Below are 72,089 nucleotides of genomic sequence, written 5' to 3'. Positions count from 1 at the left end.
TCGCCAATGGAAAAAAATGGCTGTGAGCACTATGGGACTTAACTTCTGAGGTCATCAGTCCCCTAGAACTTAGAACTACTTAAACCTAACTAACCCAAGGATATCGCACACATCCATACCCGAGGCAGGATTCGAACCTGCGACCGTAGCGGCCGCGCGGTTGCAGAATATAGCGCCTAGAACCGCTCGGCCACTACGGCCGGCTGTCGCCAACGGGGACTACACTACATACTAAGACGGGCGCGCAGTCCGGAACCGCGCGACTGCTACGGTCGCAGGTTCGAATCCTGCCTCGGGCATGGATGTGTGTGATGTCCTTAGGTTAGTTAGGTTTAGGTAGTTCTAAGTTCTAGGGGACTGATGACCACAGATGTTAAGTCCCATAGTGCTCAGAACCATTTGAACCATTTGAACTAATACGGGTGTTTCAGCATGGGTACCTCAAAACTGCTTGTCGTGTTAATCTTTAAATGTAATAATTTCATATACTTCACATGCACTGCTGCAACAACAAACCTCGAGTGAACTGGAAATCAGTATAATGGTGTATTAATTTTATTCCGGGTGTGCATATGAGGTGGCAGAGTTAGATGGGACACCTTGTATATGTATTATTTGTTAATCCACTTCCTCTTCCAAAGACCTCTTCAAAAACATACCACTGTGTGCCAGTTACTTAAACAGAATTTATCGAAAACGTTACACAAAACTGACTTTGACTTTTGTAACCTCCCCCTCACTTATCGACCTTAATGACAGTGAAAAATTAAACCGCGTGTACCTAATGGAAATTTGGGAAAGCAATCGTCACCGAAGTTAATCTGTCGGCAAAGAGGGAGGAAAGGGTTACATCTAAATGAAAGGAAAAATGCAAATGAAACTGGTGGAAATTAATTTTGAAAAGGGGTAAAGTTAATAAAGAAAGTAAATGTGCGGCCGTTACGTTAACAATTAACTAGCGGTAATTAGATATTTGAGATTTGGGGGAAATTACGATCGCCAGTCCTAAGGACAATTACTATAGTAACTGAAAAAGAAAGGTTATTACACATATAATTAGCACTAGAAGCGTGGCAACTGAAGGTTGACACGTGTAGTGTGAAAAACTGAAAGTTTGTCAGAAGTAATAAATTTCGCTACACTCTGACTTAATTTAGCAAAATAATTAATAAAACCGGAAAATCGAAAGTTAATTTAGTGACTGAATTTAATAGTGAGCTTTCTTTCTGAAGCACATCGAAATTCAGTAAAATACGGTTAGTCTTGGACTACCTCAACAATCATTTCAAAAGCAACTTGACTCTATGCAATTTAGAAATAAGAGATTTAACTTTGAACTTGAATTAAATGATTCTGAACAATTAACAATAGTAAAATTTTGTACATACCAAGCTGAGCTGCAGTCACAGGTAAGCTAAAATACGGTAACAAAACTCGCACTCTTAATTTGTGCTTGTGTAATCTAAATATTGTAGCCAGCTATGAATACCTTAACTGAACTTTGAAATTAAAGCAGTGAAATCGAATTATAATGCTTTAATGCTGGCGTTTGAATTTCAACGACACTCGGGTTCATTTCGGAAAAGGAAGGGACCCTGCTTGGCAATGCAATTGGGACAATGAGCAACAAAGGTTCATGCTACGTTGCTGTAATTTTGTGATTTGAACGGTTTGAAAAGCTGAGGTCTGCCATACAGTTCTGAAACTTTACGTGCTTTTAGTCTTCCTTGTTGGTTGATTGAAGGTTAGAAGTCGCCGATCGAGGAGGTGGCGACAGTCACTCATTGTCGGCCGTCGCTGTTGCAGAAGCTGGATGCTGGCGCGCCTTCTTCTCGACACGGTCACCAGGCGAAACGGGCTCTTGATGTGTGCCAGCTAATGCTTCCCGTCCGCGACGCCGTGCTAGAAACTACCATAGCCAGTCGATCGCAATTACATGCTGCCAAACCCCGAAAGCGCGGCAACTCGCGGGAGCTTCACACAACACACCTGCTCAATCGCACTACTCCAACCAGACTCTCCCTCTGCTCTGCCCGCGCTCCACGTGGCAGAGTTAACACTACCAAAGATCCTACACACTTTCGTTCTTCACACGACCTATCGATGTATTCGTTCGATAGCACAGTTTTCCCTAGGCAAGACCCAGCATAAAATACAAATAATATTTACAAAACAAACCAATTATACATCGACATAAATGCATAAATATATATATATATATATATATATATATATATATATATATATATTAAAACAATTACAATATATAAAGACACAGAAATGTTATATCTTCAGGTAACAAAATAAGGAAAAAATTATGGTACAATAGATGGAAATAGGAGGATATGCATATCCGGCGTTATACTTTCTTGAACTAGCACACAGTGCAGGTATTCGGGATAACGGAACTCGTCCACTTGGTGGAGTTGACAGGAACAAATGAAGACACAAGGAAAATGCACACTGATAGCTCAGTTAAACGTCTCAAGTTTACGATTTGAGTGAGTACACAAACGATGAGAAGGTACATTTCCTGCTCGTCTGCAGAGAATTTAAGATAGCAGAACAGTAAATGCAATAATCTATTCTTGATTACAATGCAGGTGGAGCGGTGGTGTAGCGGGTAAAACACTACACTTCAGCCCTGGAGATTTCGGGTTCGATCCTGCGTAAAGTAGGAGATTTTTCCTCATTCCAGTTCCTCCAGGATGGCCCCAGGTCTCAGGAGCCTGCTGTCGAAATGAGTACCGGCGATCTTTCGTGGGGGTGAGACTATTAGACTGTCCACCCCTACCCTTCCTAGTGCCGTGGCCGACAGAAAGGCTGCACTCTGCTGTCAATCAGGCAGATAGTCTGCTCATGAGCTCGCACCACAGACTTTATCTTTACCTGTTTACAATAGGGGAACATATAGTGGAATACTGTAATACCTTGAAAGGATTTGTTGAGTACAATAAAGGAAGTCCTTGACTGTACCTTCTGATTGCGGCTTAACCAAAATCAAACACGTGAAAGGACTGGGCCTGGGTTTTAAGTACACGTCATTCACCATTTGATATACTTTGTTACTACAAAAAAACAAAAACACTAATATATATTCAGAAACAAGTTCTGGGATCAGCAACAAATATATTAAACAGCTGGTTGAAAAAGAAAATAACAGAAGGAACAACTGTTTGGATGCCAGCAGCAGTTATAAAATGAAACAGGACTTCTATCAAATTATAACTCTTTATAGAAAAGCTCATGAAACTGGAAAGCTCTAATTCAAATTACGACCAAATGTTATTACTTATTGACTTATTTCCGCACTTAGACAGACTGAACATATTTTAACAAAGGGCACAGTTTCGGGGAAGTAAGTGCGGAAATAAGTCAAATACCATTTTCCATAACCTTTGACAAGAACGTTACAAACTTGCTCCACTGGGGTAATTTAACATTCAGACAACCATGAAACTAAGGCGCAACGGCCTGAATTTTAGAATTAAAGAAATAACAAATATAAAATGTCAGGACGAGGCGCTGTCTTTATATCTCCAGCGAGAGACCAATTCGGCGCCGTAGCTAATTTCGGAATTCAATGAGTGGAAAAACAACTTTAATATTTGGCGCTGCGGCCAGTTTTTTCCCATTTTTTTAACGTTCAGTATCAAGGAACTCTACCCTGCACAAGACCGGTCACCGTTACCAGCGCGAGGCCAGAATCTTCATCAGACATAAAGCCCTCAAGCACAAGATTTAAGCCACGCAATGCAGATTACGTGCTTTTCTTCTTAAAAGATTTCACAGGTAACACCAAACGCTATAAACAGAACCGGCCTAACCAAATGAGGAATAACTAAAACCAATCTGTTTGCATCTAGGCACTGCACCTACGAAATACAGTCAACTGTGGCCAAACCAAGCACAAGGTGCTCAAAGCCAGTGCCGTTACAACACCCGAAATTAAAAGAAAAAGGGGGGGTGGGGTTGGGAGAACTGCCACGCTGAATAAACTACTAAACCAAAAGAATCAGCTGTTTATAACAGGAGTAGATACCATGCTAATTTAAAAAACCTTGGCTTGTTTTAAAAATACACTGAAGCACCAAAGAAACTGGTTTAGGCATGCGTATTCAACTACAGAGAATACGGCGCTGCCGTCGGCAACGCCTATATAAGACGACAAGTGCCTGGCGCAGTTATTAGATCGGTTACTGGTGCTGAATGGCAGGTTATCAAGATTTAAGTGAGTTTGAACGTGGCGTTATAGTCGGCGCTCTAGCGATGGGACACAGCATCTCCGAGGTAGCGATGAAGTGGGGACTTTACCATACGACCATTTCACAAGTGTACCGTGAATATCAGGAGTACGGTAAAACATCAAATCTCCGACATCGCTGCGGCTGGAAAAAGATACTACAAGAACGGGACTAACGATGACTGAAGAGAATATGAAGATGGCATCTGTTCTTTCGAACATGTCCGTAGGAACAGATGCCAACTTCATATCTTTTAAGGCTAACCGGCTGATGACCTTCTTCAGTGTGAATGCACACGATTTGCCTGAACTCTTACGAGACTCGGTGGATTGTCTGCCGCGAGTAATGGGTATAAAGGCAGGGGCACTATGAATGTAGTGTGTCGACTACCAGTTGAGAATGTGGGTCTCAGGGGAGCGTGCCGGCGATAAATCCCTGCAGTCAACTATCCTCGTGCCCTCGGTGGCTCAGATGGATAGAGCGTCTGCCACGTAAGCAGGAGATCCCGAGTCCCGGTCGGGGCACACATTTTCAACTGTCCCCATTGATGTATATCATCGCCCGTCAGGAGCTAATGGTATTGATTTAATTGTAATTTCACTGAAGAGAATCGTTCAGCGCGACAGAAGTGCTACCTTTCCGCAAATTGCTGCAGATTTCAATGGTGGGCCATCGACAAGTGTTAGCGTGCGAACCATTCAACGAAATATCATCACTGTGGGCTTTCGGGGCCGAAGGCCCACTCGTGTACCCTTGATGACTGCACGACACAAAGATTTATGCCTCGCCTGGGCCCGCCAACACCGTCATTGGACTGTTGATGACAGGAAACATGTTGCCTGGTCGGACGAGTTTCGTTTCAAATTGCATCGAGCGAATGGACGTGTACGGGTACGGAGACAACCTCATGAATCCATGGAACTATTCAACCTGGTGGAGGTTCTGTAACAGTGTGGCGTGCGTGCAGTTGGAGTGATATGGGACCCCTGAGACTTCTAGATATGACAGGAGACACGCACGTAAGCACCCTGACTGATCACTTGCATTCATTCATGTCCATTGTGCATTCCCACGGACTTGGGCAATTCCAGCAGGACAATGCACCACCCCACACATCCAGAATTGCTACAGAGAGGCTGCAGGATCACTGTTCCGAGTGTAAAGACTTCCGCTGGCCACCAAACTCCGCAGACATGAACATTATTGAGCATATCTGGGATGCCTTGCAACTTGCTCTTCAGAACAGATCTCCACTCCCTTTTACTCTTACGGATTTATCGACAGTCCTGCAGGATTCATGGCGTCAGTTCCCTCCAGCACTACTTCAGACATTAGTCGAGTCCATTCCACGTCTTGTTGAGTCAGTTCTGCGAGCTCGCGAAAGCCCTACACAATATTAAGCAGGTGTACAATGTTCTTTGGCTCTTCAGTGTATAATACACTGTGAAAACAAGGCTACCAAACTGGTCTAGAATGACTAGTCGCTTAGGTCCTTAGAATGAGAGAAGAACCAGTTACATGAAAGAATTACTATGTAGATTACAGTTAAGTAAGTTAGGGAATGGAGATCTCTATTGAACGCTTAGATCTTTTGAATGAGGAAAATAGACGTTGCGTGAAACAGATAATACACTATATGATCAAAAGCATCCAGACACGCCCAAAAACGTCCGTTTTTCATATTAGGTGCATTGTGCTGGCACCTGCTGCCAGGTACTCCATATCAGCGACCTCAATAGTCATTAGACATCGGGAGAGAGCAGAATGGGGCACTCTGAGGAACTCACGGACTTGGAACATGATCAGGTGATTGGGTGTCATTTGTGTCATACGTCTGTACGCTAGATTTCCACACTCCTAAACATCTCTAGGTCCTCTGTTTCCGATGTGATAGTAAAGTGGAAACGTGAAGGGACACGTACAGCACAAAAGCGTACAGGCCGACCTCGTCTGTTGACTGACAGAGACGGCCGACAGTTGAAGAGGGTCGTAATGTGTAATAGGCAGACATCGATCCAGACCATCACAAAGGAATTCCAAACTGCATCAAGATCCACTCCAAGTACTATGACAGTTAGGCGGGAGGTGAGAAAACTTGGATTTCATGGTCGAGCGGCTGCTCATAAGCCATACATCACGCCGGTAAATGCCAAACGACGCCTCTCATGGTGTAAGGAATGTATACATTGGACGACTGAACAGTGGAAAAACGTTGTGTGGAGTGACGAATCACGGTACACAATGCGACGATCCGATGGCAGGGTGTAGGTATGGCGAATGCCCGGTGAACGTCATCCGCCAGCGAGAGTAGTGCCAACAGTAAAATTCGGAGGCGGTAGTGTTATGGTGTGGTCGTGTTTTTCATGAAGGGGACTTGCAACCCTTGTTGTATCACAGCACAGGCCTACATTGATGTTTTAAGCACCTTGTTGCTTCCCACTGTTGGGGAGCAATTCGGGGATGGCGATTGCATCTTTCAACACGATCGAGCACCTGTTCACAATGCACGACCTGTGGCGGGGTGGTTACACGACAATAAGATCCCTGTAATGGATTGGCCTGCACAGAGCCCTGACCTGAATCCTAAGATCATCTTTGGGATGTTTTGGAACGCCGACTTCGTGCCAGGCCTCACCGACCGACATCGACACCTCTCCTCACTGCAACACTCCGTGAGAAATGGGCTGCCATTCCCCAAGAACCTTCCAGCACAGGACTGAACGTATGTCTGCGAGAGTGGAAGCTGTCATCAAGGCTAGTGGGCCAACACCATATTGAATTCCACCATTACCGATGGAAGGCGCCACGAGCTTGTAAGTCATTTACAGCTAGGTGTCCGGATATTTTTGATCACATAGTGTAGATTACAATTACATAACATAGTGAGCGGCGACCTCCTAGGCGAAGGTTGTGCAGGCTGGCGTGGCGTGTAGAAGCACAGCTGCAAAGGCAGTACGGTCCAAGAGTCCTATAAGGCGGCAGACGACATTGTCCGTGTTGCTGGGACTAAAGGCGCGTTTAAGTCCGGGCCAGCACTGCAAGCTCAACACTGCCGTTACACAGCTCAGCGAGGCAGCTAACGCCGAGTAGACGTGTTATAGTACCGACGGAAAACAAGATGGTAGAACGAAAAATTCGAAGAAGCGCTATCGAGCATTGATTAAGAAACCTTAACAGAAACTCGCAACTCAACTCTGCTTTTCACCGGTTTACAAAGGTACCAGGAACGAGGTAGGCGGGGCAGTGAGACTCATATACGACCGTAACAATCACGCTCTCTTGCAGAAGCTCCAGCTACCCTGTTAGACAAGAAGTGGATTTCTTGGAGTCAAAACTGACCATACGGCAAATTCATCAATTTACGACGACTTGAGTGAACTCTACACTAAGAAAAGGCCTGACCCCAGAGAGCCGTCGTACACATAAAAACTATCCAATGTCCAGAGTCAGTATGCCTCGTCACGGATTAGAGCCACGTGACCTCTCGACACGGTGAGAGGAGCACGTCGCCTCCCATGCACCACCGGTTCCAGCTCACTACTTCTCCGCTTGGACACCACCACCGGGCTCCTAGACGAACATTGCATTGTAAGCGGCGGCCGCGAACTGACGCTAACGAGACGGACAGTGTGTAAAAGGAAAGGGCTCACCTACACAAACATTTAACTGAATATTGTTGACTGAACGACACGTATGCATTTTCATTGTGTTTCCACTTGTTTACTGGGGACGCCTGCAAGTGGACGAGTTACATTAGTCAGGGTACGTGCACTGGGCGCTAGCACAGGAGAGTCAAAATCAGTGTTGTGTTAAATGTTTAATAATATCATTTTTATGTGAATGGCGATACACTGTAATACGTTTTTCAACAGGACTCGCAGAGATGAAGCCTAGTACTGGAAAAAAATATGTGGTGCTTTCAAAAAGATGTACTGTGGTTCATATCTTCATAACGAACAAACTAATTACAAGAAAGTTACTCGAGCTTGCTAATGTCCATCACTTAAGTAAACAACTTTTGCTTCATGCTTTTTTATTTAACTTCTGGACGAAAAGTTATTTGGGATGGTTAAAATGTAATAATGACTGTAATAATAACTTATTTTAAATGGAGCTCTACGAAAATTTGAGCTGAATATATCTCATCCAGAATTTATGAGGAAGATAAAAGAGATAAGATTTTCGATTAAACGGGTGCTAAGATGAGCTCCAGTCGAAAAATAATGGAAGATTTAATGTGGGGAAATTGAGTAAATTGTCACGGTACAAATTTCAACAGAGAATACAGGCAGCCTTTGGAGGAGCAACAAAATCAGAAAACTGAATAAAGTTTTGATCAAGGTCCGAGGAGAGGGCGAGCAATACACAAGAAATAGGACCAAGAGTAATGGGATAGCACTGTGTAGGAATGAAGAACTCCGCGACGGTAGCAGATTACATATGAGGTGTCTAGATGCTTATTTGGGGGTAATGAGCTGTGGGAAGGGTTTAGTAAGCATGAGATAAACCTTAAGACGGGGGAGGGATTTTATTGTAAAAATCAGAATTGTTTTATTGGTAATTTTCATTCAGGGGAATTATTTGAGGAAATTTTAATGATGTATAGAATAATTATGGTGAGAATAAAATGGGAAATGCTGCCGTGAGTACCTGTGAAGCACTGGAGACGAAATCGTAATGCAACTTGTCAGAAAGTACCAATGAAGTGCCTGTAAGCAATGGTGATGCATCAGTGTGCGGTAGGCTCTGAATCTTTGGTAAACAGTGTTTGTGGAAGTAATTCGTCGGAATCCGATGTTGGTCGCATCCCAGGTGAGGTAGTCGATTTTGAAACACATGTGTCTTTATATAAAAGTGACATAAATGATGATGTCTTAAATATATATTACAAAAGTAGTGTACAATGTGCGTGCAGCTAAAACTCAGAAACGACTCCCGGTACGATCAAGGGAGTTATATGGTGCGGTGGCCCTCTGTCTCCCTTCCATAAAGAAGGCTCCCGTTTTTATCTGAAGGGCGTGGTTTTGAAGATATAAGGGCTAGGAAGTTTCGCCCTGTAAAAATTTCTAGAACATTTTAGAACATTCGAGAATATGCCAGAACATTCCAGAACATTCGAGAGTATTCGAGAGCATTCTACACCGTCCCTGAATGTTTCACGACGATCCGGGATGTTCTGGAATGTTCGGGAATAGTATGGAACATTCTGGAAGATTCCAGAACGTTCGGGAACATCTCCGATCAATGTGGAACATACCAGAACACCAGAATATCATTGGTAGGGCTATGTAAAGCAAGGCCCTATAACGATACAAGCATCATTACAACACAACAGATAGTGCGAAGCCATACAAATAAATCTTCGTCGTAACTATCTATCTCGAGCGTTCGCCAGGCAACAGAGGATGCTGAAATATATCAATAGCGGCTGATGTACAGTATTATGCAATGAATAGAAGTAGTTAGAAACGATATTGTTTAAATAATCACTTATCTAATGTGTAATATGTTTTTTTAAAGAGTTCTTCAATTCTTAAATGTATTGTGACGAGCCGGCCGCAGTGGCCGTGCGGTTAAAGGCGCTGCAGTCTGGAACCGCGAGACCGCTACGGTCGCAGGTTCGAATCCTGCCTCGGGCATGGATGTTTGTGATGTCCTTAGGTTAGTTAGGTTTAACTAGTTCTAAGTTCTAGGGGACTAATGACCTCAGCAGTTGAGTCCCATAGTGCTCAGAGCCATTTGAACCATTTTTATTGTGACGACGTAAACAATTATGTAAGTGTTCATGGCTTTAATATTAAGTTATGAAGATGAGGGGAACCACCGCTTATGAATTGGCGGTAAGAAAAGTTACCGTTGCTTTTGTGTAAGAGGACACTCTTTGAACATTTCGAGTACGGCTTTTTAAGAGTGAGTGCGTATAATTAACTGTGCTTGGTGGTAAAGTGAGCTTTTATGAAGAACGCCACAGATGGACGAGATAAAACCAGATACAAACACCACTACAGTGCATTTTGAGTTGCTGAATTCTAAGCAAGAAGAAGAGGCTTTATTTATTCGGCAACTTGGAAATAGTGTGTACTGACTAGCTGTACGTTCTCTGCAACTTCAAGAAACGTTATACTAGCCAAGGATAGTAGCAGTTGTGGAACCACTATTCCCTGTTGCAAATAATTCTTAAGGTAGCTTTACTCAAACAGGACGATAAACAGTGCTCACCACCAAATGAAAGTCTCAAGTATAATTTAATTTTTAAGTTTATTGTGTCATATACTGTGGGATAGGAATTCGCCTTGTGAAAGCCATGTTCACTGACGCACTGTGGAAGTTAAGTAAAATAGTTTTCTGACTTTTGTACAAAGTAAACGGCTTTAACAATTTTCTTATTTCATTAAAAGCTTTGAGTGCACCGTAAATTGTTTCCTAAAGTGCGTAATTGTAGCAGTGTACTTTTCAGATATATTAGCTGGCTGAATTACAGCGTTGATTATGTATGGGAAATAAATGGATTAAATACAAAAACAAATAACATAAGATAAGTGAATGACAAAAATGGTTCAAATGGCTCTGAGCACTATGCGACTTAACTTCTGAGGTCATCAGTCGCCTAGAACTTAGAACTACTTAAACCTAACTAACCTAAGGACATCATACACGTCCATGCCGGAGGCTGGATTCGAACCTGCGACCGTAGCGGTCGCTCGGCTCCAGACTGGAGCGCCTAGAACCGCACGGCCATTCCGACCGGCTAAGTGAATGACATTCACCAGCTAATATCACTAGAACATGCTGCATGAATAGGACGTTGCGTAGCCGACAAAGACAACAAAAGGTACTGTGAATAATTTTGTATTACGGAAAGATAAAAAAAACTAAAAGATTACTGTGTGAACTACACACACAATGTTACGAGAGTTTTTGCGTGTGACGTCCTCTTCTCTCAAAGCCATAAAGCGCAGGCCAAAGTGGTTGTATTTCTCGAAAGTGTAATTGTTTCAATACTGATTATTCACTGCATAAAAGATCACTTCAGTGCTTAGCAGATTTTTATATTACAGTAATATTTATCATCGAATATATGTTTTGATGCTTACGACAGTGCTGAAATCTTTGCTGGCTAGTTTTATATCTGTTGCCCATCCATATTAGTCACCATCGGTAAATGTTGTCATCTCAAAGTTGGTTACAAGTAGCTGTGCGTACGTTTTTATGACATTGATTTTTATAATAGTAATCATTCGGTTCCTTTTGCAACAATTATTTTCGTATGGTAAAGTACTTGCTCTGATTTTTATAAAGCGATTAACATTGGTCGTATGCTGAGTACCGTACTATACGCAGTTGTCCGCCCACATTTATGAACGAACCCTATTGCCACTTACCGTCACCTTTAAGAACAAAACAATTGTTCACGTTAGTGGGGCGTCGCAACCCCTCGTGAGTTCGAACGTGTTTCTTATCCTTGACGAAGGGAGGAACCGAAAATTTAATGCAGTGAGTGAATAAAAGCAATGAAGTGTGAGTAGTCAAAGTGATACAGTGACTGAATGTAAATCGAAAATAAAGTGTGAAAAGTTTACTTAATGTATTTGTTAATAAAAAAGTTAATTTGTTGTATGTTTTAGACAATGCCCAAACGTAAAAGAGTAGGAGATCCTGCCAGTTCTGAAGTAAAACCGCGAAAACAAAAAGAATAGCGAAAAACCAAAACAGACGAAGAGCTCGAAGCACGTTTCTATTCCCAACGAGCGACAAAGGGCACCGTGAGAAGCAGAGGAACCGAAGAACAACGAAATAACCGGACTGAGGAATCAAGAATTGCGATTAGTCTTGCAATAAAAGACTGCGAACTCGAGCCGCCCACGAAAATATCACTGTACGAGAAACGAAGACTAGAACACCTAAACAGTACAACCTAACAAATAAAGCATTCCACTACCACCGGACGAAAGAATATAACAAACACAAACACGTCGTAGTTGGAAAAATGGATAACATCTGCCAGTTCCGCAACGCGAAAAAATTCTGTAGAGAAACAACAGGATTCTGTTACATGAATGGAAAATTTCGATTACCACCACTGGAAGCATATCCGCAGGAATTTTTACATTACATGACTTGGGAACCTCCAGAATGAAAACACTTTCTTCAAAATATGAAAACGTACAACACCTTCTTCCAAATGACTTCTTTCGGTGTTCCTTCGATCAACACTAACAGAGATGAAATCGTTTATGTTTCTTCCATCCAAGGACAAATCTGTCACAACATGGAATCATTATTGCCACTACCCAACGAAGATCAACATTTCTGCAAGTGTATTTAATCGGAAATGAAGAACAGAAATTGATCAACGATGCACAAGTATCAGAGTACTGAAACGAGAAATAGTCCAAGATACATAAATTCATTCAACTGATTCACATATGCAAAACAGCACTAGACCAAATGATATCTGATGTCTACAAAGCTATAATTCGAGCAGACAAAGGACCACCCGGAGAACACGAACGTCGGTTTAGTGCATTTCAGGTAGACAAAGTCGCCATCTTAATTGTCGACAGACAAAACATAAGCCGCGACATAACTGTACAACGAAGAAGAGAAACATTACAACGCATTACAGAAAAAAACCGTTGATAGGATGCCCTCCAATATCCATCAATCTCGTATTTCCGCATGGACAGGATAGATATCATTTTAATGTGAAACAAATCCAACATGAAAGAGGCGCAGAAACAAAAAAAGTAATTTCTAAGGAATTCTATGCTTACCACGTAATGACCAGAGACAATGAAACATTCAATCACATTCTTAAACTCGCCGTTTATTCCAATTAGTCCTGGTAGGTATGTATGCAAAAATAGAAGCGAGGAATGGATGCTTTACGTAAGAATGAATCAGAAGAAACGATGCACGGAAGAATATATCCACATTGGAGACGCAGTCATAAGTGACAGAAGCAGTGACGACACTGTAACAATGATAATCTTACCATCATCATACAAAGCAAGTTCGAGACACACGTAAGAATACACTCAAGATGCCATGACCTACATAAGGAAGTATGGACGACCTGACCACTTCATAACATTCACCGACAACTCGCCATGGCCAGAAATCAAAGAAAAACTAAGATACGGACAAGCCCCATGCATCGACACCACGTGATAGGCCGAGTTTTCCAACAAAAAGAAGAGTTCTATTGACATCATCACCTGGATGTACACAATCGAATGGAAAATACGAGTACTATCTCACTCACATATGCCTACACGACAGAATTCATCCCACGGATGTCAACAAAATCATCCGGGCTGAATTTCCCAGTCACAAGAAGATCCGGAACTGTACAACGAAGTAGTGAAAAACATGATTCACAGACCATGTGGGCCACTAAACCCCAGTTCTCCATGTATGAATGGTGGAAAATATACGAAACAATACGCAAAACCATACTTGGACGACACACAAACCGGAGTTGATGGCTCTCCCAAATACAGAAGACGATGACCCAAAAAGAGTGGCTTAACAGTAAAAATACGAATACAAGGCACTGAAAATAGGTAATCAATGGGTAGTACCATATAATGCACTACTTTCCAAAATGTTCCAAGCACACATAAACGTAGAATACTGCAATTCAGTGAAATCCTTCAAACATGTTTACAAGTATGTGAATAAAGGCAATGACATGGCAGTTTTTCAAATAGTCAAAAACAGCGAATAAAAAAACAGAAACGACGAGATCCTCATGTATCAAGTGGGAAGATACATCAACAGTAACGAAGCAGCATGGCGGATTTTCGGTTTCCCCATACATGAACGCGAACCAACTGTGCAACATGTAGCAGTACATTAGAGAATGGACACAGAGTTTACTTCAAGAAAGACTCTGCCAGAAAAATTGCAAGCGAACTACCTCAGAAGACAACTTTAACAGCTTGGTGCCAACTGTGCCAAACGGATCCATTCGCAAAAACATTACTATATGTCGTCGTCCCTACCTATTACACGCGGAACACAACAAGAAAAATCTTTCAACGACGAAAACAAGAAACTCCCGTAGAAGATCATTCAGGAATCATGGCAACTGGCGCACTAGGCTAAACACACACCGTAGATCCAAACAATGCCGAATGTTTGTCTCCGGATATAGCTGCACGAAATACGGGGACCAACGAGTTTCACAGATCTCAAGACTGTTGTTGGTCACCTATGCTGCACGTAAGAGAAGCATGACAACATTTAGGACTTCTGTAAAACGACAGCCACTGGGAATTAACACTTCAAGATCCCTCACTGACAGCTTCAGCTGAAAAAAAATGAGAGATTTATTTGCCATAATTCTGACAACATGTAACCCATCGAATCCAAAGCAGCTATGGGACTCCTTCAAGGAGAGTATTAATGATGACACACTGTGCCAATTCGAACAAGCTTATCCTGAACTGACGTCTAATCCAAAGACGACATCTTGAATGAAACACACATTCGCCTACAAGATAAATGTTTAGCAATAAGCAACCAGACCTTAGTACAACATGGGATGCTATGAGTATGCTAAACTTCGAAATTACAAAGGAGGAGAAACTGCATGAACGAATTTGTTCAATACATTGCTCACAACAAAGCACTCCTCAATGACAATCAAAAGGAAATTTGCAACGTCATCATGGATCGACAACAACACTGGCGCAATTATTTACTTGGACGCACCAAGTGACACCGGGAAAACGTTTCTAATAAATCTATTGCTGGCGGAAATATGTGCTAAACAACACGTCGTGCACTGGCATCCTTTGGCGTTGCAGCCACAGTTATGGAAGGAGGACGAACTGCCTACTCCGCCCTACAACTACCGTTGAATATTGCCGAAGAACAATTCCCGGTATGTAAAATTTCAAGAGCATCTGGACGGGCGAACTCCTAAAGCAAGCTAAAATTATCTTCCGGAACGAATGCACAATAGCACATAAAAAATAGTTCGACCCAATGGACGTAACATTACAAGACTTACGAGGAACCTCTGAGGTGATGGAAGGAGCTCTACTCATACTCTCAGGAGATTTCCGACAAACACTGCCAGTTACCCCCAAGTCAACACTAGCAGACGAGATCAATTCGCGCTTAACAAAACCACATCTCTAGGCTCACACATAAATACTGCGATTAACAAAAAAAAGGGAGCTGAACTATTGAAAGACGAAACAACAGCACATGTTGTTCAACAACTTTGCAAATAGGCGAAGGCACATATAATGCTGACCAGATGACTGGCCTCATTAAATTCAACAGGGATTTCAGCCACATAGCCACTGATGAAAACGAACTCATCGACGAAGTTACCCGAACATTGTTCACAACTATACCAGTCCGGACTGGCTATTTGAAAGGGCAATTTTGGCAACCAGAATTAATATTATCGATCGAAACGATGGTAAACGTTAAAAAAGTGTAAATTTCGTTACAGAATTTCTAAACTCTTCGACTTAAATCTGGATCTCTGATCATACGAGTAAAAGGTCTCAACTCACCAAAACTATGTAATGGAACAAGGATGATCGTCAAAAAACTATCGACTAACATAATCGAAGCCGTACTTTTGACTGGAAAGTACAAAAGACGCACACTATTTATCCCCAGAATCCCACTGAACTGCCTTTCCAATTTAAAAGACCGCGCCGGCCGCAGTGGTCGAGCGGTTCTAGGCGCTTCAGTCTGGAACCGCGCGGCCGCTACGGTCGCAGGTTCGAATCCTGTCTCGGGCATGAATGTGTGTGTATCCTTAGGTTAGTTCGGTTTAAGTAGTTCTAAGTTCTAGGGGACGGATGACCTCAGATGTTAAGTCCCATAGTGCTCAGAGCCATTTGAACCATTTTTTTAAATACCGCAATATTTAAACAAATTAGCCTACAGCTTTACAATTAACAAAGCGTAAGGACAAATTTTAAAATATGAAGGCATCAACCTCAAAGACACCTGCTTCTTTCACGGTCAACTATACATAGTTTGCTCTCACGTAGGAAATTCGAAAAATTGGTACATATCTACCTCGAATAACAAAATGAAAAATGTTGTTTATAAACAAGTATTGTAAATAGAATACGTTTTCAATATTTTTTTTACCTCTTATACTTTAACGAGTATTGTAAATAGTTAGAATGTGTTCTCAATAATGTTGTTTTACATCTTATATTTTAAAGTCTATCCTTTCATTCCAACTACCACACAATATCATAGCAACTCCTTGAGCGAAGCTAGTTGGGAATAATAATTATGAAGCTAGTGTTTCTGAAGTCGTCACGCTGCACAGTAATGAAATTATCAGCAATGGAGATTCTCGTAAAGTGAGTCATTCGGCGTGCAGTTATGTCTAGGCGATGCAGAAGGATTTATATGCACCCTCAACTGTTCCGCCAGGCTACAGTAAAGTGGTAATTTAGGGAGTAGTAGTTATTCAGTGTCTATGACTCTTGTATCCCATCCGGTTTGTAGTGTTGTAAGAGGTTTGGTATTTGACCCAAGACTTTGGCACGAAGTCTGGGGATGGGGAACTTTACGGCAGCACCTCTCCTCACCTTACTCGTCGAATACTGGCAGTGAAATTTCTTCCGCCACTAGGATTCGAAGCCACAATCTTTGGCTGGAACATCAGGCCATATGTGTGCGATACTGACTTCAGCTATGGAGTAAGGAACTGATCAACGATACGCTCTACCACTTCGGTATGTCAAAATGTTGGAGGAAAAACAGAATTTTGTTTTGGGCACAGAGAAACGCTCTACATAAGAAAATTTATCCTGGCATGAGTAAGGCTTGCAAAACTATACAAGTCCAAAATCCAGCTCTGCCGCATCGACAAGCTGGATGCGACGACAGCATAAGGAGGCTTCCAACACACTCTCCCATTTCAATCTGACTGTACTTACTGTATATCAGCCTATATGTAAAGAATGTGATAAGAAGTATCATGGCAGCAATTGTCGTTGTTCGTGACAAAATCTAATCACTGATAAAAATGGAAAGGTTAATTACAAAATCTGTCTACCGTCTTTTTAATCCCGTTTTTACTAAGCCAGTGTACGTTTCGAATTCGCAGCTGAATCACTGGGATCTCAGTTGTTGTGAAGCTCTGATGAGGAGTCTGCGTATCTGGGATATTCATTGACATAGTGAAACGGCCATTGAACAGACAGTAGATAGATTTTGCGACTGAAATTTACAATAAAAAGTTTAGTCTTAGTGAGAAGGAACTTCTGACGAAAGACCTTATTGCTAATGTTACCTTACACGAGTGGTCTCGGAGTGTGACCACTAGCAAGGTAATCAACCATGATAAAACTATTGCAACTGGTGTGCAAGATATATGAAACAGGGGAAATACCCTCAGACTTCAGGAAGGATAATAATTTCAGTGTCAAGGAAAGCAATTGCTGAATGCTACCAAACTGTCAGTTTAATAACCCATGGTTGCAAAATACTGACAAGAATTATTTACAGAAGAATGGAAAATCTGGAGAAGCCGACCTTGGGGATGATCTGTTTGGGTTTCAGAGATATGTAGGAACAGGCGAGGCGATACTGACTTTATGGTTTACCTTAGAAGATAGGTTAGAGAAAGACAAACCTACACTTATGGTGTTTATGTTGTGGAATCGCTTCCCAGACTTCGAGAAAAAGGAATAAGTCTTTAGCAAACGTAGTAAGGTAGTGAGGAGGCTGCTGTGATGTATTGTATTAGCAGCCACGGGCAGGCAGTCACAGTGTGGAAACATGTGGGTCAGAATAAGATACACATAAGGGGGCTGTGAGATGAGGCTAGCCAAACTCAACGAAAAACTGCCACCAGCCCACGTTTATTGAGCACTTTAAAAATGTACCCGCAAAGAGAAAACCTGTGAGAGTCCTTGCCAGCTGTTTATAGGCATGCCAGAATGGAGAGGTGTTGAGAGGTTGCCTACCTGCGGGCACCTACGACTGTCGTCACGAGTTTTCTCTGTACAGGTACATTTTTAAAGTGCTCAGCAAATGTGGGCTGGTGGCACTGAGGATGCTGCCAAACTGCGGAAGCTGGTGGTGGCTCCATAATGGTGTGGGCTGTGTTTACATGGAATGGACTGGATTCTCTGGTCCAACTGAACCAATCATTGACTGGAAATGGTTAAGTTTGGCTACTTGGAGACCAGTTGCAGCCATTCATGGCCTTCATGTTCCCAAACAATTATGGGACTTTTATGGATAGCAAAGCGCCATGTCACTGAGCCACCACAATTGTTCGCGATTGAAGAACATTCTGGATAGTTTGTGCGAATGATTTGGTCACCCTGATCTTCCGAATATTCATGGGACATAATCGAGAGGTAAGCTCATGCACAACGTCCTGCAACGGTAGCACTTTAGCAGTTGTAGATCGCTGTAGATGCAGCATGATTCAATATTTCTGCAGGGCACTTGCAACGACTTGTTAGTCCATGCCACGTCGATGAGCTGCACTACGCGGGGCAAAAGCAGGTCCGACACGATGTTAGGAGGTATCCAATGACATTAGCCACCTCATTGTTCAGGTGGCTGTCGGTGGTACATAGAAGAAGAAAAATAAGAAAGTCAAGTGGTACCCATGTAAGCACAAACTGTTGACTTGCCAGTAAAGTGCTTTTTGGTTAGATGAACAACGCACATCATTTACACCGACACGACGTGACGGCGGCAACAAGAGCAAAAGAAGTAGGACGCCTTGTTCTAGACAAATGCTTTATAGTTCAGAGGATTGAGAAGGCGTGGATCTGGAAAAGGATAAAGGGTGTCTCGGTTGGCAGTCTCGCATGGGGCAAGGCGCGGGTGGAGGTGGTGGTGGTGGAGGGGGGGGGGAGGGGGTTAGCGGGCGGGAAGAGGTCTGGGCGCCTCGAGAGGCTGCTAGCTGCTGGCTGGTAACGGCGACCGGGCCCAAAAAAAGGCGACGCGTGATCGATGCGCGCGGTTATTACCCGAAGTTGCCTCAATGGAAGCGCTTGATTGATGGCCCGTTCGCGGCGAATTTTAAAGTGCCAGCTGACGGGGAAAATGAGGAAAAATTCGTGGAAACTATTACGAAGTCGGTCTGCGGCAGGAGGGCGGGAAGCGACTGGGCGGTCTGTGGGGAGCGGCGGCAGCTGCGACAGCCGGTATTAAAGACGCCGGCCGTGTCGCTGCCGCTGCCGCCGCGTCTCTGCTCTGGGAGGGGGGCGGGCGCCGCGTCGCCGCTTAAATTGCTGCCTGCTCCACACATCTTATAGCGCAATTCGTTCCCCGTGTTGAATGTGTCAGTATGTTACTAAGGCACGAAGTCACAGGGAATACAATTTTTTTTCCCTTATTGATATTCGATTCCCACCGAAGGGGGCGGGCTGGCAGCAGCTTAGTACGCCGCTCTCCAGCCTACAGAATTTGTTTCAAAAAGATGAAGATAAGAAATAATAAAAACAGGCGATAAAATCGGAGACTTAAATGGTAACATGGCGGAAAAATCGGGGGAACTTAAAACATAGAACATAGAACATGATGCTAATAAAATACATGTGAAGCAGACAGGTAAAATAATAGACAGACAATTAAAAAACACGGCGACAGTCTGGTTTCTGTTCGCAAGAGACATAAAATTCACACTCAGAGACAGCATGATTTCTGTTCGCAACACTTTGGAAAGACGAACAACACTGAACATTCACTTGAACACTGCACTAAAAAGTTGGCAAATATGACATACCACAGCCGAGAGCAGGTGGGGGGAACCTGGACAGATGATGGGAAAATAAAAAGGGGGGAAGGAGAGGAAAAACGAAGGGGGGAGGGAATACAGTGGAAGAGCGCCTCTTTTTTACCAGTGTTTCCATGAGTTCGGGTCTCGACTGCATCAAATGAAAGCACCTGAGGATAAAACGTGTTAGATTTTACATAAATATTTGGTGTCTGTTCTTTCGGTCGTGTCCGAAAGAACAGAAACCGCGCAGCCATGTACCTGATTTGGCATGGGGGACATGGACTGGGATTGTGGATAGGTGGTGCTAGGTGAGAGTTTGCGTCGGCCGCAAGGCGTGTTAAGACAGTGCGCGCAACTGCAATAAACAATGTGTCTGATTGGAGCAGTGGTTAATGCAACTGCCTAGTAAGCGTAGCCGCCATATGTTATGGACCCAGAGTTCTTTCTTTACCCAGTGGTGGAATAATTTCCTGCTACAATGTCTCGGGCAGTTCTCTGGATAAATGTCTGTACCTTGGCATCTGAAGAGGCTCATTACTCGCACCTTGATTTTTGGCAATACTTTGCTGATTCAAGATGCTGAGGTTACGAGCTCTTCCCGTTAAGGCGCCCATTATCTTAAGAGCATTTTTACCACGTCCCCACTAAGTTGGCGTGTTCTGGCCGCCGCAAGCACCCGCCCGTTGTTGAACGTTACGTGAAACGCCTAGACCCTCGGACACGGCCCGCCTGCCGCACCCAGATGCTGCATAACTTTTTTTAAACACCTATAATTGATAGTTAGAAATGTTATGCTGCTGATTGAACGTAAAGGGACTGTGGCTTATGTTCCGACATATCGCGAGACATTTCTGGGACGTTATCAAACTACTATTGACCTAAAAAAGAAAATTAAATGTGTCTAGTCGAAAGTGAAGGATACATTTGACTTGGTGAATTGTGATTTCAACGCATTGAGGAATAAATACGAACGTAAGGGGTGATGGACTCATTTCGTAAATGGCTGCACAATATAGCAATGCAAGCCTCAACTGGACCTGCTGTAGTGTACAAAGAGGACGAGCAACATGGCTGTAAAAAATGTCCCCTCATCGGCACCCCCCAAGCGTATCCTCGCGTTTTCCTTGTGGAATTATCGACTATGATGTTGATTGCAGTACACCAACCCGTATCGGTGATATCTTTCCAACCCTTGCGACCGCGGGGGCGTTGTTGACTATCACATACTGCCGGAAGCCTGTGCTTTATAACACTTGTTTGAGAGAATCTTGACTGGATGCAGCACCTTCCGCAAGCCCTGACAGGAAACCTTAAACGTCAAATAATTTCCTAGAACTGAAGAGAATCGAGACACGTAGCTGGTGTGAATGTGGGCATGCCATAATTTTTCAGGTGCCGTTCACGTATAAACGATAACTGCACTGTTTGTCTGAAACGCGTATATGTTGCAGAGTAAAGTTACTGTGGCTTATATTCAGGCATGTCCAGAGAAAATGACTGTGTGTCCTATGGTGAGGGAGGTATACATTAAGCCCGTCGATAGTCGTAAGGTGAATAAAAGACTTTTTTTTACGTGGAAAATTATGTGCCCTATAGATACTGAGATTCGTTTCAGAACCACTGTCGTAAAGAGGAGACATATCCAGTATACTGCTCGGTGTCAGACTGCGGCAGCAATCCTAATATTTAACTGTAGTCACACCAAACTGATTCGAACAAGATGGAGGCAAGGTATCTACGGAAAGTTCTGAGAAACCAGGTGTTCAAAGACAATTTGAAACAGACCATCCATTCTGGCGGGGATGCCGTCACTCATCCGCCACTGTGGCATTAGGACATCTCCAACCAGTAGCTGTAGGACACTGAGAATTCCGGCCATTTTTCTCTTCTGCAGGACAGTGCTTCGAATTCTGTTTGCGTATTTATTCCGATTTTCCCGTCTCATCTTAGACAGTGCTCTCTTTCCAAACAACAAGAATGCTTTTAGGATTAACGGTGTTTCGCGAGCGTGCACAGACATGATGAGGGCTTTTAGCGGTGAGAACGTTTACCGTTTCTCAGACTTATGTTGAAAGCAGGACGCCACGATTTCCAGGAAGGGAACACGTGGTGTCTCGTTAGGACCATCAGGAAGAACGCATTTTCGTCAACAGGAATTTCCATGGAGGCAAGCTGAGACATCACGAAAACTCCTACAAAAGCGACGGTTTACTGTTTCTGCAGCACTTTACGAATTCCGGGAAGGTACTGTTCAGTAATGGACGGGCTGTCCCGTTACATCTCTCTCAGCGCTTGGCCCGCAGCTCTGTGTCTTCGCGCCAGCAACGGTGAACACGTATTTCGACAGGTATTTCTCAGGTGTCATGATCATCCTTGCGGGCCCGAACTGACACCTGCATGTGATTCGGCAGCTGACGGCCTCGTCATCACTTTGCGGGGGCCGCTGGTGCATCCGTCTCCTGGGAACGTGTGCTGTAGCATCCTGTGTGGTCCAGTGGACAGGGGTTCAAATGGTTCAAATGGCTCTGAGCACTATGGGACTTAACTGCTGCGGTCATCAGTCCCCTAGAACTTAGAACTACTTAAACCTAACTAACCTAAGGACATCACACACATCCATGCCCGAGGTAGGATTCGAACCTGTGACCGTAGCGGTCACGCGGTTCCAAGCTGTAGCGCCTAGAACCGCACGGCCACTTCGGCCGGCCATGGACAGGGGACAGCAGGCGGTGTGTGCTTTGCGATCGAAATATTTTTCACTGTGTGTAATTATGAGTGACGTGTGTTTCATGATGGCATTCCTTGCACAAACGGAATAAAAAGAAGGGCGATCGATTTAATTACTTCTTACAAGACCTGCATCTTAACAAACAGCATAGAATGATGAGCAAGATAAATCCAACCCCAGCAAACTGACTTCTTTGTTATTAATATAAATAAACAATATACCCTTGAATTTCCCTTCTTGAGATCCTTCCTCTCTCCCACAGAGCCGCCAATTTCCAGGTAGGGGAGGGGGCGAGGGGGTGCGGGGATGGGTTGACGGGGGTGGTGATCGATTTACTGAATAATTCTTTAATAAATAAATAAACTATATTCCATACACTGCCACAAATAATTAAACAATATTTTGTACATTGTCTAATTTGTTTAAACAGTATTCCATAAACTGCAATCAATTTCCCTCCAAATAACCGATCAATTGAGTCTTTTTCCCGCCAATTTCTGGGAGGAAGGTTGGAAGGGGCTTTACCAGTGGGGAGGTTATTTAACTGATCAATTTAATTAAGTAGTCAATCAAATTGATAAGAGTGAGAGAGGCTATTCCAATAACTCAGACCTGAAAGTGTACCTGTAGCAGAGAAGTGGGGGGGGGGGGGGGGGGAGGATTCCTGAGGGGTGGTGGGGAGGGGGAGGAGGTGGGGAACAATAGGTTAAGGACCTGTCAATCAGAAGGAAGGATGCTTTTAGACGAACAATAGGTTAAAGAACTGTCAATCAAAGGAGAACAATAGGTTAATGACATGTCAATCAAAGGAGTACAATAGGGTTGCCCCTGAGTGCATACATATCCCTGATGTAGGCCACCTGCAGTAACAAAATGCACCACAACATAGCTTGTTCCACTACTGTCCACTGCCCATGGTCTTGGTAGTTTGCCATCTGATCATTTCGTCAAATTGCCCAATCCTGTTATGTGCCTCCTCACAGGTATATATTAGTTGTCTACTGATGATTTGCGTCAAGTGCAACAAGTGTTGTGGCTGCATGCCAATTTGAGTCTCATACTGATGCCCTGCACATACCACACCATGTGATCCCTGCATTGCTTTATCTATTAACAAAAGGCACACTGAATATCTTGGTCTCTGAAACCTTGAGACATCAGCATTCTGTAGTATAGCTCAGGTCTCAACTATAAACAGAAAGCTGTTGGCGTGTATGCGCAATGAGGTTGAGTGGACGTGTTATTGGTGGCTTCAAGCATCTTCCAAGACACTGAGCCAGTATGTTGAACGAGTGTATATGTCTGTATCAGCACTCGATATGGGGGTTAACAAAACTGTTAGTATCTCCAATGTTTTAGAAGGCATGCAACCAGAGAATCGGTCTCGCTTGGTGTTTTCGCGCCACCCTACTAAGTTTGATGAATTTCAGGAATTTCTGGAGTCAATTGAGCCACTGACCTTTTATTATGTGCAGCGTGGGTCAGATGGAAGTCTACAACCGACAATTTTAATTCCGTGGGGTAACAAAAAAATGGTTCAAATGGCTCTGAGCACTATGGGACTTAACATCTGAGGTCATCAGTCCCCTAGAACTACTTAAACCTAACTAACCTAAGGACATCACACACATCCATGCCCGAGGCAGGATTCGAACCTGCGACCGTAGCAGTCGCGCGGTTCTGGACTGAAGCACCTAGAACCGCTCGGCCACCGCGGCCGGTTCCATGGGGTAACAAACCATGATCCGATACTGACTGGTCCGGTCACAAGCGTTGTTTCCGATGGGGAGCAAGTGACTACCTTGTGCGCAAGTGCCCCATTGCGAGAAGCCCCAGGCTTAACAGCTGACAATAGGGGGGGGGGGAGTGGATACGGGAGTGATCCAATGTGTCAGAGGAGGTTACCGTTTCGTTATACGTGTATTGATGCTATGGGAATATCATCCTTTCCTTATATTTGGCCACAACGGCCGTGCCGCAGTGGATACACCGGTTCCCGTGAGATCACCGAAGTTAAGCGCTGTCGGGCGTGGTCGGCACTTGGATGGGTGACCATCCAGCCGCCATGCGCTGTTGCCATTTTTCGGGGTGCACTCAGCCTCGGGATGCCAATTGAGGAGCTACTCGACCGAATAGTAGCGGTTCTGGTCAAAGAAAACCATCACAACGACCGGGAGAGCGGTGTGCTGACCACACGTCCCTCCTATCCGCATCCTCACCTGAGGATGATACGGCGGTCTGATGGTCCCGGTGGGCCACTTGTGGCCTGAAGACGGAGTGCTTTTATATTTGGCCGGCCGGAGTGGCCGAGCAGTTCTAGGCGCTACAGTCTGGAACCGCGCGATCGCTACGGTCGCAAGTTCGAATCCTGCCTCGGGCATGGGTGTGTGTGTGATGTCCTTAGGTTAGTTAGGTTTAAGTAGTTCTACGTTCTACGGGTCTGATGACCTCAGAAGCTAAGTCCCATAGTGCTCAGAACCATTTTTGAACCTTATATTTGTGCCTATGTTGGACAGCAACTTGTTTACGCATTATTGGGAGCTGACAGTTTGGTCTCCTTACTTGATTACAAATGGTACCTGAAGTTTGGCCACTTGTGTAAATTGTGTGCCTTGCGCTCACCTTCCCAGAGATGTTGTGTGATCAATGCGCAAGAGTTGCCTCTGGTTGGCGAGGTACGCGGTAGTTTATCCGTTTGTAACTTCTCATGGCCGGTCAGACTTCTCATAGTCAAAGACTTGGCAGTCACCTTGTTGCTCTGCTGCGATTTTATTCAATGAACCGAACTAGTCCTTGAATATGCGAGTGGTACCTTGTTCTTTAAATTCTCTCCAGCAGAGAAGATAGCCCTCTGTTCTTGTCGCGGTCCGAGCCTCATTAATTCTGTAAGTTGCGAAACTGGGGAGTTTTTGGTTGCTCATCTTCAGCCAGAACTGGTGATACAGTTGTTGGATCTGTTGCAGGAGTTTCCGGATCTCTTGTCTGACAAACTGTTGATGATGTTCCATTTCGACAGGTCCCCTATCTTCTTTTGCACCTAAAATGAAATTATTTAGGCAGAAGACCAGTGTTATATTGTGGGATGGGGTAATTAGGCCTTCCCCTTCATTATATGCTTCATCTATTTGCTTGCCCCTTAAGCTCAGGAACGGGACTGTAGGCTGGTTACAAAGTTCCAAATAAGAAGGTCCTTTTGGAATCAGTCCCAATGTCTATTCTTCACAACTGTTTAACATGGTTTTTGGGTCTAGTTGCTTCACCGCGCTAGACTTGAATCAAGCCTATTACCAGATTCCCTTAACCAAAGAATCTAAGCATGTCACTGCCTTTTGCATGGACTGGAATCTATATGAATTTAATACAGTGTCATTCGGGCTGGCAAGTGCAGCCAGTGTTCTTTCTCGTTTATTCGATAGTGCCTGTTCTCCAATAAATTTTTGTGTGTTTACAACTACCTTGATGATGTGGTTGTCTATAGCCGTTCATTCTACGAACACCTTTCTCACCTTGATCAGGTGTTGTCCAGACTTCAATCTGCTGGGTTAACAGTGAAGCCATCCAAGATTGTCTTCGCCAGGCGCCAGACCTCGTTATTGGGTCACCTCATCTCAGGTGATGGCTTTAGGATCGACCAGGAATGAACAACGGACCTGAAGAAATTTCATTCACCTAAGAGTAAAAAGGCGGTGGCCAGGTTTTTTGGAATGACTAATTATTTTCATAAATTCGTTCCCAATTTCGCGAAACTTGCTGCTTCCCTAATAATCTGAGCAGGAAAGGAGAGCTTCGTGTGGGGAGAAAGTCAGCAGTGTGCATTTGACAGCATTAAGATAGCCATCCCTAACCCTCCAGTATTGGCTGTGCCTGATTTCGACAAGAGACTTATTGTCCAGACTAAGGCTTGGAACTTGGGATGGCCGCGGTTCGTCTGCAGGAGGATATGGTTGAAAGACGTCCTTCAGTTTGTGCCTCAAAGAAACTGACGGGGCCTGAACTTAGGCATTCGGTGTATGAATGTGTGAGGCCTTCGCCATTCTATTCGCCACTGGAAATTTCAAATTTTATCTTGAACACAGAGAATTTTATTTAGAGATCGACAATTAGGAATTTTGTTGGGTTCAGGCTAGTCTCAGGACAACTGATAAGATTGTGAGATGAGCTGTCTGCATATCAGCATCCCTTTTAAAAGTACACCATGTTAAAGGCTCCAACACCAGGTAGCAGATGTTCTTAGTTGCATGTTTGAAGAGGAGGATCCGGAAGCCGAAGGTAAGACTGGGGAGCCTCGTGATATTTTGTGTGGTCTGTCAGCCAAAGTACCGCAATCGTTCGGCAACCTAAAGGCCAAGCAGGATCAGGATCCGTTGTGGGGACCTATTAGGAGGCAATTGTTGTCCATAGAGCTCGACCTGAAGTATTTAATAAAGGATGGGATTTTGTGTAAACAAGTAGGTGAACTCAGTGAGTCAAGGCTTTGGCTCCCTGTTGAGTTAATTCCCTCCATCTGTTATTAATTCCATAACTCTTTGGTGATTGGTCATTTACTTGGCAAAGGTATGTGCTCACCTCACGTCGCCTTCGTTGCACAGGTGTAATCGCCGATTGGTTAATGAATGTGTCTTGTAAGAGGTGTACAACGAGAAATAACTCGTCTAGGAGGTTGCTGCAGTCCTAACAAGAACAGCATCCTATGGGTAATCTCTTTACCCATTTCGTAGGACCCTTTCCCTGTAGTAAGAGGGGTAACTGGTACGTATTGGTTGTTGTCGATGCGTTCTCTCAGTTTGTTTGGTTGCACCGTAGCTAATGGGTTACTGCTTCCTTTACCACACATCTTTTAGTGGTTTGTCCCCTCTCCCTCCCAACCCCCTCCCCCCAAAGGCCCTCTGTGAGCGATAACGTTCCAGCCTTTGTCTCCAGGCAGTTTAGACCTGTTTCCACAGTGTCATTAGACATATTACCACGACACCATATTATCCTCAAGCGTCGTGTCGTTTGTGGAGAGGGTCAATCGTAATCTTAAAGCGCGGGGGGGGGGGGGCGGGGGGGGGGGGTAGGACGTCAAACGGGCTGACTTGGAGCAGGAGAGGCACATCAGGACATTTTAGTTTCCAATGTCTATACTTTTACAAATAAATTCATAAAACTTTGTCAGCATGACCAGGAAGGATTCAGGATTCACACTCATAGCAGTGGAAGTTCAAAATCATAACAAAATAAATTTCATCATTTTTTTCACTTACTGTTGGTTGCATTTGTTGCTATAGGTACACTTTTCTTCATAAGTAAGTGAGATTCTTCGACAAATTTTTCACAGCATACAAACCATAATTCCAGATGTATGAAACTCTAGAATTTATTTAATTAATGAAAACATGAATGAGCTGTTACATTTTAAACTTAATTTTTAGAAAAGCTCAAATTCATTAGTTAATTATTTCAGTTTTTACCACAGTTTTTAGTACAGCGATCGCAGAATGGAGCCGATGTTGGTAAGCTGGCACTCCGTTTTGTGAGCCTGTACTCTATCATCAAGCTTTTTGGGTCGATTGATTTGCTAGTCAAGGAGTTGGCCATTGGGGAGACCTTCCTATTTCATCTTATTCAAGTGAAGCTTGTTAATTAATGTACCTTTCCTTCTCACCAGTGGTAAGTTGGTTGTGTATGGTATGCATAAGCTCTCTGGTCAGGCGCGCTCTAACATTAAACCCCAAACGAAGTTGTGGGGTCCTTTACGGTACCAGTGAAAATATAAGCCTCCATCGTTTCCTCTGTTGGTCATTCAGTCGTTGGTGGTATACATACCTTTTCGGCAGCTGGTAGCCAACCTGCAGACAAACTAGAAGCATTGTCCATTTGTCCGCTCTCTCACTGCACAGTTATAAAGTTTGGGTGGTGCCATTATTAACCCTGAGACACCCTTAGCTTTTCTGTTATCTGTATGGTCAATATTTACTTATCAGTTAAATATCAATTTACTTTTAATCTTAATATGCGTTTTCATTTATTTTCAGTGTTATTATGACTTCGAGCTCTCATTCATGTCAATGCTTGATAAAAATTTTCCGGACCTCGGAGGAAAATGTTAGAAGAAGATGAAGGCAGTGATGCAAACGAATGAAGGTAGTGATTCAAAAGAAATTTAAAATGAAAACGACCGTTATTGTAAATAATGATTATGACACTGCTTCCCACCGAGTGAGAAGAAAGCCAACCAGTACTGTACTTCTGCAGTAGTCCAGTTTGCCAAACTTGTTGTTCATTGATGTATAAATAGTGTGAGAGCACTTTGTTGGATACTGAAAATTTGTGAAAAATTATGTATCAATTCATATGTGAAGTTCATTGTGTGCCTCTAACTTGTAATATACTACAGGTTTTTCTTACAGCATTCTATAATTGTTTCACGTTATTTCAAGCACAATAGACTAGTTTGAGTTCTTATGTTTCATTTCACTTCACTGTTATTCGGGATTACGTAAAGTTATTTTCCTTTTGTGATTTATTCTGTTTTTTTTTTTTAATGGTAAACTGATATTTTATATTCTAACGCGGTGCATGCAGATATACAATTTAGGAAAAAATAATTGTAATGAAAGTAAAATAAATTACTTTTCGTTCCTAAAACAAAGCGGTATCCTTTTGGGCCCCACAACACCATTTATGATACAAAGAAGCCACAACTCCGTTTGAGGTTTAAACGCCAAGAGAAACCATTTCGTGGTGAGTGAGTCAAAGCCCTATCGATATGAGCCTTCGTTGAAACTACCTCATCAAGCCTTATGTAAAGCTATGTAATAAAAAAAAAGTGTGATTCTTCAGTTTCTCCCGGCGTATTTGTTGCTCGAACAGTCCACGGCTATAATACCGGTTCATAGTGTCCAACGGGCACTTTTTTTTTTTTTTTTTTTTTAATATTTCGGCGATCAGACATGTCGCCATCGTCAGGTGCGCTGACGAACTGGGCTCCTGAGGGCGGGCGGCCGATTTAAATCCCCTCCCCCTGCGGGCCCGTTGGACACTATGAACCGGCAGTATACCCGTGGACTGTTCGAGCAAAAAAAAAAAGTGATTCAACTGTGACAAATTTCTGCTGCTTTTCCGGGTGTTCACACATGCAAATCCAAAAAAACATATCTGGCCAATAAAATAATTTTAAAGGGACATAGGAAAAAATACAAATTAAAATTATAAATGCCACTTTTGGAGGCGTTAATACACATGTCTTGTATATAACAGGTTACAAATGACATTAAAATTGACCTACATTAACGGAGATTAAACATACTGTATTATTCGTATGTATGTCCCGATTTCTCTTACACCTGCAACTATTAGAGTGCAGTATACAGAGAGGAAGTTGTTTAAAACAAGAGATTTATTTAAAAAATACGTATTTGGTACTTATACGTATTAGCTTGTACCCACGAAGGTAAGAAATCTGAAGTTGCACGGAACTTTCTATTTAAACTGGAAGGCAGTTAGGAAGACCATTCATGTTGGCTCTGCTGACGTCATAAAGATGGTAAAAGGTTGCCACATTTATGGGCATGAACACAGTTCTAAAATTCATAACCATTTACTAATACCTTTCACATTAACATAGAAAGAAATTAAAATTCCCCTTTTTCAGACGCTGACTTATATATGTTGTACTTGATGGTCATTAAAAACCACCTACAACTAAACATAAATGATTGCAGAAGTCGAATATAGCGAGCTTATTCGTCTAAGCATCACAGTTTACTTAAATAATTTCAGGTAGGAACATTTCGCGAATTACTTAAACAAACTGGTGCTCCACAGGCGTATGTTTCATGAAATTCATATTTTTATAGCTGCACCAACCGCTGCTGTCAAAAACTTTTTAAGGTACTACTAATTTCGATAATATACATAGGCCATCTTCTGGCAAAAAAAATCGTTATATTCTGTGCAGACAAGCTGAGACATCACGAAAGCTCCTACAAAAGTGATTGTTAACTATTTCTGCGATGCTTTAAGATCTCCGAAAGGAAGGCTTGGCTCTTATTTACATAGACATGTGACGTTAATATAACACTGACATGCTTTTAGCTGTGCCTGCGATGGTGAACCCCTATGCAAAGATCTCACTGTGATCCGCTATGCAAACATCTCTCTCAGAACTGGACGCGCAGCTCTGAGTCATTGCGCCAGCAACAGTGCCTAGGTAAACACATATTTCGACAGGTATTTCTCAGGCGTCATGTATGAAAGAGATGCTGCCGCCTCATGCTTGAGGGACCTGAACGGGCACTTGCAGGTGGTTCGGCATCTGAGGCCCACGTCGTCGCTTTTGCGGTGGTCGCCAATGCATCCCGCATCCCGACTCCTGGGAGCATGGGTGGCGGCATACTGCGCAGTTCAGTGGACAGGGCATGGCTAGTGGTGCATGCTTCATGACCGAAAGATTTTTAACTGTGTAATTACGTGTGATATGTGTTTCATAACAGTATTCCTTGTGCGACTGGAATAAAAAGAAAGGTGATCGATTTAGTTACCTCCTACAAGACCTGGATCTTTCCAAACAGCAGAGAATGATGAACAAGAGTAATCCAACCCCTGCTAACTGATTTCTTGTTTGCAAGTAAACAATATAGCCTTGATTTTTCGCTTTGTCAGGTCCTCCCTCTCCACCACAGAGCCGCCAATTTCCTAATAGAGGAGGAGAGGGGTGAGTGGAGGGGAAGAGAGTAGGGCAGATGGGGGTGGGAATGGGTGGCAGGGAGGGGGGATCGATTTCCTGAAAAATTCTTTAAATAAATAAATAAATTATATTCCATACATTGCCTTGAATCCCATAAACTGTTTATGCAAGCAATATTCCACACTTTGTGTAAATTGTTTAAACAATACTCCACACACTGCAATCGATTTCTGGACAATTCCTTTAACTAAATAAATATATTCCATATACTGCCATAAATAAACAAACAGTATTCTGTACATTATCTAAATTATTTAAACACTATTCCATATACTTCAATTGAATTCCCTCCAAATGACCGATTAACCGAGTCTTTTTTCCGCCAATTTCTAGAGGAAGTGCGGGAGGGGAGCGGGTTTATCAGAGGGGGAGAGGTTAATTGATGAGTTTAATTAAGCAGTCAATCAAATTGGTAAGAGTTAGGGAGGCTATTCCAACCACTCAGACCTGAAAGTGTGCTTGTAGCAATGTAGGAGAGGGGGTGGGTTGGAGGTTTCCTGAGTGGGGGGGGGGGGCAGGGGGACAATAGGTTAAGGACCTGTGAATCAAAAGGGAGAATCCTTTTAGCAGAACAATAGGTGAATGACCTGTCAAGCAAAAGGAAGGATGCTCTTAGGAGAACAATCAAAGGGGAACATTAGGTTTGCCCCCGAGCACATTCCTGCCTTGGATGTAGGCAACCAACCTGGAATATGATGACAACACTCCCTGTCTCTCTCACACACACATGCACACACAAACGCATGCACATACACACACACACACACACACACACACACACACAAATATACAGGGTGTTTTAAAGTCTTTGCAACATACATCTGGGGGTGACAGATCATATGTGTGTGTGTGTGTGTGTGTGTGTGTGTGTGATGATAAAAAAAACGGCTCCGAGCACTATGGGACTCAACTGCTGAGGTCATTAGTCCCCTAGAACTTAGAACTAGTTAAACCTAACTAACCTAAGGACATCACAAACATCCATGCCCGAGGCAGGATTCGAACCTGCGACCGTAGCGGTCTTGCGGTTCCAGACTGCAGCGCCTTTAACCGCACGGCCACTTCGGCCGGCTGTGTGTGATGATCTATCACTGCCAGGCGTTTACTGTAAAGACTTCGAAACACCCTGTGATATTTGCATGCACATGTGTGTGTGTGTGTGTGTGTGTTTTACAACATACCTCTAGAACTCCTGGGACAATTTCAGCCAAACTTGGCACATGTATGACTTGATATCTGAAGATAATTACTGTAGAATAAGTTATCATTGCACACCTATTTCTAGAGGCTGAAATGAAGCTACTGAACGCCTGGAACATCTGTGTGTGTGTGTGTGTTTTGTTGGGCTCAGGCAGTCTATGGCGAGGTTATTCACACCCTAACAAAATAACCAGAAAATAGTAGGGTTAGAAAGTCCGACGATTAGTTTGGTGCAGGTTTCCACATTGATCTGGTTCTTGTAAATCTCATTACCTCTGCGCAACTGCTACACTCTGCGTCTACTTGAACTTGACTACTGAAATCAAGACTTGTTCTCCTCCTACAACTTTGATGCCCGCCCTTCCCCCCATTACTGAACGTTTCAGTAATAATCGAATATACTCATCCAATCTTCAGAATTCTTCAGTAGCACTGTTTGTAGTAAATGTCGTCCACGTTCCGCTTTTGTAGAAAGCTGCATTCCAGAGAAACACCTTCAGACAAAGACCTTCAATAAAGACTTCCTAACATTTAAATTTATAATCGATGTTAACAAGTTTCTCTTTTTCATTAATGGGTTTCTTGTTATTTTCAGTCTACAGTTCATATATTCTATGATTCTGCCATTGTCAGTCATTTTACTGCCCAAGTAGCTAAAGGTGTTTTACTTTTAGTGTCTCGCTTCCAAATCTAATTCTCTCAGCATCGAACAAAATTCCATTTCTCTTGTTTTACTTTTGTTGATGTTCACCTTAAAGCCTCTTAAAAAGTAGAAAACTTGAAAAGATACAGAACAGCTTCATTCATAATCACACTCGTGCTCTTCTGTTTTCATTCGCATTCACCTGTATAATTATCCTATAACTCGCACTGCAAGCTTAGTCGTTATTCTAAAATAATCTAAGAACTAGGAAACAGTTAAAATGACGAAAATAATGATTGTGGTTGACTGATTACCCACGAAAGAGACTAGAATTTTACGGCCACACCTTAACAGTCTGCTCCCGAATAATTTATGTAGCAGTTTGGTCAGTTCACGATATCATAAACCGATTTCTGTATTTACAGCAGCATCTGTGAAAATTTGCACTTAAACTAGCCTCCGTCCTCTTGTCTGGAAATGTGGCATACTGACAGGTGCTCCACACCACAAACAGCACACACTCCAGAGTACAAAGTGCTCTTGCCACTACACAATAACATTCATCAAGGGACTGTGTTCTGTCCACACACGAGTGCGGAGGAGCTCATCTGTTCTGAGCGGTTGGGAGGAAGTATGTCGCGTCCGAGTGACGGATTATTGTCCATTGCATGACTCTGTGACTCATATGAGAGGTGATAGCTTGTAGGTGGACGAAATATTGAGCAACATAGTATTCATTTCTCTCTTATTTGATCCCCACGTCTACTAATCCGTTAAACTTATTTCCCATGTCTCTTGATACTCTACCTCATTCCCAGGCTTTGAATGTGGATAAGGTTGTCCGGAATCTGTACAAACCGAAGGCCCTTAATGAGCAGTTAAGATCTAAGCTTCTGTATGCCATAGATTATACATATTAACCTCATACCTCTATTTAGGTACTCAGTTCAGTGCTCAGTAAGACGACCACGCAATTCAATCCCTATCCACCATTAAGCAAAGGCAGACGAAAAAATTTCAGTCCACCACTAGGTGTGACCAGACTGAAAAGAGGTCAGATCCGCCATTACGCCTAAAGCCACGAAACAAAATCCATTGTAATGCAACTGAAAATAAGTGTAAGAGAAGAACACTATTTCATTGATGACACATCAAAAGATAAGCAAAGGTAAACTTTTTCAAAGCTTTTCAGTGCACTGTAAAGTTTATCAATCTTATTCTGAGTTTTTTGTTGCAATCTTCTGTTCTGGGACTGTGATTGTGTAATACTGCGCTACTGAATCCCCAAACAATTCGAGTACAAATATCGATATGACTTATTCACATTGGAACCTGTGCAATAACTAGACGAATTAAAAATTGGAAAGAGGGAGGGAGTATTATATTTTGTGTCATTGTAAATTCTGTTGGTAAACGGATCACAAGGCCATGATTACATTCATTTGTGAATAATCCTGTGTAGTAGTGGTGCTTCTCTAAAATTACATAACATATAATAATTTAAATTATTTCCTGGAACACAGTTCGTCTTTTTTCTCAAATCTATTTTTTTCTTGTCTCTTCAGTAATCAGGCCAGTAACTGGGCCTAGTTCTAGAGACGCATACGAGGGTTGCCCAGAAAGTAATGCAACGCCTTTTTTTTGTGCTACTAATGCGACACGTTACGTATGTATTATATGAAGTGAAGTCTCCTGAGTGAGTGCGCTAAGTTTCCTTCACTCCCGACAGATAACGTAGCTGCAGGACAGTTCCAAAATGGCGCCTGTAGGTGATGTACGTTACAAGAAACGTGCCGTCACTGAATTTCTCCCTGCAGAGAAAGAAACTGTGGAGAATATTCACAAACGCTTGTGCCAAGTCTGTGGATTTTCCGCTGTCGACAGAAGTATAGATAGGCACTAAGCACGGAGAGTGAGGTCATCAGAAGGCGGTTCGGCGGAGCTCCACGATTTGCAGCGGTCTGGGACACTATCCACGGCTGTCACACCTGACATGTTGCAGCGAGCTGATGCTGTATTCGCGAAGACGGACGCGTTACGGCTCAGCAGTCGGTGTTGCATCTGTCGGTCAATAAAGGAAGTGTGGATGCAATTATCCCCACTGTTGGATATTCGAAAGTGTGTGCAAGATGGGTCTCGCAGTGTCTAACGGTGGACACAAATCGCACAGAGAGAACATTTGTCTCGATTTGTTGCAACGTTTTGAAGGTGATGGGACGGCCTTCTTGTCCCGGATTGTGACAGGTGATGAAACCTGGGTTCACCAATTTAAGCCCGAAACAAAACGACAGTCGATGGAATGGCGCCATTCCCACTCCCTACAGAGGAGGCGAGGGCAAAGCTATGCCAAGGGGTCACTGAGCTGGGCTTCCATGGGATCTGTGGTGGTAATCGAAAGCACGATGACAGCAGTGAACTACGTGAACGTATGGTGCGCCACTTGCAATGCTCCATGCTTGAAGTCCCCCTACGGCGGTGACATCTTCAAAATGGTTCAAATGGCTCTGAGCACTATGGGACTCAACTTCTTAGGTCATTAGTCCCCTAGAACTTAGAACTAGTTAAACCTAACTAACCTAAGGACATCACACACATCCATGCCCGAGGCAGGATTCGAACCTGCGACCGTAGCGGTCTCGCGGTTCCAGACAGCAGCGCCTAGAACCGCACGGCCACTTCGGCCGGCGGTGACATCTTAGAGCAGCATAACTGTCCACGTTGAAAAGTCAGAATCATGCTACAGTGGTTTGAGAGGAATTATAGCGAACTCACATTGATGTTTGTCCAACAGATGTGCCTGATCGGCATCCGTTGGAACACGTACCGGACGCCAGCTGGGTGACCTTAAACCACCATCGCGTAATTTGTGGGAATTGGTTGACCTGTGTACCACACACTTCTGGAATCATGTCAAGGCTTTGCAGAATCCTTGCCAAGCAGATTCTCTGTTGTACTGTGTTTATAAAGTGGAAAAACACGCTATTAAACAGGTGGTCATACTGGTTTAGTTCAACGGTGTACATGTTGATATATAGGGTTTTTCACTAAATGTGTTTGCCTCTGTAAGCTACGAAGTAATAGGCGACGGAAATATTTATTACGGTAGGTCACCATAAAAACGTTGCACTGTCTGCGGAGCTACGAACGTAGTTTATTGTGTTATTATCCAAAGAGTTAAAGCAAAAAGATACAATTTTTTAAATGGAACAATAGTTGTTTCTATCATGCACTGAAATCTGTAACACCAGGTGCCTATACATCAATTTCAAATGGTTCAAATGGCTCTGAGCACTATGGAACTTAACTGCTGTGGTCATCATTCCCCTAGAACTTAGAACTACTTAAACCTAACCAACCTAAGGACATCACACACATCCATGCCCGAGGCAGGATTCGAACCTGTGACCGTAGCGGTCGCGCGGGTCCAGACTGAAGCGCCTAGAACCGCTCGGCCACTCCGGCCGGCCGACTTGTAACATCGCCGGTGTCATGGAGCGAGAAGCTTCCTCGAGGCGCTGTTAGACTGCCGACTGTCGCCGGCCGGCCGCGGTGGTCTCGCGGTTCTAGGCGCGCAGTCCGGAACCGTGCGACCGCTACGGTCGCAGGTTCGAATCCTGCCTCGGGCATGGATGTGTGTGATGTCCTTAGGTTAGTTAGGTTTAAGTAGTTCTAAGTTCTAGGGGACTGATGACCACAGCAGTTGAGTCCCATAGTGCTCAGAGCCATTTGAACATTTGACTGTCGCCGCACACGGTCGTATACACGACAGTTCATGCCACTAAAACAAACGGGGCTCAATATACCACAGTTACTGACATCGGATGAAGATGGCATACACGAACAGCGAATACGTTGACATGTTGCTGATGCTCGGCGAGTGCCGACACGATGCCACTGAAGCAGCCATGGTGTACACCGTGAGATATCCTAGGCGAAGAGCTCCGGCAGCCATTACGTTCTTAAGTGCCGAACAACGACTTTGGGAAACAGGCAGCTTGGTAACAGATGAAGAACTGCAGGAAGTGAGGAGACGGAGGTGTTTGTTTTACCTACAGTACCCCACGATCCTCATGTCAGCTTACGAGCAGTTGCTGTAGTCTCTGGTGTCAGTCTCCCATCTGTGTGGCGTATAGTACACGGCCACAGGTTTCACCCGTACCACCTGTCACTGACCAAGGAGCTGCGTGGAAACGATTTCCATGCGAGAGTTGCATTCTGTGAATGGACCATGCGTAATTTCACGCTGGAGTCTTTACAAGGTGTTATGTTCTCAGATGAGTCCATGTTCAGAAATTGTGGTGCAGTGAATTGCCATAACGTGCAATACAGGGCCGCAGACAATCCTCGGTGGGTACGGCCTGTCGAACGTCAACGTAGCTGGTCTATTAATGTACGGTGTGGAATCCTTGGGGATGAAATCAACGGTCCACACTACTTCCTAGGTACACTGACAGGTGAGCTACATCGCGCGTTTATAGTCGATAGTTTGGGTGGTCTCCTTGAACATGTGTGTCTACACACGAGAGTGCGTATGTGGATGCAGCACTATGGTCACGCAGCCCATTCTGCGCTTGCTGTTGTGGAAGAACTAAACGACAGGTTTGCCGGAAGGTGGTTGGGGCGCCATGGTCCTCATTCATGGCCCGCAAGGTCGCCCGATTTAACATCATTAGATTTCTTTTTGTGCGGATGTCTAAACGATCGTGTTTATGTCACTGAGCCTACATCCCCAGATAATCTAAAACGGCGCATCGAGGCCGCATGTTGCTCCTCGACACCGGTGATGTTACGTCTCGTCCGCAGATCCTTTAGAAGGCGCATTGCATTGTACATTCAGGAACATGGACTCACATTTGAACATCTCATTTAAATCAACTTCCCACCGCCAGAACATCCATCACCCACCACACAGCCATGTATTATGTACAGCGTGTGGTATCTGCCCCTGAAACTTTGAAGGGTTGTAGCTCCGATACTAAAAGTTATAGGAACGTAATTTAAATTGATGTATACACAGCTGGTGTTACTGATTCCAGTTCATGATAGAAAAAACTATTGTTCCATTTAAAAAATTGTATCTTTTTGCTGTAACTCTTTGGATAATAACACAATAAACTATTTTTTATAGTAAAGACAGCCCACTGGTTGCAATGGATTTTATAGTCGAATTGACCATGGTTTCGACTCCTAAACTAAGGGAGTCTTCATCAGAATTTATATAACTTACGTAAGAAGTTGAGCATAACAGCTCACGCCATACAATTTTAACGCCAAAAAGGCCACGTCACATAATAAAACATCCTATGTAAAAGTTTTACTGTCATTTCTAGTTAAAAATTAAAGATTGCCGCTAAGGGTTGCTTGTGTATACTGAAACAGGTGGCATCAGACTGCTCACAAGCAGCCCTTATCGGCAATCTTTAATTTTTAATTAGAAATGACAGTAAAACTTTTAGGTAGGATGTTTTATTATGTGACGTGGTCTTTATGGCGTTAAAATTGTATGACGAGAGCTGTTATGCTCAACTTCTTACGTAAGTTATATAAATTCTGATGAAGACTCCCTTAGTTTAGGAGTCGAAACCATGGTCAATTCGACTATAAAATCCATTGCAACCAGTGGGCTGTCTTTACTATAAAAAATATTTTCACGGTTGCTGTACACAGCTATGTTTAAAGTTATACAATGAACTATGTTCATAACTCCGCAGACAGTGTACCGTTTCTTATGGTGACCTACCGCAAAAATATTTCCGTCGCCTATTACTTCGTAACTGACAGAGACAAACACATTTAGTGAAACATCCTGTATATTGGCGCGACGTAGGATATTGTCGAAGCGATATTATTAACTGCAAGGGGTTACGAACAAACAAGCGTGGACCAACGACACTCCAGTTACAGCATTCTCGTCTTCAGTTGACCATTCCTGGCGTAATTTCGTTGGACGTGAACGAGAGGGGAGCGCCCACGCGTCCGTTACATCTCTGAACGTAAAGTGCGGCCTAAAAGACGGATGAGGCGAGGCGAGCGGCTCTGCGCTCTCCTTTAAGAGACCCTTTTCCTTTCCCGCGGGCTTTTATTCCTCGCCTGTCTTGAGAATTTTCCGCGGCCGATCAGCCGAGGCGGTCGAAAAGTTCCGGCCCGGCGTCGCCGCGAATTCGTGCGGAGGCCCGGCGCGGTGCGGCATGGTAATAGCGTTACCCGGCCGTCAGATGGATGGCGGCTTCTCCGCCGACACGGTTAATTCCGCGGCCTGATTCTTGCATCCGATAGCGTCTCACTTAAAATGTATGGAATTGTCTAGGCACTTGGCTGAATACCATTAACAGCGCTGTTTTAAATACACTCCGCGGAGAGTCTACCAGAAGACGTGGGAGGTAATGCATAGTAAATGAAGTGTGCCGTATTTACATGGCAAAGGATGGACGCACCGTGTTCTTGTACTCGCGCTAAGAGCGCCCTCGTCGCAATAGCCAACCGTGCTCTGGTCGGCCCCGACCTAAGCATAGCGGTAATTTTTAATAATGAAACGCTTTCGAAGTCAAATGAGTGTGTTTTAATTCCTAACCTGACATACATTCGTCTACCGTCGGGAGCGTTCATGACAGTCTTAATTAGAATTACTTACTTTATGAGACAATAAAGAGCAATAGTCAGGAAGACTTTTGTTCACTTTTTCCGTTTTAGTAGCAGAAAGCGTTAATAAGCTCATTAATTGTAACAGTATTTACATGAGTGATATGCTTTTGACAGCTGTTTACATTTTACCTGTCGTTACTGTCCTTTTATTACCTACTTCTGTAATGGTTATTTATTTACGTGACTATTACGGCACTCCAACCCCAGTTCTCGATACCAGTAATATCGTACTACTTTTCTGCGAAGTAACAGACATATTTTTGTGACAATATTCACATTTGGTTTTAATAATGTGTAGGTACTCTGATGTATCGATATATTACAGTGATACGGTTATTGTGTATTCATTTATGTGAGACTGTCATAATCTTTGATTTACTTGTAACCGTTTAGGCGTCAATGCGCACAGAGCAGTCTTTGTTTCACTTTGCAGAAGTTAAGTTGTTATTTCGCTTTGTAAAGTAACAGTCAAGTCTTGTGTTTGGTTAAAGTGGAAATTAAATATATGAAGATTGATACAAAACTGTTTTCTTGATGATGTGACAATTAAGAAGAAGTATATGCGAATTTACAAGAAGTTTAATAAAAATGTGGATCGTGAACACCAAGTCAAAAATTATTTCTACCACACCATTGTTCTGATCTGGGATTGTTTGATCATTAAGAATTTCCTGAAAAACGCATTTGTTAGGTCTTCAAATATTGCTAAAATACAGATCTGGACCTTCTAGCAGTCAAAGTGGAATTACCCTAGAATCAACGAGATGAGCCATAACAACTTCGACGAAATCTTCAAGATAAGTGCCAAAATTAATGACTTTTTTTACAGTGACTTCATTGTTTCCATTCTCACGATACCATCCACAGTCAATAATTTTGTTGTTGCCCGATAAAGCGAACATATGCTGCATGAGCAACATTATTAATCTGTTTTCTAACCTACTTTGCAAGTGGTGGGATTGTTAGATTTCTTTGTTATTATATACAGCACCCCATTAAAAGTAACCGGACCGCTATTAGTGGACACTGAAAAGGGTGTATTACGACGACTTGAAATCTGCTGTGGACACTTTCAGTGAGGTGTCTGAACGCCTGTGGAGGAATGGCAATCCACTCTTCCTCAAGAGCAGAAACCAGAGAAAGTGTTGATGCTGGACACTGGGGTCTGGTGGAAAATCGACATTCTGACTCATCCTAAAGCTGTCCTTGTTTCAGCTAGTTATTCTGGACAGGTCAGTCCATTTCGGGAATGTCATTGTCCACAAACCACTGCCTCACAGATGCTGCTTTGTGAAAGGGTAGATTTTCATGCTGATACAAAAAAAAAAAAAAAAAAAAAAAAAAAACTTGTCTCCAAACTGTTCATCTACTGTACTCAGTACGCAAGGCTGTGACATGAGTTTACATCCTTCTGCGTTTAGCGGTTTCTAAATCGAAATAAGGAGACCACACTCTAACCACCAGAAACACCCTCATGCCGCAACACCTCCATACTTCACTATTGGCAGTACACTACATGGCAAGTGACATCCTCCAGGCATTCACCAAACTCAAACCTTTCCACCGGATTGCGGAAGGGCATAGCGTGATTCATCACTCAGAATCACTCGTTTCCTGTCATCCACTGTCCAGTGGCGTCTTTCTTTACAAAACCTCCGGCGTCGTTTAGCATTTACTACACAAATGTATGGCTTAAGAGGAGCTGATCGACCACTGTAAGATACTGCTTTTAACTTCCTACGCACAGTCACTGTGCCACATGGGGTGCTGGTAGCTCTCTGGGACATACCAGTGATTCCTTCTGATGATTTCATGCGATTTTTACAGATACGCTCCGCTATGCTCGACTGTCCCTGTCTGTCACTACATGAGGTCTGCTTGGGCTGTGGTTGTTCCTTCGCGTTTCCATTTCACAATCAAATCACCAGCAGTCTACGTAATCGGCTTTAGATGGGTTGGAAAGTCTTTACTGTAGCAATACACTACTGGCCATTAAAATTGCTACACCTCGAAGATGACGTGCTACAGACTCGAAATTTAACCGACAGGAAGAAGATGCTGTGATATGCAAATGATTAGCTTTTCAGAGCATTCACACAAGGTTGGCGCCGGTGGCGACAATGAGGAAAGTTTCACACCGATTTCTCATACACAAACAGCAGTTGACCGGCGTTGTCTGGTGAAACGTTGTTGTGATGCCCCGTGTAAGGAGGAGATACGCGTACCATCACGTTTCCGACTTTGATAAAGGTCAGATTGTAGCCTATCACTATTGCGGTTTATCGTATCGTGACATTGCTGCTCGCGTTGGTCGAGATCCAATGTGCTCCCTGCCGCCGTTGGATAAGCAGCTGCAGCAGCAAGTCGTATACTCCTAGCTCACCCATTTGTTACATAGTTTAATTCTTAATTTCTTTGCGTGTTTTTGGTACTTGCATTGTTTAATTCATAAATTTCGGGCGTATTATAGTATTTGAGAGTTGTAGCATCGCGTTTTAGTACCTGAATAGTGTAAATTCGCGTAGTCGTTTGTCTTCTTTTTTTGTTTTGAACGGCCATTGTCGGTTGGTCACAGTCAGTGTGCTCCCTGCCGCCGTTGGATAAGCAGCTGCAGCAGCAAGTCGTATAATCCTAGCTCACTCATTTGTTACGTAGTTTAATTCTTAATTTCTTTGCGTGTTTTTGGTACTTGCATTGTTTAATTCATAAATTTCGGGCGTATTATAGTATTTGAGAGTTGTAGCATCGCGTTTTAGTACCTGAATAGTGTAAAATCGCGTAGTCTCCTTCCGCCGCCGAGCAGTGTGTCAGCAGTGCGCAAGTAGCAGCATTACTGCATTTACTAGGCAGTCTTGTATTTTAATAACCGTTTAAATTTTGTCGATTTGTTTGCGCTCTCTGTAGATTAGTTCAGACGTTCTTTCCACAACAGTTTTTAGCATGGATAGGGACTGCAACTGCTGTGTTCGGATGCAGGCTGAGTTGGAATCCCTTCGCTCCCAGCTTCATGCAGTGTTGGCTTCGGTCACACAGCTTGAGGCTGTTGCCAATGGGCATCACTGTGGGGGTCCGGATGGGGGTTGTCGGGGACGGCCAGCTCGTCCCACGCATCCCCCGATCGGACTACGACTGTGGTTGCCCGGGATACTGCCCGCATTGAGGCTGATCCCTCACCTGTGGTAGAGTGGGAGGTCGTCTCAAAGTGTGGCAGGGGGCGAAAGACATTCCGGAGGGCTGAACGGAAGGCCTCTCCAGTTTGTCTGACGAACCGGTTTCAGGCTCTGTCTCAGGCTGATACTGATCTTCGGCCTGACATGGCTGCTTGTCCTGTTCCAGAGGTTGCCCCTCAGTCTGCAAGATCTGGGCGGTCGCAGAGGGTGGGCTTACTGGTAGTTGGGAGCTCCAAAGTCAGGCGCGTAATGGGGTCCCTTAGGGAAATGGCAGCAAGAGAGGGGAAGAAAACCAATGTTCACTCCGTGTGCATACCGGGGGGCGTCATTCCAGATGCGGAAAGGGTCCTTCCGGATGCCATGAAGGGTAAGGGTGCACCCATCTGCAGGTGGTCGCTCATGTCGGCACCAATGATATGTGTCGCTATGGATCGGAGGAAATCCTCTCTGGCTTCCGGCGGCTATCTGATTTGGTGAAGACTGCCAGTCTCGCTAGCGGGATGAAAGCAGAGCTCACCATCTGCAGCATCGTCGACAGGACTGACTGCGGACCTTTGGTACAGAGCCGAGTGGAGGGTCTGAATCAGAGGCTGAGACGGTTCTGCGACCATGTGGGCTGCAGATTCCTCGACTTGCGCCATAGGGTGGTGGGGTCTCGGGTTCCGCTGGATAGGTCAGGAGTCCACTACACGCAACAAGCGGCTACACGGATAGCAGGGGTTGTGTGGCGTGGGCTGAGACAGAGCCTGAAACCGGTTCGTCAGACAAACTGGAGAGGCCTTCCGTTCAGCCCTCCGGAATGTCTTTCGCCCCCTGCCACACCTTGAGACGACCTCCCACTCTACCACAGGTGAGGGATCAGCCTCAATGCGGGCAGTATCCCGGGCAACCACAGTCGTAGTCCGATCGGGAGATGCGTGGGACGAGCTGGCCGTCCCCGACAAACCCCCATCCGGACCTCCACAGTGATGCCCATTGGGCAAGTACAGAAAGGGCAACAGCCTCAACGGGTGCGGGGCAATGTCAGGACATGCGGGGACCAAGCAGCAATCGGTATTGTAATTGTCAACTGTCGAAGCTGCGTTGGTACCGGTACCGGAACTTCAAACGCTGATAGAAAGCACCGAAGCTGAAATCGTTATAGGTACAGAAAGCTGGCTGAAGCCAGAGATAAATTGTGTCAAAATTTTTACAAAGGTACAGACGGTGTTTAGAAAGGATAGATTGCATGCAACCGGTGGTGGAGTGTTCGTCGCTGTTAGTAGTAGTTTATCCCGTAGTGAAGTAGAAGTGGATAGTTCCTGAGAATTATTATGGGTGGAGGTTACACTCAACAACCGAGCTAGGTTAATAATTGGCTCCTTTTACCGATCTCCTGACTCAGCAGCATTAGCGGCAGAACAACTGAGAGAAAATTTGGAATACATTTCACATAAATTTTCTCAGCATGTTATAGTCTTAGGCGGAGATTTCAACTTACCAGACATAGACTGGGACACTCAGATGTTTAGGACGGGTGGTAGGGACAGAGCATCGAGTGACATTATACTGAGTGCACTATCCGAAAATTACCTCGAGCAATTAAACAGAGAACCGACTCGTGGAGATAACATCTTGGACCTACTGATAACAAACAGACCCGAACTTTTAACTCTGTATGTGCAGAACAGGGAATCAGTGATCATAAGGCCGTTGCAGCATCCCTGAATATGGAAGTTAATAGGAATATAAAAAAAAGGGAGGAAGGTTTATCTGGTTAGCAAGAGTAATAGAAGGCAGATTTCAGACTACCTAACAGATCAAAACGAAAATTCCTGTTCCGACACTGACAATGTTGAGTGTTTATGGAAAAAGTTCAAGGCAATCGTAAAATGCGTTTTAGACAGGTACGTGCCGAGTAATACTGTGAGGGACGGGAAAAACCCACCGTGGTACAACAACAAAGTTAGGAAACTACTGCGAAAGCAAAGAGAGCTTCACTCCAAGTTTAAACGCAGCCAAAACCTCTCAGACAAACAGAAGCTAAACGATGTCAAAGTTAGCGTAAGGAGGGCTATGCGTGAAGCGTTCAGTGAATTCGAAAGTAAAATTCTATGTACCGACTTGACAGAAAATCCTAGGAAGTTCTGGTCTTACGTTAAATCAGTAAGTGGCTCGAAACAGCATATCCAGACACTCCGGGATGATGATGGCATTGAAACAGAGGATGACACGCGTAAAGCTGAAATACTAAACACCTTTTACCAAAGCTGTTTCACAGAGGAAGACCGCACTGCAGTTCCTTCTCTAAATCCTCGCACAAACGAAAAAATGGCTGACATCGAAATAAGTGTCCAAGGAATAGAAAAGCAACTGGAATCACTCAACAGAGGAAAGTCCACTGGACCTGACGGGATACCAATTCGATTCTACACAGAGTACGCGAAAGAACTTGCCCCCCTTCTAACAGCCGTGTACCGCAAGTCTCTAGAGGAACGGAGGGTTCCAAATGATTGGAAAAGAGCACAGGTAGTCTCAGTCTTCAAGAAGGGTCGTCGAGCAGATGCGCAAAACTATAGACCTATATCTCTGACGTCGATCTGTTGTAGAATTTTAGAACATATTTTTTGCTCGAGTATCATTTCGTTTTTGGAAACCCAGAATCTACTATGTAGGAATCAACATGGATTCCGGAAACAGCGATCGTGTGAGACCCAACTCGCTTTATTTGTTCATGAGACCCAGAAAATATTAGATACAGGCTCCCAGGTAGATGCCATTTTTCTTGACTTCGATACAGTTCCGCACTGTCGCCTGATAAACAAAGTAAGAGCCTACGGAATATCAGACCAGCTGTGTGGCTGGATTGAAGAGTTTTTAGCAAACAGAACACAGCATGTTGTTATCAATGGAGAGACGTCTACAGACGTTAAAGTAACCTCTGGCGTGCCACAGGGGAGTGTTATGGGACCATTGCTTTTCACAATATATATAAATGACCTAGTAGATAGTGTCGGAAGTTCCATGCGGCTTTTCGCGGATGATGCTGTAGTATACAGAGAAGTTGCAGCATTAGAAAATTGTGGCGAAATGCAGGAAGATCTGCAGCGGATAGGCACTTGGTGCAAGGAGTGGCAACTGTCCCTTAACATAGACAAATGTAATGTATTGCGAATACATAGAAAGAAGGATCCTTTATTGTATGATTATATGATACCGGAACAAACACTGGTAGCAGTTACTTCTGTAAAATATCTGGGAGTATGCGTGCGGAACGATTTGAAGTCGAATGATCATATAAAATTAATTGTTGGTAAGGCGGGTACCAGGTTTAGATTTATTGGGAGAGTGCTTAGAAAATGTAGTCCATCAACAAAGGAGGTGGCTTACAAAACACTCGTTCGACCTATACTTGAGTATTGCTCATCAGTGTGGGATCCGTACCAGATCGGGTTGACGGAGGAGATAGAGAAGATCCAAAGAAGAGCGGCACGTTTCGTCACAGGGTTATTTGGTAACCGTGATAGCGTTACGGAGATGTTTAATAAACTCAAGTGGCAGACTCTGCAAGAGAGGCGCTCTGCATCGCGGTGTAGCTTGCTCGCCAGGTTTCGAGAGGGTGCGTTTCTGGATGAGGTATCGAATATATTGCTTCCCCCTACTTATACCTCCTGAGGAGATCACGAATGTAAAATTAGAGAGATTAGAGCGCGCACGGAGGCTTTCAGACAGTCGTTCTTCCCGCGAACCATACGCGACTGGAACAGGAAAGGGAGGTAATGACAGTGGCACGTAAAGTGCCCTCCGCCACACACCGTTGGGTGGCTTGCGGAGTGTAAATGTAGATGTAGACTGTTAGCAGAATATTGAATCGGTGGATTCAGGAGGGTAATACGGAACGCCGTGCTGGATCCCAGCGGCCTCGTATCACTAGCAGTCGAGATGACAGTCATCTTATCCGCGTGGCTGTAACGGATCGTGCAGCCACGTCTCGATCACTGAGTCAACAGATGGGGACGTTTGCAAGACAACAGATCGACGACGTTTGCAGCAGCATGGACTATCAGCTAGGAGACCATGGCTGCGGTTACCCTTGACGCTGCATCACAGACAGGAGCGCCTGCGATAGTGTACTCAACGACGAACCTGGGTGCACGAATGGCAAAACGTCATTTTTTTCGGATGAATCCAGGTTCTGTTTACAGCATCATGATGGTCGCATCCGTGTTTGGCGACTTCGCCGTGAAAGCACATAGGAAGCGTGTATTCGTCATCGCCATACTGGCGTATCACCCGGCGTGATGGTATGGGGTGGCATTGGTTACACGTCTCTGTCACCTCTTGTTCGCATTGACGGCACTTTGAACAGTGGACGTTACATTTCAGATGTGTTACGACCCGTGGCTCTACCCTTCATTCGATCCCTGCGAAACCCTACATTTCAGCAGGACAATGCACGACCGCTTGTTGCAGGTCCTGTACTGGCCTTTCTGGATACAGAAAATGTTCGGCTGCTGCCCTGGCCAGCACATTCTCCAGATCTCTCACCAACTGAAAACGTCTGGTCAATGGTGGCCGAGCAACTGGCTCGTCACAATACGCCAGTCACTACTCTTGATGAACTGTGGTATCGTGTTGAAGCTGCATCGGCAGCTGTACCTGTACACGCCATCCAAGCTCTGTTTGACTCAATGCCCAGGCGTATCAAGGCCGTTATTACGGCCAGAGGTGGTTGTTCTGGCTACTGATTTCTCAGGATCTATGCACCCAAATTGCGTGAAAATGTAATCACATGTCAGTCCTAGTATAATATATTTGTCCAATGAATACCCGTTTATCACCTGCATTTCTTCTTGGTGTAGCAATTTTAATGGCCAGTAGTGTATTTGAAAACAAGAACTTGTCTCGATAAGAAAATTACACTACATCTACATGAACTATCTTATTTATGAGATTTTATTGAATTTTTACTGAAAATTTTTTCGAAACAAGCAACTTGTTCCTTACAATGTTTACAGTGCAAGCGAATGGTTCACTTTGGTTTATTGGGAGAATGTTGGGGAAGTGTGGTTCAGCTGAATAGGAGACAACGTGTAGGACACCAGTGCGAGCTGTTGTTGAACACTGTTCGAATGTTTGGGATCCACACCAGATAGGATTAAAGCAAGACATCGAAGCAGTTCAGAGGCGGACTACTATATTTGTTGACGGTGGGTTCGAAAAATATGGAGATACTTCGGGAACTCAAATGGAAATCACTGGAGGAAAGGCTATGTTCTCCTCGAGGAGAACTATCGAGAAAATGTAGGGAACCGATGCCTGAGGCCGACTGCTGAATAATTCTATTGTCACCAACGTACACTTCGCGTAAGAGCCATGAAGATAAAATTAGAGCAATGGGGGTGCGTACGGAGGCATAGAAACAGTCGTTTCTCACTCGGTTTGTTTGCGAGTGGAACAGGAAAGGAAATGACTAATTGTACAGGATACCCACCGCCAGGCACCATGCAGTGCCTTGTGGAGTATGTATGTAGATGTAGATGTTCAGATGGAGGGAGATGGGGATGTTTTAGGAACTGTGACCCCTTGCCCCGCCTCCAGAATCGAAGCCTGGATCAGCGCTTCTAACCACTGCCTTATAAGAGCACATTGGTCCGTTTGCAGTGATGTAGAGTGGTGCAGAACTGGTTTTGAGCCATCATGTGACCCTCCATCGCTGACGTAAGTCGTGACAGTGGGGTGGGGTGCGTGAGCTAGTCGCCTGTGAATGATCAGCGCAGTAAGATGGCGGCGCGACTGAACGGCAGAAATGGGCTATCATGTGGGGCGTGTCCATGACTAGTAAGTACGTTGCAAGGTGGACCATATCCATGGACAACTCCGATGTCAATTCCCATTTTTAATAATCCACAGATGATTAAAATTCTTTACATGTAAATGAATATCTGAATTACCACCCAAACTCAGTGCTCTTTTAAGGTAGGTGTGTGGTTATAAAGATATCGTAAAGGAAAATGAGTTCTTCTGAAGAGTATTGCGCTCCTCTGACGATCGCGTCGACGGTGCATGTTTTGTTGCTGTCAATTCATGCGTGCTGTTCACGTGATCACAGTATGGAACGCAGGTAGAAGTATCCTACTGAAGAGATGTCACATTAGTGTGAGTCGGATGGTAGTGGTGATAGGACGAAGTTGGATATGGATGTCGAGGGTGTGCGGGTGAAGAGCTGATGAAATTAAGATTTGGGTAGGATGTCGAGGCTGCAAGAAAGACGGGAGTAGTAATGAAACAAGTATTTGTACGTCAACACCGAATGCCGAGAAATAAAATGAACACTAATTATGTGCAAACAAAGAAAAGACTGTGGGTTTCTCCCGTAATTTAATCACATTCCCACCTCCATAAAAGAAGCGTCGCACTGAACCAGGGTTTGCCTGCATTATGCAAGTAAAAGAGAGCACAATATTGGCATGCTGTGGAAACCATCACTTCAAGCATAGACACACTTTATCGTATAAGCTATGGGATTATGTGCTCAAGAATAGACAGTTCCTGTTGCATATTCTTTCACTATCATTACTTTTTGCAGTTAAATTAGATCACAGAAAAATAAAACCGATGCAGAAATAAAAAGTAAAAATTTCAGGATGAGATTTTCACTCTGCAGCGGAGTGTGCGCTGATATGAAACTTCCTGGCAGATTAAAACTGTGTGCCCGACCGAGACTCGAACTCGGGACCTTTGCCTTTCGTGGGCAAGTGCTCTACCAACTGAGCTACCGAAGCACGACTCACGCCCGGTCTCACAGCTTTACTTCTGCCAGTATCTCGTCTCCTACCTTCCAAACTTTACAGAAGCTCTCCTGCGAACCTTGCAGAACTAGCACTCCTGAAAGAAAGGATATTGCGGAGACATGGCTTAGCCACAGCCTGGGGGATGTTTCCAGAATGAGATTTTCACTCTGCAGCGGAGTGTGCGCTGATATGAAACTTCCTGGCAGATTAAAACTGTGTGCCCGACCGAGACTCGAACTCGGGACCTTTGCCTTTCGCGGGCAAGTGCTCTACCAACTGAGCTACCGAAGCACGACTCACGCCCGGTCTCACAGCTTTACTTCTGCCAGTATCTCGTCTCCTACCTTCCAAACTTTACAGAAGCTCTCCTGCGAACCTTGCAGAACTAGCACTCCTGAAAGAAAGGATATTGCGGAGACATGGCTTAGCCACAGCCTGGGGGATGTTTCCAGAATGAGATTTTCACTCTGCAGCGGGGTGTGCGCTGATATGAAACTTCCAGGCAGATTAAAACTGTGTGCCCGACTGAGACTCGAACTCGGGACCTTTGCCTTTCGCGGGCAAGTGCTCTACCAACTTTTTTTTTCTTTTCTTTTTTTCTTTTTTTTGTCTCCCATTTTTTTCCAACTTTTTTTTATTGAAGAAACGGAGTGTATATATATATATATATATATATATATATATATATATATATATATATATATATATATATACAAGCAAAAGTTCTTCAAGGTGCCAGTTAAACATATACAAATGAGTGTTAGGTAAACAAATTATTAGAATAACATTAAATACAACAAAATATAAGATATCCTGTTTTCCTTTTTTTTTTTAATAATTTTTAGTGAACAAACTAAAAGTACATATATATTCACTATGCAAGAGTTCTTCAAGGTACCATTGAAACATATACAACTGACTGTTAGTTAAACAAAAAAATATTAAAGGAAAAACATTAAATACAACAAAATATAACATATTCTGTCTTCTTCCATTTTTTTAAGTTTTTTTTGTTTTTGTTTTTGGTCGATGCATGAGAACGTGGATAAGGGTGTTGCATCATGTGACATGTAGGCATGGTACACCCCAACTTTGAGGGGGGTCAAGGAAGACGCTGCGGAGAAAACCGGCAAAAGTTTGTCGGTAAGATGGTTTTCGGGTGAGGGTGCTATGCGCGGTCACAACTTTGTACCAGAAGTCAAGGACTGTATGCGGACCACTCTGAAAGAGGTATTCTAAAGCCTGTCCTCGAAACCAGATTAGGGTATGGTGCTTAGCAAGAGGGTAGTGAAATGTCTGGGGCAACAACAGGAAATCCGGGGTTACCGTCGTTGGCGGGGCACGGAGGTAAAAGCCCACGATTCGTTGGATGAGGAGCCATACGTTTTGTTTCAGGGGGCACGTAAGACGGTGCTCGTCGGTGTCTTCGAGCTGACAGTCAGGGCAGAGTGGGGACGTGGCCAGTCCTATGCGATAAAGTCGACTATTAGTCGGGAATTTTCCATAGACTAAAACATACCAGAGTGCAGACACAGACGACGGTAAAAAGGGTGCATGCACACACCCCCAAACCGTGCGCCAGTTAATGTCAGGAAGCTGTAGCACCATGGGGTCGCAAGGGTTGGACTGCATAAACAAACGATAATAATCTTTTGTACGGGGAGGACGGGTGACTGGAAGATCGGCCAGAACGTAGCTGAGTTCTATGAAACAATTGGCGACGTGGTACAATAATGGAGAAATAGGTGCCACATTGATCGGTGGATCGAGAGAAGCTGGTCGGAGGATATCTAAGAGACTGCGTGTTAAGGACGGGACCGGCCCCTGCCAGTGCCGCAACAGAGTGTGGACAAAGAGGGCAGAAGATCGTGCCCGCACGTTGACGAGTCCGAGGCCATCTTTTGCAGGAGGCAGTGTTAGAGTGTTGTAGCGGACTTTGAAAAGTGCCCCTGCTGACACGAAATATCCAAAGGCTGATTGGATGCGGCGGCCAAGGAGTAACGGCATTGGGAGGATCTGGGCGACGTGTACCAGTTTAGGGGCGACATACATGTTGACATAGGACACACGTTGGAGTTGGTTTAAGTTACGGTGCACCTGACCGCGGACATGGTGCCGAATCGACTGCAAAAGCCGCCGGTAAGCCAGGGCCACTGTGCGGTGTGTGGAGCTCGTAAATTCGATACCCAAGTAACGAAGGGTGGCACTGACTGGGAGTGGGGTCGGCACCATAGCCGGGAGGCCGCGCCCAATGTGCATCATAGTCGATTTACGGACGTTAAGAATGCTACCAGAAAGAGGTCCATACTGGTGGATCCATTGGATAGCGTCATTGAGTTCCGTGGAGGAGCGGGTGAGAAAGAGGAGATCGTCCGCATAAGCCCTACAGTGAAAGGTGTAGTCACGCAAAGTGAGGCCCTGCAGTCTAGAGGTAAGTCCAGTGATGAGGGGCTCAAGTGCAATGGCATATAATAAAGTAGACATAGGGCATCCTTGACGCACAGAGCGACGTATAGGAATCGGTCCTACAAGCCTCCCATTGACGTGTACCATCGAGACCGCGGGAAGTAGTAACCGGCGAATGGCATCGACAAAAAGCAATGGGAACCCCATACGTGTCGCCACCATGAGGAGGAATGGGTGTCGAACGCGATCAAAGGCACTCGTGAAATCGACGGATACCAGTGCTGCACGAAGGCGACAAACCGACGCCAGTGCAATGAGGTCACGGCATTCCCCTAGGGCTGTTTGTAAGGTGGCCCCACAACCACGTGCAGTCTGCTCAGGTGAAAGGACCGTAGGTAAGACGGTGCGTAAGCGCGCTGCTAAGAACCGTGCATAGATTTTATAGTCTGCATTCAGTAGTGTAAGGGGGCGATATGCAGAGACATGAGACCCTCCCTTCGGTTTAGGCACAGGTAGAAGAATGCCAGTGACGAATTCAGGTGGAATTGGGAAGGACGGAGTAAAGAGTTCCTGAATCATTTCCGTCCAGCGAGGAAGCATTAACGTGGTGAACGCCCGGTAAAACTCCACTGGGAGACCATCTGGTCCGGGTGATTTGTTCTTGGCCCCTTTGTTGATCGCATCTACCACCTCTTCTGCGGTGATTGCAGACATCATGGACGTTGACTCCGCTACGGTGAGGGTCCGATTAGGGGAAGGACGGAGATCATCAGGAATGGGCGTCGCCATCGGTTCATCATCATAAAATTGGCGATAATGTTCAGCAAAGGCAGACACCACTGCCGCCTGTGTTGTGTGGTGAACACCATCGGAGGTCGTGATGTTGGGGACAAAAAGTCGACGTCGACGACTATGGTCGGATGCGGCATGGATTGTGGATGGGGTTTCGTCGTGGAGGAGGTCTTGTCGTCGGGAACGCACCACGACACCATGCAGTCGTGCACGTTGAAGAGAGAGGAGACGAGCTTTAGTACGCTGTCGTTCCCTATGGGTGTCAGGTGATGGAGGGAGCGCATCGAGCTCACGGAGGACGGCGTAGTGAAAATTTGTGGTGTCTCGATGCTGCTTCCTTGCCACATTGTATGAAGGCCTTTCTGATCGCAGGTTTGGCACATTTGAGCCACCAATGGAACGTGGATGTGTACTGCGGAAGGCGTCTTTCGCAAGACGCCCATATAGTGGCAATACATTGTCGGCAGTGTGGATCATTAAGGAGGGAGGTATTAAGCTTCCAGTAACCTCTGCCGCGCCACACTGACTGAGGTGGCAGAGCCAGGGAGCAAATGACGGCGCAGTGGTCCGAAAATGCAAGGGGCCAACGTTCAGCTTGGGCGACTTCATTGCCAAGGTGGGCAGAGACATAAAACCGGTCCAGTCTGCTCGCAGAATGTGCTGTATAATGCGTAAAACCGGGGGTATTGCCATGAATTTTCTCCCAAACGTTCACTAGATGAAAATCTTCGATTAAGGTGAGCAGCGCCGGGCATGGCGAATAACCAGGCACTTGGTCCTGCGGATGGAGGACACAGTTAAAATCGCCTCCCATGATAAGGCGATCATAGCGTCCAGAAAACAGGGGCGCCACGTCATGTCCGAAGAAAGTGGACCGCTGCCGACGGTTCGTGGAGCCAGACGGAGCGTAGATATTGATGACGCGCGTGTCGAAGATGGTAACAGCCATGCCTCTTCCACAGGGAAGGATTGTCGTGTCCTTGAGTGGGATTCCTTCGCGTATGTAGAAAGCCACTCCACGCCCTGATTGATCACATGTGGAAGTGTATGAGTCGTAGCCGTATACTGGTGGTAGGGTGGCAACGCGTACTTCCTGAAGAAGGGCGACGTCGACGTCAGAGGCCCGAAGCATGTCACATAGGAGTTGCAGCTTGGGTGCAGTGCCGATCATGTTGATGTTCAGTGTGGCAAACCGGTACGTTTGTTTCAGTGGTGGTGGACGCGCATCTACCATCACCAAGGGGAGGGCACCGACAGGAAGTCCCGTCCCATCAGCTGCAATGCCTCGCTTTTGATGTTAACAGGCAGCCTTGTCCGGCGGAGGCAACTCATCCGGAGGAGGGGGCGTATCTTCCTCAACGTCGTCGGCCCATGTTCCTGTGCCGTGGGTCTGTCCAATGTCCATGGGAATGGCGTCGTGGTGAGAGAGATCTGGAGTTGTCGGCGGGGAGACAGGCGTCTCAACCTTCGCACCGATCGTTACATTGTGCGTGGCGACCTCCATGGTGGTCCCGTCCTGCGAAACGTCTTGTTCATCTTGAAAGTTGTCCTCCGACCTCTGTGTGGAAATGTCGGCTGGCTGGGTGTCGTCGTCGTCGTCGCGGGTGGCGACGCTTTGACAGCCCGTGGGTGAACGGCGACGGCGTTTGCGCCTACGTGGCGAGCGTTGTTTGCGCACGTGTTCCTCAGTGTCGGACGACGGCAAGGAGGAGCGTCGACCTGGTTCGAAGGCGTCGGTGGGTACAATGAAATTGTCAAACAGGTGTTGTGAAGAAGTACTGTTCTCCTCAGCTTCCGGTGCGGGAGCCTGTTCGGCGGCAAGGTTGTCAGGTGGGACGTCCGCACCGTCCATAGGTGACTGGGACGGTGGGACGTGCCGATCGGAAGGACCGGCCGACGGACTGGACGAAACTGTAGACGTGGCAAGAGCCGCTGCGTAAGTGACCGGTAGGGCGGTCATCGTGGGTGTGACGGACGCTTCCGACAACGGGAGCTGCGCGACACGTCGTTGAATGCATTCAGACCGTAGGTGACCTTCTTTCCCGCAACCGGAACAGGTCCGAGGTTGGCCGTCGTACATTATAATGGCACGGCAGCCCCCGATACGTAGATAGGAAGGCACGTGTTTCTGCAACTCGATGCGGACCTGTCTAACACCGTTTAAAACGGGATAGGTTTGAAATTGTACCCATCGTTCGGCAACATGTTCCAGAACGTTGCCATAGGGACGGAGCGCCTCGATGACGACGTCTGCAGGTAGTTCGAACGGCAGTTCGAAGATCCTTATCGTCCGTGTGCCGAGACCTGCGTGATCGACGGTAACGGGTCCGACGTTGCCGTCGGAATGACAGAAGCGCAGTCCACGTTTCGCCTCTTGAAGCACCTTGTCGCACGCCGCATCGTTGATCATTTTGACGTAGACGGTACTGCTAACTATGGACAAGTGGATACCAATTAGATCCGTTGGTGGTATCTTAACTTCATCGCGTATAAATCGTTCTACCTCGAGGGCCTTGGGTCGGGCGAAGTCGGAACAAAAGTTGAAACGTAATGTCTTCTTCCGATAGTTGTGCGCCATGGTGGTCTAGAAGGGAAAACGGCACTTACAGCGGCCGAAGTAAACACAAACACACCGTGCGCGCCTCGCCCGCAGCGCTCTGGCGCGTGACCGCCTCGCAGCACTGCCGGCGGCAGACTGGCCAACTGAGCTACCGAAGCACGACTCACGCCCGGTCTCACAGCTTTACTTCTGCCAGTATCTCGTCTCCTACCTTCCAAACTTTACAGAAGCTCTCCTGCGAACCTTGCAGAACTAGCACTCCTGAAAGAAAGGATATTGCGGAGACATGGCTTAGCCACAGCCTGGGGGATGTTTCCAGAATGAGATTTTCACTCTGCAGCGGAGTGTGCGCTGATATGAAACTTCCTGGCAGATTAAAACTGTGTGCCCGACCGAGACTCGAACTCGGGACCTTTGCCTTTCGCGGGCAAGTGCTCTACCAACTGAGCTACCGAAGCACGACTCACGCCCGGTCTCACAGCTTTACTTCTGCCAGTGTCTCGTCTCCTACCTTCCAAACTTTACAGAAGCTCTCCTGCGAACCTTGCAGAACTAGCACTCCTGAAAAAAAGGATATTGCGGAGACATGGCTTAGCCACAGCCTGGGGGATGTTTCCAGAATGAGATTTTCACTCTGCAGCGGAGTGTGCGCTGATATGAAACTTCCTGGCAGATTAAAACTGTGTGCCCGACCGAGACTCGAACTCGGGACCTTTGCCTTTCGCGGGCAAGTGCTCTACCAACTGAGCTACCGAAGCACGACTCACGCCCGTTCTCACAGCTTTACTTCTGCCAGTATCTCGTCTCCTACCTTCCTACCTTGCTACCTTTTAATCTGCCAGGAAGTTTCATATCAGCGCACACTCCGCTGCAGAGTGAAAATCTCATTCTGGAAACATCCCCCAGGCTGTGGCTAAGCCATGTCTCCGCAATATCCTTTCTTTCAGGAGTGCTAGTTCTGCAAGGTTCGCAGGAGAGCTTCTGTAAAGTTTGGAAGGTAGGAGACGAGATACTGGCAGAAGTAAAGCTGTGAGACCGGGCGTGAGTCGTGCTTCGGTAGCTCAGTTGGTAGAGCACTTGCCCGCGAAGGGCAAAGGTCCCGAGTTCGAGTCTCGGTCGGGCACACAGTTTTAATCTGCCTGGAAGTTTCATATCAGCGCACACTCCGCTGCAGAGTGAAAATCTCATTCTGGAAACATCCCCCAGGCTGTGGCTAAGCCATGTCTCCGCAATATCCTTTCTTTCAGGAGTGCTAGTTCTGCAAGGTTCGCAGGAGAGCTTCTGTAAAGTTTGGAAGGTAGGAGACGAGATACTGGCAGAAGTAAAGCTGTGAGACCGGGCGTGAGTCGTGCTTCGGTAGCTCAGTTGGTAGAGCACTTGCCCACGAAAGGCAAAGGTCCCCAGTTCGAGTCTCGGTCGGGCACACAGTTTTAATCTGCCAGGAAGTTTCAGTAAAAATTTCATTTGCCGGGACGTAAATGTTAATAATTAGTTGTTATACTACAGAATAAACATTAAAAAGTGATGCATTAATTAATTATACGCAGATTGCAGTAACGACTTCACATATCAGAACTTCAGTAGTAATATATAGTTGCCCAGTATGTTAACCCGATCTGTCTCAATGTGTCTACAAGAAATGATGTGCTATTCCAGATGCAGATCCAAAGATAAAGGAGGGGTCTAGGGGTCATGACCCCCCCTCCCCCCCTGCCAAAACGCATAGGCCACTATGACTAAAAGGTTCCATATTTTACACATATCCATTTCCAAATTTCTCAGCTAACATTTGGTTCAAAATGGTTCAAATGGCTCTGAGCACTATGGGACTCAACTGCTGAGGTCATTAGTCCCCTAGAACTTAGAACTAGTTAAACCTAACTAACTTAAGGACATCACAAACATCCATGCCCGAGGCAGGATTCGAACCTGCGACCGTAGCGGGCTTGCGGTTCCAGACTGCAGCGCCTTTAACCGCACGGCCACTTCGGCAGCTAACATTTGGAGTATAAAGTAAGGTGAAAGGCAAGAGTCCTTAAAATGGGAAGGATCTGTAGAAGTTACAAGGTTCAAATGGCTCTGAGCACTATGGGACTCAACTGCTGTGGTCATCAGTCCCCTAGAACTTAGAACTACTTAAACCTAACTAACCTAAGGACATCACACACATCCATGCCCGAGGCAGGATTCGAACCTGCGACCGTAGCAGTCGCACGGTTCCGGACTGCGCGCCTAGAACCGCGAGACCATCGCGGCCGGCTTACAAGGTTTGATTAATAAAGCTTATTTTCAGTTTCTTCCCCACATGTATGGTCCTAACACCTGACTGCTGACAGAGGACATTCCAGCCACGAAAAGGTGGCCATTAATAGTCTAAACGATGCAAAGAGGAACCGTTCGTCTTATTGACAAGCTCGCGTAGCCGCAGTATGCAGATCAATGTTCACGATCGTAGTGTTTAGTATACACGCGGATAACTCTGAAATACTGCATATGGTGAGCATACAGTTTGATTTTATATTGTGTGAATAGCACGTTTTCACAGTTGTGAGTGTTTGTTGCTGTTATAGTTCTTAAATAAAAGTTCTTCTGAAATTTTTTGACGTGCACTTTTCGAATACTATATTTCTCTGAATTGCAATTTCTTGGACATTAAGATAACGTACTGATTATGATGTAAACACGTTGTTATCGTATTAAAAATTTTATACATATTTCATTGTAATCAAGCAGTTTGTTATTGTGATGTTAACACATTTTATATATTTTGCTGTCATTTTTATAAAAATCGAAGGCATCTATGGCAAACTGCAGCTGTCAGTGAATGCTTGCTCATCTCAACCACTGTCTGAGTGAACATTGCAAATGGATCTGCAAGCAATGAAGATTTGAAGTCGGGTATCTTATAAAAGGCCATTGCTCACAGGAGTGCACATGAAGTTAGATGTCTTCAGTGGATCAAACAACACAGTGATAACTGATTGGGGACATGCAGTGTGGTCTGACGAATCGCAACATGCCTCTTTTCAAACGAAAGTCCGATAAGGAATTTAACCAGGTGCTTGTGGAGGTTGTAGTTTAGGCTGAGGCTGGAGATGATTCTGTGAGGTTTTGCGGGTGTTCTCCGTATCATGTTTTTGGTATACTCATTCAGGTTGCTGTGAACACGAGCCAAGATGTTTATTTTAAAATCAATATTCAGGGAAATTTTTCCGACGGCTGCCACATTGGGGCACTGAAATTAATTAACGATGCGAGCTGAAAATTTGAGCTGGACGAGAATTTGAACTCTGATACTCTGCTTCTCTAGAACGGTTGTCTTAACCGTCTCGGACTTCCCGATAGGCTTCTCGGCTGACAGAGAGTCCCAACTCGCTGTACGCCAATGCGGCGTTCGTGTCCATGTATCATTCGCTCGCAGTGCGACCTTTATACCCACGAGAGGAAACGAAATCTGCCGACGGAAGAGCACTCACACACACACACACACACACACACACACACACACACACACACACACACACATTGTAAGGCCTTCATATGTTTTACGCCATTGTAAATATCTCAAGTCTACTGTACTGGACAAAGGAGCATGAGCGCGCCGCACTAGTAGTGCAGCGCTATGGCATTCATTTCTGTAATGAGAGAATTTCATAATTGTTATAGCGTGTTTATGTTGTATGGTAATTTTTGACAGTAATAATGGGTTTAATTTTTCAACAACCTTTTCTTTAAACCAAAACCCTTCTCTATCTTTCTTTGTGAAGTTTAAAAAATTTTGTCGTGTGCGGTGAGTAGATTATTTGCGCCAATCCTAGTGTCCGATTCCACCGGTCGGCTTTGACCAATGACGTTATGTGTGATGTTATTTTGTTTGACCGGGAGACTGTGGTTATCAACGTTAAATGATTTCTCTGGATTTCCTAGTTTCGCGCGTATATTAAAAATTCGATGTACATTGTTTTGTTTTCATATAGTAATTTGTTTTCAGTATCTGTTGTTGATGAAAGAAGTCGTGATTTATAAGATCCTGATTTCTCACGCAATTGCTTTTCATTATGGATGAGTCAGTTGTGTTTACAGCGAAAATTCTCCTTGACGAAAAGACTGACCGTAACTCAACTATAAGATTTTTGCAATTGTTGGGCATTACTGCAGAATTTTGCAAGTGCAGTGTTTGTGGAAATTATATGGTTTTGACAAAGGTTCCATCAAGTTATGACGAATACATGTGGAGGTCTATATGCCGGGGGGCCTGCTCCGAAAGATCGAAACTGAATTTAGAAGTAATAGTCATGTTAACCTACTATTTTTGCTATCAATATTCTTGTAAATCTATCATCCACGAAACAGGGGCTTCATGTGACACTGTAGTTGACTGGTTTTCATTTTGTAGAGAAGTCTGCGGGGAATTTATAAAGTATAGGGGATCATTGGGTTGGGGGGGGGGGGGCAGGGTTACAGTTGAGGTAGACGAGTTGCATTTTGGAAAGAGAAAGTACGAAAGGGGGAATGAAGCTGTTGGGCTTTTGGTTTTTGTAGTAGTAGTTTCTGGAGGGGATTGTGTTGTGTTGTATTTAGTGTCGTACCAAATCGTACAAAGGAAGTGTTGACATCTTTAATAGAAGAATATGTTGAAGAAGGTTCCGTAGTCTAGTCGGATTGGTTTGCTTCGTACAAAGGGGTATTGAGGGGTATAAAATCTGTTGTCGGGTGGGGAAAGAGAAGGATTTCAGTGTTGCAAAGCCATACTGTTGGAGGAAGAGTATTCCTAAAGGTTTCTGTGTCTTGTGCCGATGGGCTGTTGTGATTGACTTGTAATATCATTTGTTTTATTATTTTAAAATTTTGCGTGAGGGTGTGGGCCCGTGGTAGGGAAGAACTGATTTGGGTGGTGCCTCTTTCGTGAGGGGCAGTTGTCTTTCTTATTAATTTTTTGATTAGTTACTCTGTATTTTGCGTATTCTTTATAGTTTCACCTCCTAGAATTATTATTTCTCGTTATGTGCTTCTTTTTTTTTTTTTTTTTTTTTTTTTTTTTTTTTTTTTTTTTGCAGCCTCGATGTCTCACTCCTTTGGAAGTTCATATATGGTAAGTTTCTTTTTATGTAGCCACTTTTATGTTTTCCTTTTCGATGTTTTTGCTATACTGCTCTTAATTTTACTTTCATTCCTGATGCATCAGTTTTACTGAGTGTTGTTTTGGAGTAACTGGTGTGACTTCGTGTAGTATAGTTATCGGTTCCAAGGTTTGGTCATTTTTGCGTTTTATTTTTTTGAGTGTGCAGTAATATTTGTAAAGATTTTTGTTTTTTGGAAGTCTAGTCGTTTACTGTAGTTCACTAACAAGATAGTTTTTTAAGCAGATTTCTCATATGTTGTAAGATTTTTGCGCTTGTAATTGCTCTTTGTACTACCGCGAAACAGCAATATTGGAATCGGTAGCTACAAGTGACCTCCTATATAGGATACTTCTAGTTACCGATTCCAACTATTCGATGGTTCATTACTTAGTTCCTTTTTGCAGTACATGTGGAAAATGTAATATAATATCTGCACTCGTAATTGCTGAAGTTTTGCGCAAAATTTAATAATATTGGAATCGGTAACTAGAATTGACCTATATATGAGGTCCATTCCAGCTACCGATTCAAACTATTCGATAGTTCATTCATTAGATCCTTTTTTCTGTTCGATGGTTCATTAACTAGATCGTTTTTTCTAGCAGGTGTATCAAATGTAATAAGATTTTTCCGCTAGTAATTGTTCTCTGATTTACCGCGAAACAGTTACAAACATTCCACCTATCGCTATTTCATTAGTTAGATCGTTTTTCCAGGTTCTGTGTTAAATATAATACCATATCTGGACTCGCAGCTACTCTCTTATATAGGTCAATTCTACTTACGGATTCCGATATTTGTTAATTTTTAATGGATTTCTGTTACTTGAATTCCTGCCGTGTTTAGGATTTACGGTGTTCGTTTCTCCATATTTTATGTTAGCAATTCGTATTTGTTACAATTCGCTTTATTTTTCCGCTGCTCTGTTCTAATTTAATTTCTCCCCGCCCAATACTTCAACTTTCCTGCGCTTCTCCCGTTTGAATGAATAATCAATAATAAAATTAACGTAATTTTGCAATAGGACGACTTCACCATGCGCTATACTGTAATACAGTTTATGGTTCTCTGTGCCCCTCCACTCGCATAAATTCTGATAATAATTCTAATTAGACATAAATTTTTTACTCTCCTGTTCCTATTATTTCGGTTATCTTGAACTCGTTTGCATGTAATTCGTGCGTAAATAATAATCGCTTTAAATGTGGGTATTATTTTATCGCATGCTATATTTGTTTGTTTACGAGTATGATCCGGTCCCTTCATAGAGTGCCGAAATGCAGCTTCTTTGCCTTACGTATGGCGTCATTGGTCAAAGCCGACGAGTGGAAATGGACACTAGAATTTACCCGATTATTTTTCTTTAGCTGCTGCATTTGCTGATTTCAATTTTCTTTCGAGAAGGCCAGTACACCAGACACAAAATAGCATGCTGAGCGTGAGGTAAGTTACTTTTCTTTCAAGGCAGATCTCAATTTGCATTCTTCTGAGCAAATAGTACGTAGTCAGATTAATTTACGTAGTCAGATTAATTTACAATCAACAGTGCAGGCAATCTTAAACAGTTATTCCCTTCCGAGTTGAGAGATATTTCAAGTCAAGTACGCAACTTTCATCACGTACTTCATTATAGAATTTCAGTTATATAGTTTCCACTGAGTACATCGTTAGTTTCTTTTGGTATTTAATTAGATTCGTTTTCCTTATTTCAAATTCAGCATGTCACCAAGGTTAAAGTTATGTTTCATGACACTGTTAACGAGCACAATACAGGGCCAATTGACAGTCACAATTGCTCAGCACTTGAATACGTTATCTAAAGGACAGTTACACGACGAGAAAGTGTTTGAAAAAAGAATATTCAGTATTTTATGCATAGGAAGCTTATACTCGACAATCCTGCCAGGATGGTCCTCTGATTTTTCTGTGATTATGTAGTTAGATTGCATCACAGGTTGTCGAAAGCAAACCAGCGCTACGCGTTTATATACTAGCATTTGTACTTTCGCTGTCAACTATTGTAAATTCATTATCATTTTTATGTGTGATTTAGTGTGGTGAAATTATTTTTGCAAAATACTGCGTGTGAAGATCTTTGTTACGTAGGTAGACATTCGTACAAATTGTGTGAAATATTTCTGTGTTACTTAGAATTTTCACAGATACTTCAGTTGTGTAAAAGAATTTATTACTTTCGCTTATGTAACCAAAAATTCACTTGGCCTAGCTACAATAGAATTTTTTTTTGGTAGTTCAGTGTCTACATTTCAACACTAGTGGTAACAACAACGTATTTCGTCGTTCTACCAGATTGAAACTATGTCACAAAGTAATGACTCGCTAATTAATGGAGCAGAAGAAGCATAATAGTCGTTACACACAAATTATTTATTTGAGATTTCAGAAAATGCAAAGAACTCTCCATAACAGATGAATTCTTTATCAGTAAATACAGAATAGATATCCAACAATGAATAAGAAATGTTTAGAAGACGAACCAGCAGGTGAGAAGTCGACTCAACCATGCGAACTTTTCGCAGCGACGACTTATTGAGACAGTGTTTTGCTTCCGTTTCTTTCTATCAAACGGCATTCGAGCCAACATCAGTTACTGACAATACGTATTCAGTTGTAAATCCAGTAAACATGAATACGGAAACCCACAATCCCAACATTGTTAGAGCTGTTACTAAAATGAATAAAACCTTGCGAGACAGAAGTATAACACTTGAACAACTGCACAATCTCAGTAGGAAAGCAATAAACATTTTCACAACGTAAACACAATACTAGAACAAAACGCAAACGCACAATAAGAAGTAAGCAAAGGTATCAAAAGAACGAAAGATGAACTCACATCAAACATTAAGAAACTTGAGGAAAACCAGTCAAACCCTTTGTAGAAATCCGACAAGAGTTTAGAAACGACTTACAACGTATAATTACGAGTCTAGAGGCCAGGCTACGCAGCCTTAAAACTGAACAGAATTATTTAAAAACCACACAACAGAACGACAAAGAAGAGCTACTAGCAAACATAAGTACGACTGTATCGAGTGCAGTAGTCTTGCAACTCACAGAATGACACGACAAGCTTAATATCGCCGTTGAAGCAATTAATGAAAAGGTAGACGCATTAAAACTAAACACTGGCGAAAAGAACAACTTTGGATATCAACAAAGAATGTCGAAGATATAACGACGAAGATGGAAAATTTGTCCACAAACACAGGCAATTATTGAGATGTCACAAATCCTGTACCATTTGCAGGCACAACAGAATATCAGGCACTTACGAATTTTAAAGGAAGTCAGACTAAAGTCAATCAACAACAGAAAAGAGACATGAACAACATGCGAGAACAGTTGATACGTATCGAACGCAAAGTAAACTGTAAGGATGGCATCAGTTACTTCACGCGGGTCACACACTCACGATCAGAAACTTGTGATGAAAATAAGAATTGGAGAAGGAGATTGGTTTAAAGTCCCGAAAATACCAGTTTGTGGCGACTTTGTGATTTTCCTAGGGAACAATACTTATACCAAGATATGGTAGTGAGCCGCTCGTTAGGCACATTGGAGAACATTCCATCTTCTCGCCGAAACGACATTTTCAATTACAAGCCCTATCTCACCGTTCGTTAATTCTTACTTTTTCGAAATTTTAGTAACGACATCTACCCCCAAATTTTATTGGATCAGCCTTTGTTTTCACTACCATGAAACTGGCATTTTGATCACAAACTGGAATTTATGTGTGGATATTTTGAGATTGAACCAGCCGTGAGGCCGGCCGAAGTGGCCGTGCGGTTAAAGGCGCTGCAGTCTGGAGCCGCAAGACCGCTACGGTCGCAGGTTCGAATCCTGCCTCGGGCATGGATGTTTGTGATGTCCTTAGGTTAGTTAGGTTTAACTAGTTCTAAGTTCTAGGGGACTAATGACCTCAGCAGTTGAGTCCCATAGTGCTCAGACCCATTTGAACCATTTTTTGAACCCAGCCGTGAGGATGTGGTTTGCAACCAGAGATTGTCAAAGTGAAGTTGATTTTTTCCACGCTTTCCTGTCTGCGTACCGGTCGCAAGCTACCCAGGATCGAGTAAAGCATAGTATAATAGTGTTGAAAAAGTTTGATCAGTTCCAGTTACAAGCCCAGTCAGACATTTTGAGGAGATGTTACTTACGAACTAATGTCTCACAAACCTATACCGCCCGTCTGAGTTGACACGCATTTGCTTACAAAGCTGTCTTCACATTTGCGTCGCATAATATTAGCAAGAAGATGGAAGGATGATCTGGAAGCTTTCCAAGCTTTGCTTCACGAATCAGAACTAGGCACTGATAACCGTATCACTACAAAAGATGACGACAGCAAATAGTGACTCGCAACATTCATTTCCGCCGGACGAACATAGAAATGACGAACGCTCTCACAAAGCTCATCACAACAGAGAAAATTACACACAACAAAACAGGCATCATCCGCGTGATTCACACTGGCAAGACTGAAACAAGTATTGTGACAGAAGCCATTACCGTAGTGACAATTATGATCACAGTGATCGACAAAACAGACACTATGAAAACGAGCACAGGTACAATCACAGTTACCAGAACAACTACAGACACAACTCGTATTCAAACGGATACAATTCTGACAGATGAAGCCCACAAATCCCGTGGCAAAACAGAACATTCGGAAACAGCTATCAAAATGGACAAAAAAATGGCTCTGAGCACTATGGGACTTAACATCTGTGGTCATCAGTCCCCTAGAACTTAGAGCTACTTAAACCTAACTAACCTAAGGACATCATACACATCCATGCCCAAGGCAGGATTCGAACCTGCGACCGTAGCGGTCACGCGGTTCCAGACTGAAGCGGCTAGAACCGCACGGCTACACCGGCCGGCCAAAATGGACAATATTGTCAAAATAATAACAGACGACAACGTAGTGAACGTTGGCAAAACTCAAGCATATCAAGACCGCCGCAACACTTTGAGATAGTGGAAATACGACCACCTAACCCTGCCAACAGTCAGTGGCGTGGTAACAACACTCAGAAATGATTCGCAATGCCGACAGCTGACCACATTATAGACAAGACTGGAAAACAGTGTTGCTGAAACAGTAACTTTCGTACGTCTTATGAGATATTTTGCACCAGGAAGCAGAATGCTATTACACATCCAATGATACGTGTTTCATTAGGTAACACCATTCTGTCTGCTGTTCATGACTCAGGTAGCCGCTTATCACTGATTAGAGAAATTGCATTCAACAGATGTACAAAGACGACTGACTCTCTTACATTAGCTTTACGCAAAATCCAACTACAAAGTGCTATTTCAGGCAAAAGTGTTGATGTACTACATCAGACTTGTTTGGGTTTCATATTTCAAGGCCATAAATTTATGGTGAGTTTCTTAATTGTGCCGGTTTTATTGGCAGAAATAATAATGGAGTAGACTTCTTAAATGAACACAAGCAGTTTTAAACGTGAATGATGCCGAGATAATCTTGGAAGCAAGTTAAGTTAGTCTGAAATCTGAAGACTGGTTTTCAAGACAAGATGAAGAAGTGAATCGCTTACGCGCTTTAGCAGACCATGCAACACATTTTCCACTTCAATTTTTTGATGATGCAGACGTTTTTTACATACTTCTTGTGATGACATTGGTCAGAAAATAGATATACACAGTTTGATTCAAGGGGAAATAGATAAAGTACAGTAAAACACTGATACAAATAGAACTCTTTTTGACGTTGTGTAGTCATACTCAATTGTTTTTACCCACTTTACAGGTACTATGAAAGGTATTCAGCACAGATTTTCAATCTCGTGTTAGGTCATATGTTATTCCTGCATACTACAGAGAGCAATTGAAAGCTGAAATTCAGTCCGTGCTATAGCAAGGTGTCATAGAACTAGCAGTTAGTTTATCGTCCACTACACATGGAAATGGAAATGAAGTCCCATTCTTCTCGACAGAGCGTAGGGGAACTATGTGGGAGACCCGCACCGCCGTACTAGGCAAGGTCCTAATGGAGGTGATTTGCCGTGCCTTCCTCCGATCGTAATGGGGATGAATGATTATGCTGAAGACGACACAACACCCAGTCATCTCGGCGCAGGTGAAAATCCCTGACCCCGCCGGGAATCGAGCCCGGGACCGCGTGCTCGGGAAGCGAGAACACCAACACGAGACCACGAGCGGCGGACCCACTACATATAGTAGAGGAAAAAGATGGATCGATCAGACTCCTATTAGACTGAAGACGAATTAACACCATTACCTTACATGAAAGAGGTAGCGTCGAACCTTAGATGAACTGTATCGGAATTTTTGTAGCATACAAATTCTATCTTTGGCCCACTTGAGAGCAAGTGTCTGGCAAATAGATTTACACCCAGAGTGTAGAAGATGTACTGCGTTTCTCTGTTTTGGGGTATGCATACTACTATTTGGTCTTAACATTCCCCTGCCACCTTCATTCGCAGTTTAAACTCCATCTTAACCGAGTACTAGAAGCGACACATAACTTCACATATTGAAGACATTCTGACAGCTGAAAAACGTTGATCACAACATAAACGTATCCTCAATAGTTTGCTACATTTTTCTGAAGAATCAAGAATTACTGTCAATCTGGAACAATCATAATTTGGCAAGACCAGAATAAAGTTTGTACCTCACATCATATCGTCTGGAGGCGCAGAACCAGATCCCGAAAAACTTGAGGCAGTCAGAGCTATTACTGTTCCAACCACCAAAACACAGGTTTAAAGCTTTCTTGGATTAATAAAATTCTCGCTATCCCAAAAATTCATTCTCTGACAGGTTTTACCATATGGCAGTGGGATGAACAGGTGCATTTAGAGTTCCTATGTTTAAAGGATGCACTTTTGTATGCTCCAATTCTTGCACACCAAGACCTATCACGAAATTTTTGTTTGTCTAAATATTTATCAAAAACTGTGTTAGGTGCTCATTTATTCCAGGAGTTTGAGGAAAATAATATCATTGTGAAAAACTGAAATTTTGGTAGCCATGATCTAAAAATATCAGAAAGAAATTATTCTGTTACTGAACTGGAGGCTCTAGTAATTACTTGGGCGTTTTCAAAATTTCGATTTTTCTTATTTAGCAAATCACTAAAGTCGACGTCGACCATTGTGCACTACAATCTTTAATGTCTTCAACGCTGTCATAACGAGAGATTAATACATTGTGCATAGTATCTTCAAGTTCATAATCCTGGTTTTAAAACTACAGTTGCAGATACTTTATCCCATTCATCCATTGGCTAAGCAAAAAGTAATATAGAAACGAATCTTGAGAAAAACTTCAGAGTATTGTATATAGAGGAAGTTGCCTTTGAGGACTTCATTGATTTCTTCTAAAAAGATATTGCACGATAGTAATATCTAGCATGCAAGAACATTCTCTTGAAGTGATGTACTATTAACGACTTACTTTGGATCTCATGCATTACTGCTGATTTCGTGGACAAACTTGTTCCCTCTTGTAAAATCTCAGAATGAATTTTCACATGTTCTTGTTGCTGTAGAGCTAACTTCTAAATTTGTGTCACTCACCCCATTTACGGAGAGCCACGGAAAACTGTGCCACATGGTGTCGTAAAGTATTTCCTATGTGAAGTAGGACGTGGTGACAAGTAATGTTGGACCCTGGTCCCCAGTGTGGGTCAGGCATCTGGCCAAGAACTTTAAGAAATCACAACATTAAATTAGTATTCATCTATCTCTATTGGCCACAAGCTAATCCTTCTGAACGCCCGATGAGAGAAATTAATAAATTTTTGCAGATTATACTGCCATTGACAGCATGAGAAATGGGATAGGCACATGCATATGTTTGAGAACATTCTAAACGAGTTGTCATGTTATCCTACTTCGTTATCTCATTTACCTGTAATGACTGAACAACCACCTTACCAAATCAGAGCGCATGTATCATTTCGTAACTCACACAAACCACGTCTCAAAGAGACATAATAGACTTAATAATAACTAACACCAAGAAAGCTGCAGAGAGAAGGAAGAAGTCGCAACATCCTAAGGTAAATGTCAAAAAGCTATACATTGGCCACACAATAGTTTTAAATCCCATCCAGTGTCATGCAAAAATAAACATCTAAGTCACATGTTTCTTGTGAAAAACAATGGAGCTTATAGAACTCATTGTATAGCACATGACAATGCAGCAGAAGTGGGAACTATATATACTAAAAAGAATAAAAGACTCCACACATAACACACATCAGACCATTTACAGAATAGTGGTTTTTGTATTTCGCTGAGATACAAGAGAGCATTACCCTGTTGAAGTACGTATTTTTTCATTGTTTTGTAACAAACTACACATCTTTTTGTCTTCAGATCATATTACGATAAATATGATATGCATTACAACGAATTTGGCTGCTGTGCATATATTTTAGATTTATGAGACATGTTTGCACATGGGATGCCCCACCAAATCAAAAGTTTAACAGAACTATATGATGACACTAGGCAGAGACAGAAAATATGAATGAGAAGACTGTAGCTGTAGCTGTAAAAGATCTCGGACTATCAGACCATCTCTGTCAAATAACAACAGTAAAGTCAGACATCGAATCATTCCCTAAACCACGAGCCTACAAACGACATCTATCAGAAATCAAAACAAAAGATTTTTCAAACGAACTAGAAAAACAAAGCTGGGATGAAGTGTATAAGGAAACCTAAGTGAATATGAAATGCTCTAAACTCTTCACATTGTTTCAGTTGATCTTTGAAAAGGCATTTCCAAAATTATGCATGTCTGTATCAACATCTTACAAAAACAGATGGATAACAGCAGGTATTAATAATTCCTCCCAAACACGTAAACACCTCAGTTCCATGAAAATATTTGAAATTATCCAGAATTCTTAAATTCCTATCATAGATACAGAAAGATCTATAGGAAGGTGTTGACTGCTGCAAAAAAGTCATTTAATGACAAAATAATATATAATGCGGAGAATAAAAGCAAAGCAGTCTGGGATGTAATAAAAAAGGAAATGGGGAGAGGCAAACAAATGCAGAATAACATACTGCTAAGAGAGGGGGATAAAGTAATAAATGATCCCCAGGACTTAGCAAACTATGTAAACGAGTGTTTTTCAAATATTGCAGAGAAGTTACAGCAAAAATTCGCCCAAACAAATATAACACCTGTACATAATGTTGCACTAAATACAATTACGTTACTTTCAACCACAGAGAATGAAGTCAGTAAAAAAATTCAAAAACTAAAAAATGAAAAGTAAATTGGCTTAGATGAAGTTCCAATGTGTGTACTGAAACAATGCATAGGCATTATGCAAGGCCCCTTAACAAATTCCAGAGGAGTTAAAACAGGCAAGAGTTGTACCTTTACTTAAGAAAGGTAATGCAGAAGACATAGAAAATTACCTGCCCAATTCCCTGCTGTCATCATTCTCAAAAATAATAGAAGCAATTATGAAAGATAGATTAATGAATTACCTGAATAAATACAATCATTCAAGCGAATCACAGTTTTGTTTCCGAAGTGCCAAAAAAACAGAGTCAGCCACAGTAGAATTCCCAAAAGTTGTATCTGATGCTCCTGATAAAGATGAGTGTGTCACAGGCATATTTTTGAATCTTTCTAAGGCGTTTGATACAGTCGACTACAAGAATCTATTAAATAAATTAGAAGTATTAGGAATAAAAGGGGTAGATAACGACTGGTTTCGAACATACCTAACAGGCAGGGTACAAAGAGTAGAGATAACACATACTTGAAATAGATCTAAACATTTAGTAAAACACTTACCAGAACCAAAAAACATTAATATAGTGGTTCCACAAGATAGCATATATAGATCAATACTTTTTCTGATATGCATTGATGACTTTTCCAGTAGTGTTACTCATGGTGAAAAAATCCTCTTCGCTGATGACAGCAATACTATAGGCACTGAGAAAACAAGAGAATCCTTGCTGAGAAACCAAATGCAACTCTCAAGGAAGTTTATGATTGGTCAATAAGTAATAAAGTGACATTGACCATAAAGAAAACTAATGCCATGAATTTCAGTTTGAAGAGGAAAAATGGCAATGTTAAATTAAATGGAAATGGCACCTCTATAGACTGTGTAACAAATGCAAACATTCTAGGAATGAATATTGATTCTCAGTTGAAGTGGTGTGAACACACAAAGGTACTTGCAAACAGAATGTCATCAGCATGTTATGCCCTTAGAATCCCATCATCAGTGTGTAACATGCATTGTATTTTTGTTACATATTATTCATATGTACAATCAATTCTTAGCTATGGAATTCTTTCTTGGGGAACAAATGCAGAAAATATGAACACGATTTTCAAACTCCAGAAAAGAGCCATAAGAATAATAATGAAAAATACTAGTCAAGCTCATTGTAGAGATCACTTCAGAACAGTGGGGAATTTAACTGCTCCATGTGAATACATTTACCAGTCAGTTGTACACATCAAAAATAAGATTGGTAATTACTGCACAAACAGCTCTGTCCATGACCACACAACAAGATATAGACTCAACTTACAGTTACCAAGAAAAAATAAAGATAAAACTCAAAACAGCATTTTCTACCAAGGAATAAAACTGTACAATAAATTACCAAAAGAGATCAAAGAAATTGACAAAATACACTTATTTAAAAAGGCAGCTAAAAGTACCTGTTATGAAATACATTTTATACATTGAAGGATTACTTAACTAAAAAAGAGTATGAGTTTGATAAAAAAATGTTATACAAATAAATAATAATAATAATAATAATAATGATTATAAAATATCCAACATTGCACATAACACCTTCACTTTATATTTTTTTCCTTTTTTTCCTTTCTAGAAATACTTACCCCCAAGCTATGCAAGGCACAATGCTAATACCTCTTCCTCTTTCTGAGCTCAACATGTCACTCATTATGGAGGGATGCTGACTCAGTTTTTCAGGATAGCAAATGGAAAGTTACACTACAGAAAATGGCCCAGAGATCACCAGTGTGTGTGTGTGTGTGTGTGTGTGTGTGTGTGTGTGTGTGTGTGTGTGTAGTGAGTGAAGTGTAATGAAACAACGTGTGTATAGTGTGTGCAGCGACTGATAGTGAGATATGAGTGAACAAAGTGACATTACATTATTTAATGAGTTATTTCTAAAAAATACTGCATTCCAGGAGTAAATCTAATGATTGTCTCTAACTAGAAGTCTGTAAATATGTGTGTATATGAATTAGCTTATTTTAAATTGATCTAAATTTGTAAATAATTTGC

The sequence above is a fragment of the Schistocerca nitens genome, chromosome 1 (assembly GCF_023898315.1).
Source record: "Schistocerca nitens isolate TAMUIC-IGC-003100 chromosome 1, iqSchNite1.1, whole genome shotgun sequence".
Classification (NCBI taxonomy): domain Eukaryota; kingdom Metazoa; phylum Arthropoda; class Insecta; order Orthoptera; family Acrididae; genus Schistocerca; species Schistocerca nitens.
Note: the sequence above shows the minus strand (reverse complement) of the source record.